Below are 72,089 nucleotides of genomic sequence, written 5' to 3'. Positions count from 1 at the left end.
TCAAATTCAAGGACTTTTAATTACGTCAGTTAGGCAACCACTGGTCTTAGTCAACCAGACCACTTCTAGACAGGAAGTATGTATTACACCACGGGTAACTTCCTCTGTACCAGCCAAAACACCAGGGTTTCTCTAATTTTACTGTTAATCTTGCTGCTATGCTGTTTGCTCTTTACTTTCAACCAGTAGGAGCACTGGTGGCACAGTGGTTAAGAGCTACAGCTGCTAACCAAAAGGTCCGCAGTTTGAATCTACAAGCCACTCCTTGGAAACCCCATTGGGCAGTTCTACTCTGTCCTATAGGGTCACTGTGAGTTGGAATGGACTTGACAGCAATTTTTTTTTTTTGGGTTCTCAACCAGTAAACTTCCTTCATTGTATGTCACTCAAAATGTACCAAGCAGTACAGCCTTCTTTACGAAGCTGTTTTAGTGTAAATTCAAAAAGCTTCAAGACATGAATTATTATTGATAGTAAATTTTCAATTAATTTATCGAAAATTACAGTTTATGACCTAGTTCTACATCAATTAATTCAACAAAGTGTTCATATTTTCCAAATTGCCTTTTTAGTTCCACTCCAGATATGAAATGTTCTTTTTAGCTTTGGGTAAAAGAGCTGACATCCTACCACATCATCTGTAAGTGAGTGTACCAACTTTCAGTATATCTTTGAGTCCACACACACAGTGTCCTATATTCCATCGTTTTGTACTACCCAGCCAGATGTATGCCTAGTCTTTCTTTTCTCTGTCACTGACCATGCTATGTGTTATTGATTCATACCTGTGCCTGGTCTTTCACATTGTTGTGGTTCTTGAGTTTTGAGTTTGAAATTCTTAAAATTACCTAACATTTGTACTTAGAATTCTTCTCCTTTATTCTTGAAGTGCATACTGGGATATTCAAGAGCTCTCCTTGCTAAATATGGCCCCCCATTCCTTTGACCCCAATCTGAATGTGGTACCTGAGAGATTAGTAGACATGCAGAAACTCATTAGAATGACAGCCTGTGTTATTTGCTGTTGCTTCCTATACTCCATCTAAAGTTCCAGAAGAGCCTTGGCTTTTTTAGCTGGCCTGGGTGCTCAGGAACCTGTCCTCTGTTGACTTGACTTTCAGATAGAACCATCTTCACCATCACAATCAGATTTATGTCAAGATTGCACTCATTCATGCCATCTGGATGATGTTGTTTCTCCGTCTATATAATTGCCCAAATAATTCCTCAAGTTAGGCTTCCTTTGTAGCACAGGCTTGTTGAGAAAACTTTATTTCATGATGATAGACTATTTGATCAAATGAAGATATTGTATTAGATTTAATAAAAATTAAACAATAGACTTAGAAAAAGTTTGACATCTTCCAGCTCTTATTTCTCATTCCAATTGACATTGACAGAAATATGTTGTGGATACTCATTGTTTCTGGAGACTTAAGGAGTGTTCACTGAAGGAGATAAGTATGCTTAGGTCTTAGGTACTCACAGAACATGAGCTAATAGCTTCAGATTTATAAATACTCAGGTCTTGGCTCTGTTTTCTTAGCTTATAATCCATTCACAGTTGTCTTATCTGGAGATTACACATATTGAAAATCACCATATTATAATCAAATATACCAAGAGACAGGAGCTGAATGTGATTTTAATATGCTAGCATAATATTTCTGACTTTGAAAATTACCCTACGTGATTAAACTTTTTCACATTTACTGAAGAAGGATAATTTGCTTCAGGTTAAAGTCAAAACAATGGAACTGCTTATGGAAAAATGACCGTTCTTGTCCTTACATGTATCAAGTAGATTCTCAGGGAGCAAGCCCAGCAGGGACTCCATTTAACTAACTGACTGAATCTACAAGACGTGAAGAAACCGTTATTTACTTTCATTACTCTAAACCTACCTGTTCAGTCATGGAAGCCCGTGAGTTTCCAGGGAGTCACCTTGTTGAGCTAACATTTGTTGCACCCAGCTCAGTGATATTAGCTTTTTTTTTTTTTAACTCAAAGGTTATATTTCTACTTCTAATATTTATAGTAAGATCTGTGTTGTGATGTAATTTCATCAGAATGTGATATGATCAGCTTTGAGAATCTGGTTTTAAATCTTGCCGCCACATCTCAAATAAATCTGAATATTTTGGTGAGTGAAGATATATTTTGGTCTGCTATTTGCTTCTTTCTGGAGAGAGATAGTCTTGCAGCCTTTCCAGGCTTTTAATATCCCTATATAGTTTTGTATATTCTTAAGTATAGCCACACTTATGATGTATCAAGCTAGGATCATTTAGCTAACTTCTAAAGGATCATCTGGAAATTATGTATAGCTGATGTATATGAAACGGCAACAGAGAAATATAAAAGATGAACATAATAGAATTACTCTAAATGCATAATCTCTTACAAATGGTTGCCTCCACAACAAGAATACATAGCAAATAACATGTTAAACATCATTTGCTTCTATGCTGTTATGCAAAGGAAGTGAATCTAGGCTCTTAAACAAGCAGGCAGATAAAATATTCATAGACACATTTATTCTACAAATTGGTGCATGGCAAGTCTGATTCTGGGTCAAGATAAAAAAAGAACTCTTCTCTGTGGCATTCTTTCTAGTTTTATGACAATTTCTTCTTGTCAAGTGCAGTGAAGTATCTGAGGTTTTATCCTACTTGCAAGTTAAAATGTTCACCTACCACAGTTTCATGGTTGTTGGCAGAAGGCCAACAATAAAGGATGATTTGTTACTCACAGCAATTGCAATTGCCTACAGACCATCATTTTCTCATAGTAGTTCTCCAAAACCCAGTTCCCATTGGATTACACAAAGATCCAGGTGATACTTGTATATGCATTGTGTTCCATTATGAGAGTGGAATCTAAAGCTTAGGAATACCAAGTTTCTTATAATGGGCAATAAACATGCCTACAGCTTGCTTCAGAGTGAGATCTTATCTCTATCTTCCAAGGCTATAAGCAAACTTGTTTTTTTCTTAGAGGGAGATACTATATCTTCCAAGGCTCTTCACTAGACAAACTTCCATAAAAAAATAGTCCAGAAAAAAGACAATCAGTACCTCCTCTCACAAGACATGCAGAAACCCAAGAGATCTATGAATTGTCTTCCAACACATCCATCTTCCCCTTTGCATGCACAATACCACATCAAAACTGACAGCGAAAATAAGTTATTTGTATAAGAACAAGAATGATTTTTCTATTATTATCTCACCTTTCCAGGCATGTTTATATTTTAATATAAGTATATCTAATTATAGAATTACAGACTTTTTTCTGCCGTTACAGAAATTTCAAGCTTTATTAAATAAGTTGGAAACGGATTTGGGAGCCATTAGACATGCCTTTATCGTGGGTACTGTGGCAGAAGTGGAAACCCTGGTGGTGTAGTGGTTAAGAGCTACAGCTGCTAACCAAATGGTCAGCAGTTCAAACCTACCAGGAGCTCCTTGGAAACTCTATGGGGCAGTTCTACTCTGTTCTATAGGGTCATTATGAGTTAAAATCGACTCAAAGAGTGACAGAACTAGGGTAATTGTACATTAGAATTCATGTTTCTGTATCCGTAATAGGAAGTTGTTACTCAGCTTGAGACCACATTTTTCTAGTCCTCTTGCAGTCATATGTAGCCACATTAATGCATTTAGGCAATGGAATGTGAGCAGAAATGTGAGCAGAATGTGAGCTACTTCCAAACTGAGCCCATATAAATTTCCCATAAGGCATTCTTCCATGCTCTTTTCTCTTTTGATTAGCTAAAGTGAAGGTGATCATAGGTTGACCTTGGAAGCTAAATGGTAAAGCTGGCAAAGTCTTTGTGTAGAAGATGACTTTTCATTAACTTATTTATACATTTAATTCTGTTATATTAACTTTATCATATTTAAGCTGTTTTGCATTTTGGGGGTTTACTTGTTATAGCAGCTAGTCTACCCTAATTTACACAAGCAGGTTGCACTGGTTAGGAGTAAATTTGGGGTAAAGTAGAACAGCCTCTCAGCTGCCCAAAGAGTCTCCATTCTGACCTTCATAATCTCAGTGACATCTTTTGTAGAAGTTTTAGGGTATTCTTTTCTCTCCAATGGAAGTGCATAAAGTTGATGAAAATAAAGAATACAAGGAGGAGAGAGTAAGATAAGTACTTAGTTGCTCAAATAGCTCACATACACTCAAGGACACATAATTTGGGCCAACCTGTGAATGATGAATTTACTAACTATGACTATTTATAGTAGAGCTCTCATAGTTGCGTAACATTCCTGTAGACTTCAGACAGCAATATCTTTATCTGATAACTTATTAAAAATAAAACATTTGACAAAATTCAAAATAATAGAGTAGATAGTAGCTGGGTTTGGGTGGGATAGTACATTTAACAATAATCATAACTGTTTGGCTTGCCAAAGACAAATGTCCATTGCTAAGTAGAATCCTGTCTTATCTCACTGATGTGGGAACACCAGCACCCTGACTAGACACTTATTAACTAGGGGATAAATGCATAATTAACTAAGTTTGGTTAAGAGCTCTATGTCATCATCTAAAGCAGGGTTGGTAAACTTTTTCTATAAAGGGGTGTCTCAGTTATCTAGTGCTGCTATGATAAAAATACCACAAGTGGATGGGTTTAACAAAGAGAAATTTATTTTCTCACAGTCTAGGAGTCTAGAAGTCCAAACTCAGGGTGCCAGCTCCAGGCGAAGGCTTTCTCTCTCTGTTGGCTCTGGGGGAAGGTTCTTGTCATCAATCTTCCCCTGGTCTAGGAGCTTCTCAGGGCAGGGACTCTGGGTTCAAAGGATGTACTACTCTCCTGGCTTTTGCTTCTTGGTGTTATGAGCTCCCCATGTTTCTCTGCTTGCTTCTCTCTTTTATATTTCAAAAGAGACTGACTCAAGACACAACCTAATCTTGTAGATTGAGTCTTGCCTCATTAACATCATAGAGGTAGGGTTTACAACATGTAAGAAAACAACATCAGATGGCAAAATGGTGGACAATCACACAATACTGAGAATCATGGCCTAAGTTGACACACATTTTTGGGGAACACAATCCAATCCATAACAAGGGTCAAATAGTACAAGTTTGGGCTTTATGGGATAGACAGTCTCTGATCCAACTACTCAACTCTGTGGTATAGCAGTATAGCATGAAGCAGTCATAGATAATACATAAACCACTGGAAAAGGCTGTGTTTCAATAACACTTCATTTACAAAAACAGTCTTAAGGTCAGATTTGGCCCATCAGCCTTAGTTAACCAACCCCTGATTTATAGTGTTCTTATGTGTGTGGGGGAAAAAAAAATGTGTTTCAGTAGAAAACTATGTATCCTCTACAGCATACCCTTCCAGGTTATCAGATTTTAGCCCTATGGGTTACCTTTGAAATCTTTTGGAAACTTGTAGGTAACTGATGAATATGTAAAATCTGACTGTCTGGTAGTGATTTCAGTGATTTCCTTCCCCTACCCCCCCACCTCCCGCCTTTCTTCCCAGTTGTGTCTCCATTTGCAGTTGATTTTAACGTTCCTTTACTCCATATATATTTGCTATATTTTGTTGTAATGTATATTTTGACTTTTCTTTTGAATCGATGACACCATCTGCCCGGTTCCCTCATGTCACAGGAGTTAAGTCAATTCTTTAACATATATTCATTTTATATCTGTATGAGAGTGCTGATTTCACCTTTCCTGAAAATTATCTTTTAACTGTATGTGTGTGTGTGTGTGTGTGTGTAATTTTCAAAAGTTATCAATCACTTTGAAATCAAGTTTTAACTTGAGTCAGTCTAAATGTTCATATACCAGTTGATGCTATCTTCAATCTCACAACTAGATTGTAGCAGCATTGTATTTATATAGCATTTTCAAAAAGTTATTTCGTAACCATTATTTCATTTGTTTCTTTCAACATCTTTCTAAGCTTTATTAAAGTAAAAGATTGTCAAAATTTCATCATGAAATTTTGAATGAATGAATGAAAACTTAACTGCTGTAGAAAAGTTACAAATGAATTTCAGTGTCTCCTTGATGAGAAAACCTTAACAAAGAGTCTCTCTCTCTCTTTCTCCCCCTTTTTGGCTTAAAACAACAAAATTTTATTGATTTTACAGGTCTGGAGGTGTAGTTAGGGCTGGCTCTTCCTGGAGGCTGCAGGGTAGAATCTGGTCCCTGCCTCTTCTAGTTATGGAGGCTGCCAGTGTTCCTTGGCTTATGGCCACATCCCTTTCATCTCTGCTTGTGTTGTCACATTGCCTTTTCCTCTTCTGTAGTAAAATCTCCCTTTACTCTCCTCTTATAAGGACAGTCCTGATTACATTTAGGGCCCATCTGGTTAGTCCAGGATAATCTCCCCATTTCAAAATCCTTAATGACATCTTCAAAGTCCATTTTGCCATATAAGGCAAAGTTACAGGTGCCAGAGATTAGAAACTGGATATATTTGGGGCCACTATCCAGCCTACCACAACCCTGGCAGGGCATATTTAATTCTTCCATGTGAATCAAATTTGGGAAGAGTCAACTTCGACCACTGCTCATAAAAGATTTTCTTTGTGTGATCGTAATCCCCCTGGCACCTTGTTAATTTATTGTTTAGACTGTTTTGGACAACAGTGGAGAGAGTTCTTCGGTCCCTGTGTCCTTCATGCCAATTCGGTTGATTAATATTCTTCTTCCCCTTCTCTATGATGGCCTTGTGACTAGTTTGATGGCACTGTCTTTTCCTAAGCAGCATGAAAACCAAAACAGTTGAGTTCTGGTGTTTACTTGAATTGGTTTGTATGTATATGACTAGTATGAAACATTAAAAAATTAATAAAGATTTAGTTTTTAGATGCTAAGTTCCTGCCATCAGCAAGGTGCAGTTACTAGTGTTATACTCTTTAGCTATCAAGTTTATATGCATTGTTTAAAGTTATCTTCTCATGGCAAAGTTTTCCCTTGCTATTTGGATATAAGGCTGTTTGACACTCATAGGCTGCAACTCATAAAATAATCTAATTGGAAAAAAGTGCCGTCTGCTAGTTCTGTGAGTACAGCTAACAAGAGTTCTTTACCTTTGTAAAAGTCATGGCAGGAAGGATTTTCAGTGTTGCTTGTAAACTTTTAACTTCAGCATTACAGAAATTTCAGAAATAAAACTCAACTGGAGAAACATGAGTGTATATAAATAAAGTTACCTGTAAAAGCTGGTTACGGCTTAAACTTAGAACCCTGTACAGAAGACAAGAATGACAGAATGCAAATGGGTGAATTCAAGGTCCCTTTAGCTAACTGTGTTGTCATAGAGTATTTGAATCTCTTCTGTTTTTAATCGTATGCAGGGAGGTAGCCAGAAGATTACTATGAGACCTATGCTACTATAACACAATGTGACATGTCTGAGTATTTTCCAGAATAATTACAGGGTGATCTTTCAGGAAAAGTGTGCAGTGTCTCTGTTTTAAATTCTGAGTTTGATGGAGGAAACTTTTAGAGTAGATGATCTTGCTCATAAAGCAATATTGCAACGAAAATTAGCACTAAGTTGGTTGGAGATTTGAAGGAAGGAGTAAGTAGATAGTGGACATGAGACTAACTCTTTAGAAAGTTTCCATAGCAACCAATTTTATGTCATCGAGGGTTTGTGTTTGCATGTTTTCTTTATTCAAAGACAACCAACAATATATATAATTTAATCTTTGGCGGCCCATTAGAAACATTGTTTTTTTAAAACATACAAATTCATATTTGTTTGCTGGCTTGTCCTTTTATAATTATTAAAGTGTTATTATACATTATACATATATATTATAAATTCTACCATTCACAATGGATACCAATTGAGATGTTTCAAAAATGGATGCAATGCTGGAAGCACACACTATGTTAAGGAATTTGGAAGACAGCTACCTGACCAACCCACTGGAAGAGATCCACATTTGTGCTCATTCCAAAGAAAGGTGATCCACTGGAATGCAGAAATTCTCAAACAATATCATTAATATCACACACAAGTAAAATTTTGCTGAAGATAATTCAAAAATGGTTAGAGCAGTACATGGACATGGAACTGCCAGACATTCAAGCCAGATTCAGAAAAGGATATGGAATAAGGGATAGCATTGCTGATGTCAGATGGATTCCATCTGAAAGCAGAAGAGTACCATAAAGATGTTTACCTGTGCATTATTGACTATACAAAGGCATTTGACTGTGTGGTTCATAACAAATTATGGATAAAATTGTGGAGAATGGGAATTCCAGAACAGTTAATCATGCTAATGAGGAACTTGCACATAGACCAAGAGAATGAGGGATACTGCATTGTTCGAAGTTAAGAAAGGTTTGTCAGGAGTGTATCCTTTCAGGATACCCAATCCGTATGCTGAGCAAATAACTGGAGAAGCTGGACTGTATGAAAAAGAACAGGGCATCAGAATTGGAGAAGACTCATTAACAAACCGTGGTATGCAGACAGCACAACCTGGCTTGCTGAAAGTTAAGAGGACTTGAAGCACTTACTGATCAAGATCAAAGACTACAGCCTTCAGTATGGATCGCTTCTGAACATAAAGAAAACAAAAATCCTCACAACTGACCAATAAGTCACATCATGATAAAAGGAAAAAATCTTGAAGTCGTCAAGGATTTTATTTTACTTGTAGCCACAATCAACACACATGGAAGCAGCTGTCAAGAAGTCAAATGATGGATTCCATTGGGCAAATCTGTTGCAAAATCCCGTTCAAAGTGTTGAAAAGCAAAGATGTCACTTTGAGGACTAAAGACCAAAGCCATGGCATTTCCAATTGCCTCACATACATGTGAAAGCTGGGTAATAAATAAGGAAGACTGAAGAAGAATTGATGCCTTTAAATTATGGTGCTGGTAAAGAATATTGAATATACCGTGGACTGCCAGAATGCCAGAAGAAGGAACAAATCTGTCTTGAAAAAAGTACTAGCAGGGTGCTCCTTTGAAGCAAGGATGGAGAGACTGCATTTCACGTATTTTGGACATGTTTTCAGGAGAGACAAGTCCCTAGAGAAGAACATCATGCTTGATAAAGTAGAGGGTCAGTGAAAAAGAGGAAGACCCTCGAGGAGACAGATTCACAGTGACTGCAACAAGGGGCTCAGACAGAGCAACGATTGTGAGGATGCTGAAGGACCGGGCAGTGTTTCATTCTGTTGCACAGAGGGTCGCTATGAGTTGGAACCAACTCAACAGCACCTAGCAATGACAACCACCACCACTCACACATGACTGAAGAAGTCATGGAATGAAGATTGTAATACTTAGATTTCAACTGTTTTAAGCTCTTTTAACTATGAAGTATTTAATAAAACTTTTAAATTGTTCATAGACTATTAAATGTCTGAAATTATTTTTCTATATTTAAGGAAGAAATGGAATTCTTAGTACACTTGTTTGAGTATTTTCTACCTTCATGATAAGCTGATGAATACTTAAAGGAAAACTGAATGCATATGGTTTCAATCCATTGCCTATAGCTCACAGAGTTGTATTAAGAAAGCACTCACATATTTTTTGAAGAATCCCATTGCATGGCTTTTATAAATCGTTAAAGAAATCAGGAATGAAAAGCTGCAGATTTGCAGGAACAGAAAAAACCTTGACCCCAAAAGGTGAAAATTATGTATGAGTTTGAAAACCAGTAAGTTTTAGATGTTTTTTGGCAACACCCATGATGTGCTGAGCTTTCAGGAGTCTGTGCTTTCTTTATAACTCAGGAATTGTCTAAAGGCTGACATCTCAGCTCCTGAAAGAGGAACTGTAACAACAACAAAATTAACCTTAAGAAGAATGAACACATAATATTGGCATTGTGGTTACTCAGCAAAATTGCAAACTTCAAAACCCATCCTGCAGGAGGAGTGCTCTTCCAGACAGCTGGGGAATAACCTTCCCAGTGGCAGAGGGAGGGAGCTATTGTTCAGAAAAGGAAGTGTGTGTGTGAATGAGCCCATTATGTGGCTAACACATGTTGGTAGGATAAACTACATCACAGGGCTGGGCAGGGCCGCCTGTCTTGGAAATATATGTTTCTTTGTTGTGTTAGTTCCCCAAGAGATAAGGGAGAGCATAAATGTACCCTTCTTTTTCAGTACAGAAGAAAACACCCAACAGCAACATCACCCACATCAAGAAGGATAAAGAGTGGGTGTGTTAGAAATTCCATTTGCATGAAGTATGCTGGGAAAACCCTGGCAAGTAATCTTTCTTGGTGAAAAACAGATCCAGGGCTTATTGTTTTGCTTCATGAGTAAATCAGTAAAGAAATGTGGGTGTGTGCAATGGCGGGGGGGAGGGGGACAACTAAACAAAATGCATGAATTATCTTTTAAATTGTTAAAGAAAATAAATATTAAGTAATTAGTTAAAACGGAAACCCGGGTGCGGGGGTGGTTCTGTGCTAAGGCTGCTAACCAAAAGGTAGGCATTTCAAATCCACAAGGCACTCCTGGGAAACGCTACGGGGCAGCTCTACTTTGTCCTAGAACGTCACTGTGAGCCGGAATAGATTCGACAGCAACTGGTTTGGTTTTGATTTTTTGATTAAAGTGAAAACGGAATAAAAATAAACAAGCATCCTCCATCTTCCAATAAATAAAATAAAAAGAAACATTTACTTAAAACTGAAGATGGTAAACAAAGCCAACCAGCGCATTCTGCCACAGACATCTTAGAATGTACATGTTTGCCATAAACCTTTAGAAATATTCTAGTGTAATGAACCTTAAGGCTGCTAAAAACGTAGCCCATCACCTCGTTCTCTTAATTAAGCCCTAAAAAGGAATGCCGGGAGCCGGAGTTTGGGAAAGTTAGCGTTTCAGTGATGGTCCAGGGCTTTTCCTCCTCCACAGTAGGTCACCGGGAATCAGAGTTTTTGTGGTTAACCTATTCAAACAGGCAAGCACTTGTGGTTTGTCTCTTGTTTAATTTGTTACAAGGTCACACAAGATATTTTTCAACAGAGTTTCAGAAAGCATCTTGGGAAATCCACAAAAATGGGCTGATTCAGCTAACCCGAAACCGCCCGCAGCGCATCTGACTCCAAATGGCTCGCTGTCCTTTCTCCGGGGAGGATATTCTGCGCCTTACTTAGATGTAGCAGCGGGAAAGCAGGGGTTGATTCTGGGTCAAGCGGGGAAGGCAGAGCAGAATTGTAAGCTCTGAAAGTCTGAAAAACGCTTTAATTTTGTGAAGAGCACATGATTCAACTTCCAATTGATTTTGGTGCTCCGGTTGATTATCAAAGGAGTGAAACTGAAATGGACCTGCTATTGTGGAAAAGGAGCCCTAGTGGTGCAGCGGTTAAGAGCTCAGCTGCTAACCAAAAGGTCAGCAGTTCAAATCCACCAGCTGCTCCTTGGAAACCCTATGAGGCAATTCTACTCTGTCCTGTAGAGTCGCTATCAGTCGGAATTGACTTGAGGGCAATGGGTGGGGGTTTTGGAAAGGAGTCAACTCAGGTGCCCACCAGATGGTTGGAGGTTTGATTTCACCCAGAGATTCCACGGAAGAAAGTCCTGGAGATCTACTTAAAAAAATAGCCATTTAAAACTCTAGGGAGTGCAATTCCACTTTGACACACATGTGTTACCATGAGTCAGAGTTGACGTGACAGCCACTCGTTCTATTGTGAAAATGCGACTCTATTATGAATTCATTGCTAACAATGACTTGATGAAGGAAAACTGCATTTCATCCATGTCACATATACTCAATGTACATGCCAAGCTAATTTTCTTTCTTTCTCCCTCTCTCTCTCCCTCCCTCCCTCTCTTTCTCTCTCTCTTTTTTTTAAACCTCAGGTACAGCACTTTTCTCTCCAAATCCACAAAGCTGGTTGAGTTTCTTTTGGCGGCTGACCTAATTCCTAGCATTAGAGTAGGTGCTAATATGTTTGCTCATATGAAAGGCCAAGGAAAATTCGGCTCTTTAGTTCATAACAGGGTTGGATTTCAGGCTTCTTAACAGTTAAAACTCATCTTCAGCATAGAAATCCAGGAGGGAAATTGAAGAGGAACACAGCGAGGGGAGGAGCTGTTCAGTGTTTTTACAGCCTCTCTTCATATGCGAATCACATTTCAAGCAGGAAGGTGTTTCCCTTTTTTGAAAAATGCTTGTGAAATGCATGACTCATTGTGCTATTGCAAACAGCCACAAAAGTTTCACAGAGCCTAAGGCAGGAAAAACCACAGCCAGCCTAGCATTTCAGCCATTTGCTGATCCAGATTTTCCCATTCTGGTCCCAAAATGGGGTGAGAGGAGAGGGTCCCCACTTCAGTTCCCAAATATGTCCAGTCTGCAACAGAAATGTATGCCCTACGTGGGAGTTCTCTGACGCGACTCTCATTCTCCGGGGAATTTTGGCTTTCTCTCAGTCTCTCAACGTCTTTCTCTTATTTGAGGAATTTGGCGCAGACCATGATGTGGGCAAAGAATGGGCAGGAGCACTAATGCCTCAGTCACTGAAAGAGAGGGACAGACAGACTTTCTATAACAATGAACCTGAAGTAAGAGGTTGCTATGTCTCTAGTCTCAACAACAACAAAAAAGTGTACAAGGGATCTTCCCTTAACACAGCTAGAGAGACCACCTTGAGAAATAGATGTTGGTCCAAACATGGCCCAAGTTTCTCCATGAATACATTACTACCCCTTTGCTGTTAAGTACGTGTGTATTCCTATTTGCCTTCATGTGAACCTACACAACCACAATCCCTCCCAAGGATGACTGATTCTTACTTCAAAACCAAATGCAATGCAAACGGCAACAAACACCCATAGTAAAGCATCTTATTATGTAATCATATCATCTTTATGGGAAGCTGGATGAGGACACAAATTTTAAACCTGTGTTTTAGTCTGATGAGGGAAATGCTCTATGACGGCACGACAACCTGGAAAAGCAGCGTCGGAGTTCACCATTGCTTGGATTTATGTCCCACACAGATGAGGATTTTGCTCTGGGTGAGCTCCTCCAAACAGCGAAGTGAAGACTGAGAGGGGCCTACCGTCCCACAGCCCAGGATTGCGGTCATGGGGGTTCCAATAGCAACAGATTATTAGATCATATGGTTAGAGTTTTTCTGATACAAGTTATGCACTGAGTTTCAAAAGAAAAAAAAAATTTAAACTAGGAAACAAAAAAATATTTTTGGAGTGTGTGTGTGTGTGTGAAGTCAAAACTATAGAACAATGGACACATGTATTTTGAAAATCTTGTAGCTCAGAACCAAGTTACAAAACAACTTGACACTGGCCCAGGATGTGCACTACTAAATGCTATTGATTGACCAAAATAGTCCCTTTTATAAAAGGCGTTTCCTGGTAATGGTCCGAATTTCTTCCAAGTGTTTTATCTTCTGTTCTCACTGTTCAGGCACGTGAGACGAGGCATTGCATGGTGTGCGTTTCCTCCTATTCAAGCGGACTTTTTAAAAAGACCCTCTTCCTTTTTTTTTTTTTTAATCAAGACTTCTTGGTTACACTCCAAGTCATTTAAAAAAAAAAAAATCCCAAATGTTATAGGCATCCTGAATTCTCTCAAAAACTGTACTGAGTGAAGGGGAAACCAAGGCATCTACCTGGCTGCCTCCCTCTACATTGAGAATCCTTCTGTACGTATCCATTTCTCTTCCAACGTCTACACCAATACTCTTTTTCAAAATGGTTTGCTGCATTTAATTTCCATTAGTTATTGAAAGACAGTATTTTTCTCCTTCTATGCCCAGAGCCATTTCTTTCAGGAGTGAGTTTTCCTGCATCACTAAATGGCTTATCTTGGAGGTGGAAAGAAGTAAATCGACATCTTTATTTGATCTATTTCTCCTCTCCAACCTGAAAGCGTTAAACCATCAGCTAAGAGCAGCAGTGTACCTCCAAAGGACACATTATCGTTATTATGAAACTAAGCTGACATTTTGGTTTTCAAGGCATTCAATAAACTCAGCTAAAATATATTTTACTAAACCGACAACCAGAATTGAAAATCCTCAACAGCAAATTTTTGCTGGAGACAGAGGGAAAAAGACCGTCTGAATAAGGAAATAGTGTGTATGTTTACTTTACTTAAGCTTAGAACAAGAAGGCCAAGAAAGGAAGGGTCTGGAAAGCCAGAGAACAGGAGCTATTGTGTTGAAATACTGTTGGCAGCAAACAGATACTTTCAGTTTGTGATGAATTTACGCTGTTACTAGGGATGGGAAACAATGAGCGTTTTATGAGACTTGTTTACACACCCAGAAAATACATTTCTCTTTTAGAAGCAGAGTGGTGTGGCCACTGTCTGACATTCAGTCATTATCCTCGAAATAGCTCCCTTCTCAATGGGTCAGCAAGTTCTGGAACTCCTACTATGTTTCAAGGTACCATGGGCCGCAAATCCATATTTAATTAACTTTGCATGAAATGCTAAAGATGATAGAATCTTTGTGCTAAAAATGAAACCAAGATGGGTCTGACTGATTTACATCTAATTCAGAATTATAATTTAATTAAAACGACATACAGCGTTTCAAAAAACCTCCCTGGCAAAGTCCTTCTTGCGTGAAAGTTCAGTTCAGTGTCTTATGGTTTAGTAATCTGCATGTTCTATTTCTCTGTCACATTGCTTACTGTGTTTACTCCCTCCCCTGCCAGCAGCTTGCTGTTTTAACTGGCTGGTTTCTCATTAATTTACTGAATCTTTAGTGACTCAAAGTCATAAAGTTAAAGTGTGAAAACAAACACATCTTTATTTCTTAATGGATAGTTTATTTGACAGTTCTTTGAATATCAGCTCTCCTCTTTACCAGGGTTATAGTTATGGGAGAGAGACAGCATTGAGTTTAAGTATAAAGGTTACAAATGAAAAGGTAATTAAAACGATTTTTTCTTTTATAATTTTTATTGCAGCAGAAGTTAAAATTGAGATATGAATATGAACATAAACTTTTAATAACTTTAATAATTTATCTGGAATATGCAGATAAAGGTTTTCATCAAAACCTTGTTACGATATTTTTACAAGGAAAAAAATAAATAAGTTCCTGTAAATTAAAGCTGCTATCTTCTTCCTGGAAACCCTGGTGGCATAATGGTTAAGTGCTATGGCTGCTAACCAAGAAGTCGGCAGTTCAAATCCTCCAAGCGCTCCCTGGAAACTCAAATGGGGCAGTTCTACTCTGTTCTATATGGTCGCTATGAGTTGGAATCGACCCTGCAGCAGTGGGGTTTTTTTTTTTTTTTTAATCTTCTTCCACTCTAATAAGAGTAAAATATTTTATTTAAATTAGGTTATAACATGATTTCAAAGTCAGTTTAATGACTCATTTTCAAATAATTTGAAAATTTTGCCTGTACTTCTATATGTTCACAGCTTTCATCTGCCAGGATGCCCAAATATTTCATTTTTATTGAATTATAATTTGTTGTTGTTGTTAGTTGCTGTCAAATAGACTCCAACTCATGGCAACCCCATGGACAACAGAAAGAAACGTTGCCCGGTCCTGTGTCATCTTCATAATCATTGGTATGCTTGAGTCGATTGTGGCCAGTGTGTGTTTTTGAGTCCCTTCCAACCTAGGGGACTCATTTTCCAGCACTACGCTGAACACTATTCTGTTGTGGTCCATTGGATTTTCACTGACTAATTTTCCAAAGTAGATCACTAAGCCTTTCTTTCTAGTCTGTCTTACTCTGGAAACTCCCCTGAAACATGTCCACCAGGGGTGACCCTGTTAGTGTTTGCAATACTGGCGCCATAGCTTCCAGCATCACAGCAATATATAAGCCACCACATCATGACAAATTGACAGATAAGTGGTAGGAAGGAAGGAGCCCTGGTGGTGCAGTGGTTAAGCACTTGGCTGCTAATAGAAAACTCAGTGGTTTCAACCCACCAGGATTCCACCAGGGATGGATTAACCAGTCAACAAGGTACCCACGGGCTTATAGTAAGCAATGAAGGCACCATCTGAATTGTGTTTACTTACTAATCTGTAGTGCACAGTTTCACATGGATTTCACCACATTTTTGATGTAGTGAAAAACAGGTGAAATTGTGCGCTACAGATTAATACGTAAGAACCTTATGTATTGAGTAAACCATCCCTTTGCTCCCAGGAAGAGAGATGTGGCAGCCTGCTTCTGTAAAGATTACAGTCTCGGAAAAACCCTGTGGGGCAGTTCTACTTTGTCCTGGGGTTGCTATGAGTAGGAACTCACTCGAAGGCCATGAGCTCTGTATATAGCTATCACTCAAAAACAGTATATAGGGTCTTTCTGCCAGGCTAGAAAGTTCCCTCGTGGCCCTTACCAGTCAATTCCCTCCAACAACCACTCCCACCATTGTTTATTTTGACCTTCTTTTGTTCATGCTTCTCAGTGTTTTTGACAGTCCTCCATGTTGTTGCACGCATTAGTAGTTGGTCCCTTTTTATTGCTGTGCTGAAGGCATGTGATAAAAATTTGGATTGTAGGTAGAAACTCACTCCATGGCTGGGATTCCTTGGAGTTCTAGTCCATCATGCCAGCCCACACATGGCCACTAAAAATTTGTGAAAAATTCTGCTGGTTTCTCCTTGTTCATATCTCTGGTTAATTTTCCTTCATTCCCCCACTCCACCGGGGATGAAAGCAGCCTGTGTCTCTTCTCTTTGGGGGAGAGGTTTGGCAGTTGCTGGAATTTAGTTCATTTAGGTTTTTCTGTGTTCTCAGTTTCCTAATCGGTTTTTAAAACCTATAATTTTGTAGTTTCTCTGGCTATTTCTCGTTGTTAGGGTGGGTGTGACTGTTGCTTATGACTTTTTATATCCTAATCAGAATTGAATGTTGCCAAATTCTTTCAATATATACATTTTATATAACCAAAACCCACTGCCATCCAGTCGATTCTGACTCATAGTGATCCTATAAGAACGAGTAGAACTGCCCCATAGAGTTTCCAAGCAGCGCCTGGCGGATTTGAACTGCTGACCTCTTGGTTAGCAGCCATAGCACTTAACCACTACACCACCAGAGTTTCCAAATTTTATATAGCTCCTTTAAAAAAAAAAAGAGTATTTTTCTCCCAAGTTGTTGAGAGTACACGGTTACAATAATTGCACATGGTACAGATAAGTACATGAGAGCACTGGGGCCCTTGGCGTCCAGCTCTCCGCTAAAGAACTCACCCTAAATTCTGCAAAAACAAACACCTTTTTCTTTTTTTCTCACAAAAAGCCAGCCTTTGTTCTCCAGAACATCAGTTTCTGCACCTTCATTTGAGTTACCCTTTGAAGGAAATATGTTATATCAGCTTGGAACCGATAGATTCTTTTTTGTAGGATCAGGGAGACTCAGAGATAAATCAAATTATGGTCCTCCTTTTTTTCAGATGAGGAAACTACCTGCTAGTATATATAATACCAGGTTTTATTAGCCAACCACAAAATGGATATAATGTAAAAAAGTAAAAATGACCCCACCTTTCCTGTTTTGTGGACTCCCTGGGTGGTGCAAACAGGTAACGATTTTGACTGTTAACCAAAAGGTCAGAGATTTGAGTTCACTCAAAGGTGCCTCCCAAGAAAGGCCTGACAATCTACTTCCAAAAAATCAGCCATTGAAAACCTTATGGAGCACATGGTTGTAGTCTGATACAATTTCTTTCCTGTCTTGTATAAATTTTGTTTAATAAGCATATATTACTTTTATTGAAGGAGCATGGGTGGCACAAGCAGTTTAGGATCAGCTGCGAACCCTAAGTTTAGCTGTTAGAACCTACCCAATGGCTGCATGGAAAAAAGGCCTGATCTCCTTCCATAAAGATGACAGTGGAACAGCTCTACTCTGTAACCGTGAGGCCACCGTGAGCTGGAGACAGCCTTGCCGGCAGCTGACAACACATTTACTATGAAATAAAATCAACATTGAAAAATGAATTCATTATAATTTTAAGTCATAGTTTTAGAAGATAAAAAATTTAAGTTCTTGACATACTTTGGTTTTAAATATTTAGGTATTTATTATATAGGTAAACATTAAAATGTTACTAGTGGTGTAAATATTTCTGCGGTGCTTATACAAACATGTATATGTTAAAGAGAGACCTCTTCACTTCCATGTATCTTAGTCTATCAAATTGAAAATTCCTCCCATTAAGATGAAAAATCAACTTACAGAAAAAAACAGGATTCTGGTTTAGCACTGGAGGCCCCTTGGGATATTCTTACCCTTGATATTCAATTTCTCAAAACTATGATTTTAAATTCTTCCTCTTGAGCTGAATTTTTTTAATTGTACTTTAGATGAAGGTTTACAGGGCAAATTAGTTTCTCATTAAACAATTAATACACATATTGTTTTGTGACATTGGTTGCCGACCCCACAACGTGTCAACACTCTCCCTTCTCGACCTTGGGTTCCCTATTACCAGCTTTCCTGTCCCCTCCTGCCTTCTATCCTTGCCCCGGGGCTGGCATGCCCACTTAGTCTCATTTTGTTTTACGTGCCTGTCTAATCTTTGGCTGAAGGGTGAACCTCAGGAGTGACTTTAGTACTGAGTTAAAAGCATGTCTTTTAACTGGGTTGAATTTTTTTTAATGTTTAATTTCTGACCTAAGAGGATTTTTAGTTTCACTTATAGACTTTTTTTTCCCCCTCTCTGCTCTCAGCTGTGCAGAAAGAAAACATACTCTTAGGATTATGGGAAGTCAAGGCAGGAGCAGCCTGAGAGGCCATTGCTCTGCCAATCTAACACTTAGCGTCTAGGATTTTGACGGTTCTGGTTGAATCGCCCCACGTAATCTGCTGCACTGTCAACTAATCACCACGTTAGGAATGTTCTCCGTAATCCCTGTTGTTGCTGTTGTTAGTTGCCGTCGGGTGGGTTCCGATTCATGGATATCTTGTGTATGATAGAATAAAATGTTGCCCAGTCTTGTGCCAACTTCATGGTTGTTGGTATGTTTGAGTACCTAACTCTATGCAATCCAAATTCATTTCACTTGTGTCTGGTTATATAGAGCTGGGACTAAAAAAAACTAGGCACATAAAATTTAAACAGATTCCAAATAGCTCAGTAATCATGATAAATGATATTTTAACACCATTTAAAAAAATCAAAATGAAAGCAAAAATATTCGTGATGAACGAAAATAAAATCAAAATTTTAACTAACGACAGGATCATTAGCCTATTCTATTTATCCTTCTAAATTCTCTAACTCCGATAAATGTCACTATCTAAAATATACTCTTTAATTTGTTATTTCTGTACTAGGCATAAATTTTAGTCTTATATCATTAACTTTATTCTTTTATAGCCACTGTTTGTTTTGTGTGTGTATGTAGGGGGAGGAGTTGTCTCCATATAAGTTTTTTTTCTTTTTCTACTAGTTTCATGACCGTCAGTGAGTCACTTAGTCTCTTTATTCCTCAATTTCTCCATCTGTAAAATGAGGATAAGAATATCTACTGCATAAAGTTATTGGGAGTGTTAATTGAATTTATATATGTTAAAAAAAAACTTTTTTTTTTTTTATATGTTAAGAGCTTAGAAAAATGCCTCACGGAAGTTATCATCATATGTGGTGATTTGCATTGTTGTTGTTTTACTCGGGCTGCTGTTGGTTTTATTGTTGTCTAAAGTAAATTACTTTGTGTATTACCCATGGTCTGAGAGGAGGAATAAAGGGCCCTGGAATGACAACCACCATACATGGTTGCCATAATTCTTATTAGTATTCTCTCTCCTCCCAAACTGAGAATCTTTTAATTTTCAATGGCTGTGATAGCTGCAATGTAAGCTGCATTTTGCCACCTGGATTCAGCCTGGCTTAAAATGCTGTGGGTGAGAAGGCACAGTGACATAGTTGCCTCTAACTTGGCAATACTACTCCCTCCACAGTTGCCCGGGCCTCTGAACTCCAGCAGATTTAGGGAATCACCTAAGCTTTGCAAATTGAGGATTCTGGAAAGTCCTCTTCCTGAGGCAGCTCCTGGATGGGCATGACTTAAGTCCTACCATTCCTTTAAGATGAAGCATGAAATTCTCCACTCAATTCTCCTTTAAAATGCTCATAATACTAAGGATTTTACTATTTTAACCGTGGTGGAAAATAACAGGTAGCTTGGAGATGAGAGAGGATTTGGTGGGAGGATACCTAGGAGTTTAAGAGAATAATTACCCAGTAATTAAACCAATATTTACTAAACATTCACTAAACCTCTAGCACTGTAGTGGGATCTGAAGATACAAAATAATTAGTGATGTGGCTCTTCTCCGCAACTGAGTTGAATAAGATGAAGACAGATGAAAGAAATAATGAAGTGGTGAGCTTAGCTTCTATGTGTTTGTATGGGCAGTGAACATGGAGGCTCTAACAGGGGAAGGACCGGTGATCTGGTTTTGCAGACTGAGTAGGAGTTTGCTAGGTAAAAAGGGGGTGGCAGGATGAACAGAAGAAGTAGCAATAGAAGAAGCAGAGCTGAATGGCATGGAACATTCTGGAACTGCAGCTAGAGTGTGCGTAGGTTTATCCTAGGAGCTATACTAGGAATTACTGACAACGTGGTCATCAGATTGACCACAGGCCTCAAGTAATTGTCACTACAGGAAACACTGGTGAATAATTCAACACATTAGGTTTCCAAAACATTACGTAAATAACAGGATAGCATTTTTTCTTCTTTTTCTTCCTCTTGCTATTCCTTTTTTTCCCCTTTTGCCCACTCCTTTTTCTCCTTCTTTTTTTTTTTTTTTTTTTTGCAAAGTGCTCTTTTTATTTTCTTTTCTGACTTCTCCTTCACCCTCTTTCTTCTCATAGGAAATGAAGGATAATTCAGAATTAGGCCCCTGCTCTTCCCTGATATATTAGATTGTAAATAATTTAAAGGTCAGGCTTTTTAAAGGTGGGGTTTTCACTGTAATGCCCATTGCACTTAGGATAATGGCTCACATGGAGTAAGTGGTGATTTCTTTCATTTGTGTAACAGATATTTATTGCTCACCTATTATGAGGCAGGCACTGTCCTAGTTCCTTGGAGTATATTATTAAGCAGAGGAGTCAAAAATTCCCCTCCTCTATCAGAGGGACAGAGATAATAAACAATAAACATAACATATGAGTACCTTATGTAGGATATGGTGTTAGAGAAACCTATTTAAATTTAAAAATAGTATTTGAGAAATTTTTTTTTTTTTTAAAGCTTAGCATAGAAAGGGGGTAAAAGGCTTAATCAGAAATTTTGTGACTGGGCCTGAAGATGTTTAGTAAGAATTAAAGCTAACATGTGTTTATGATGTGTACTTGCTTGCCTTGAAATATATTTCTTAGAATCAAATAATTTTCAAACTCAAAATAGATATTTTGCCAACAGGTTATACATATGTGAGAGGTTTGGGGATTTGATGAGCATCATAATTGGAAATTTAAAAACTGGTTGGGATTTAGAAGCTAGAGGATATAGAGAAGAAACTAATTAACCTCTAATCTCAGAAGTAGTCTTTTAGTATTAACATGCTGTCACAATCCATTTATGGATATGGCTTTTATAAATTCTAGTCATCCTTGACTACTTCTGCCTCCATGGAAATGGGGAAACGAAGATAAACTACTAACTCATGTTTTATCACAACCTTCAGATTAGCTAATTATTTTGACCAACTAGTTTCTTTCTTACCACTCCTTCATAAAACATCTGACAAATGTTTTTGAGTTGAACGATATTTTAAACGTTTAATTCATTCATTCATCTATTCGTTCGGCTCCTAAAGTGTGCCAGGCATTGTTAGAGGTGATGGAGATACATTGGTGAATGAAACAACAAAAATCAACGCCCTCATGAGCTTATATCCTAGTACTTAATTCATATAAAATCAGTTACAGCTGTAGGTTCCAGGTGAGTTAAATAAAAGTTAAATAACGTCTTGCTTCATTGTGTAACAATCTGCCAGTTTATTTTATTGAGATTTGATTGTGTTGGTTATTTTCCTTTTGTCTCATTTAATTCCTGCCCCTCATCCATTCTCCATGATTGCTGTCCTAACCCTTGTCCTTCAGGACGATATTACTGAGCTCCCTTGCTGGCTGGCTTCCTGTAGGATTTGCCCAATGAGAGTCACTGGCAGGAGTGAGGCCAGAGAAAAGAGAGGAAGGAGTATATCTTCCCTGCTTTCTCAGCACTTTAGGCCGGGGGCAGGGGCTGGGGCAGTTCACAGGATTAGCTCCCATCAGGCAGCACCTCTTCCAGGCTTCTGTCCGCCCCCACCCCCCAACCCTGGAAACACTATTTCCTTCCCTTTTTCCCTCAGGTCTTCCCACAGTGGCTAATCTCTAGGTGTCTTAGCATTCCTTTTGTTACTATTAACCCTGCCCTGTAAAAACCCAATTGCTATAAGACAGAGTAGAACTGTTCCATAGTGTTCCTAAGGAGCGGTTAGTGAATTCAAACTGCCGACCTTTTGGTTAGCAGCCAAGCTCTTAGCCAACTGCACCACAGGGCTCCTAACCCTGCTCAAATGTCTGTATCTAGTCTTTTCATTAAGGTCTTTCAGTTGAATTGTCTCAGTTCTGCTAGCTGCTGGCCAGCCCTGTGACCAGATTTCAGTTTTGCACCAAGTAAGTAAATGTTTCTGACTCATGGCGACTCATGGCAATGGGTTTGGTAAGCTTTTTTTTTTTAATGTGAATGTTTGTGAGGGGTGGAGGCAAGGTTTGGGCTTATGTTCCCAGCATTAGAATCTAAGGCAAATGGCATGTTGATAGATCATATCAACAACCAAACATAGTAACAGGAACATGCCTTGATAATCCATTATAGCAGCAGCAATATGCTCAAGGCCAGCTCCACCATAGATTAGCAAGTGGAGGGGGGTAATTTACAGGAATAGGATGTTTGTGTAAGGCACTGTGTCTTTGCCAAGAAGCCCAAGAAAGCTTTGACTGGGAAATGGGCTTTTAGGAATTACCTCGTTAAATAAAGTTGAGGGTCTAATAGGCTAGTATTCCACAGAAATTTTGAAGGCTCAGAAAAAGAGTGATGTGCAGTCAAAAGTAAAACTGAGCAGATTCACAGTGTGGACGTGAGTATCTAATCTAGCGAGTGAGACCAAGAGAAGAAGATTAACGTTCATTTCGTTTTGTTGACAGACATGCGTGGCTGAGTATTTGGAACTTTATGGAAAGCACGATGAAAAGCCACCAAAAGGCCTGAAAAGGGTGGCACCAAGCTCAATTTCGTGGATGTTATAAATAACATTCCTGTCTGAGTAAAAACATGCCCACATGGGAAAGCCAGGGGATTTGCATAGTTCCGGGGCCACATGAGCAACGTCTTGAATAAGCCTGGCACAGGCCTAAAAAGGAAGAGATTTGAGAATCAAGTAAAACAAGATGAGCTTTGGCAACTACGTGGATCTGCGGAGCAAGGGACAAGTCACACTTAGAAAGAATCTTGAGTGTCTTGCTTGAGAAGTTGTTTCTTAGTCACTTTAATGGGACACCTAGGATTAGGGCTCATCAAAGAAGTCAGAAGATTGTTGTTGAAGTTAGGTGCCATTGAGTCGTTTCTGGTTCACAGCAACCCTATGCTTTTTAACTGCAGTTAGCCTTGGAACATATTTTCAAGAAGGCTGGTGGGTAAACTGTTAGAAAAAAAATGAGCCATGAAAACAGGTAAACTTGCGTTTCACGTATGATTTTGATCTTTGAACTACTAGAGAACCTGCTGAATTTACCAATATAGTATTTCTTTTAGTATTTCTAATGACTGAAAGAGCACATGCCTTGAGGTGATGCAGACCCAAGGACAAGCCACAGCTCTGTCATCACTGGCTGAGTGACTCTGGCAAAGTTACTAGGTGTTACTTCTCTAGTTTTTAATTTGGGTAAAATAAGAGTGACCTTAGAGGACTGTGATAAGGAATAAACAAAATCAGTATAAGCATGCCGACGCCTAATAAAAAAAAAATAAACCAGCTGCTGCTGAGTCGACTCATGGCGACCCCATGTGCATCAGAGTAAAACTGTGCTCCACAGAGTTTTCAATGGCTGATTTTTCAGAAGTAGATCACCAGGCCTTTCTTCCAAGGCCCCTCTGGGTGAACCTCCAACCTTACAGTTAACAGCCTAGTATAATAACTGTTTGCACAGTTCAAGTGTTCCCTGACACCTAATAGGTATCCTCCAAAAAAACAGTTCTCTTTTTGAAGACACAATCCCAAGCTGCCTAGTTAATTAATATATATGTGTTTTATCTCCCTCTTCACTTCCAACTACCTACACTCATCCTGGAAAATAAAATAAATATAAATACCTTGAGTTTGGGGTCATGTCTTACAAATAAATATCGCCCCATGAACTGACCATTTATCACAAGTTCTCAGAAAATACTTGTTGAATTGAATGGAGTGCCATCCACTCTCATCTGCCTGAGAAAGCTAGGCAAAACACGTAGCCCAGAGTCCTGCTAGGGAAGCAAATGGGCTAGTTAGAATGTTCCTGGAAAGTGATTCTCAACCTTGGCTGCACGTTAGCATTGCCTGGCGAGATTTCCAATATCCCAACGCTCAGGGCACACTCTGGGCCAATTGAATCAGAGTCTCAAGGCATAGGAGCTAGGCACCATTATTTTTAAAGCTTCCCTGTTGATATAAATGTGTAATCCACATTGAGAACCACTGTTCTGGGTCAAAGTATAACCAGAAGGAACAATGGGGAGTATATAAAAAATAGGAACTCAATTGGCCGAACCTCCTACTACTAAAAAAAAAACCCATTGCCGTCGAGTCGATTCCGACTCATAGCAATCCTACAGGACAGAGCAGAACTGCCCCACAGAGTTTCCAAGGAGCGCCTGGTGGATTCGAACTGCCGACCTTTTGGTTAGCAGCTGTAGCACTTAACCACTATGCCACCTACTAATAAGGCCTACATAATTACTGCCTTTCTAAAAGTTATTAATTAAGGGAAGCCCTAAAATTACTTACATTCAGTAGACTGTGCCTTCCTCTTCAAGACCTCACTCATGAATTTCATGAATTAAAAACAAAATACATGAGGGACAAAATATTTCATCATTTCTTATGCTGTGATTTATACTGTATTAGAAAGCAAACCCCTAAATACTCTCACCCCAAGTTTAAATTTTTGTGTTCTCTTCTTTGGAGACCAGGTTAACCCATTCATTTATTCATTCATTTACTCAGTTAGTCACTCAGCTCTAACCTGATTTTTAGGTTGCTTTCCTACTAGAATATAAGCCCCAAAGGGCATAGATTTTTCCTTTTCCTTCACCAAAGTATCCCCATCATTTTAATAATGCTTGGAAATGTTTGGACCGGAGGAAAATGTGAAATTTCTTTGGGATAGTTGTTAGATTCCAAAGGAAATAGATTTGTGGGGGAAAAATGATGAGAATTCAGCAGAGGTCAGAGTAAGCTGCCTTTACTCTTTACCCCTGTCTTTTGGGAGAAGCCAAATGTCAGTCCATTCTTTTGAGGAATTTGACAGGAAAGAAAACCAAGGACAACGTTGTCATTTCATAAAGATTCAAAGGAGAAAACCGATCTAATATTTCCCAGTGGATACGGAGGAGGAACTCTCTCTCCAAAGCAGAAAAACCTGGGCCAGTGATGAATAGAATAGGAAAAAAACAAATGATTGCATCCGTTTACCCTTCAAAGTTAACGTCACCAGGCCGTGTGAGATGACTGTAGATAAAGAAATGGTCAAATCATGCTGCCGTAGCACTAGGATGTGTGAGACATAATTGCACTAGCTGCCAGCTGCTGTCAAACTTCAGTCAGAAAAGCGTGCTAACGTTTTGCCCGTGTAGTTCTGCAACTTGTTGTAACCTGCCACCATTTTTGCATCAAGTGTATAATTAGATCATTGTGCCCAGGAACTTGAAAAACCTGCTGTGAATTATCAGGGCAAAAAGCTGATGTAAGAGAAATCTTATTGAAATATTTCAATGAGCATGTGAGAACATTTATTACAAGAGAGTGAAGAAACCATTAAGTAGATGGTTGTCGTTGTTAGTTGTTGTTGGGTCAATTCTGACTCATGACCACCCTACATGTCGTGGAGTATTTTAGGGATACCCTTTAAAAAAACATTTATCATTATCAACAAAAGGCTCTTGATTGCATTGTTGCTTTCCTATGCTCCCCTGGATAAACAACTGAGTCAGTACTCGCTCCGGAAACAATCATGGGCTTTACTCAATGGTAATAGGTGTATGTACATCATTTGTTTTACAGCCACTGAAGGTCATTCAAGAGATTCCCATGGCAAAGGGACTGAAGATAAAAGCTGAGGTTTATCTAGCACCTCAGAAGCTTTCATGGGTTGTTTATGATGGGTGAGGATGAGTTATGTGTCACTTTCTTCTGAGTCAGGACAGTAGGAGGCAAGTTGGCTTTTATGCAGTTACTGGAATAAGTAAAATTAATGAAAGAATTAATAGTCTTTTGTGTGAGTAGAGGTTGCTCAAGAAAAGTCGGTTTGAATAGTGTGTGTGTGTCTGTGTGTATGTATGTGTGTGTAGGATTTGGAAAAGAGCATTTTCATAAAATGGGCATGACATCCTTATACCCTGTTTGGGAGATTACTCATTCAAAGAAGACAGGTAAATTAAAAGCTATTGAGCATCTACTCAGTAAGGCAACATAATAAGTCCTAGGAAAGTATGGTCTCAGTTTCCAAGGATCTCACCTGAGGGCTTGTCTCTTTGCTAACACCTCTTTAAGTAAAAAGGGGGACAGCCCTTCCATCCAGGTGTTTCCTCAGCATGTCTTTTTCTTACTGGGCTGCTTCTGTAACCTTGCAGTTGGGGAATGAACTGTACAAGGTTGTGCTTAGTGGACACATTTTTACATAGTTCCATTTTCTTTATATGGGTTGAATGAACCAGTCGCCTTAACGTCAGTTCTGACTCATGGTGACCTCATGTGTGTAAGCGTAGAACTGTGCTCCACTGAGTTTCCAATGACTAATTTTTCCAAAGGAGATGGCCAAGACTTTCTTCTGAGGTGTCTCTGGATGGACTCGAACTTCCAGCTTTTTGGTTAGCAGGCAAGCACATTAACTCTTGGTACCGCCTAGGGACTCCGCATGGATTGAAACCATTCGAACAATTTTTTCTAGGCCCTCCAAGTGTTACCTTTGTCTTTCTCCAAGCCCTATCCTTGACGTTTATAACAGTTTTACATAATTTATAATGATAACACACTGCCCACTGAGACCAGGCCATTATGTTATTTGGCCCTCAAAACATACAGCTGGGATTTCAAATTTGGCTCCTCTGACTCCAAATCACAGTTTTGTTTTGTTTTTAATTCATTCCCCATCAGTTCCAGTTTTCTCTCCCTTCTAGTTTCTAATAAAGTTCCATTCAAATGGGGGACCCATTTCACTGCAGTCAACTCCTGGTTGAAGCTGAATGACTTGACATCACCTCTCTCAATGACTCCATTGGTACTCTCGATTATTCTAGAGGAATGCAATTAACATCTAGTGCTTTACTGGGCATAGAGAAACAACACTTTGTCTTTATTTTTACACAGCTCCAACAATTCAGATGGGCGAGCAAAAGCTTCTGCTAAAATCTTCGCCTAGGAAGACTTCTTCACAGTGCAAAAGTATTAATGAGGGGGCAGTTTTTTCCAGAAATGCCACAGGCCACGAGTTTATGCAAACACTCCCAGAGGAGGTGCTGTGGGGCCCTGAGAGAGATGGTAATTACTATTTTCCAACCACAGCATTTTTAGTGATCAGGACTTTGGAATGTAATCTTTCCATGTGCCTCCTTCAAACTCCTGAAGTAATAAACGATCATTTGTGATAATTGCAAAATAGCAGCATCTACTCCATCTCAGAAAGGTTGTGTTGTAGAAGATTCTGAGTCTCTGCCTCTAAAATAAAACAGTCACCGGAGAGTCAGTTTTTACTCATGTTGACCCTATGTGTGTCAGTGTAGAACTGTGCTCCACAAGGTTTTCAGTGGCTGATTTTTTTCAGGAGTAGGTTGCCAGGCCTTTCTTCTGAGATGCCTCCGGGTTAACCCCATCTTCCACCGTTCAGTTAGAAGCTGAGCGGATTAACCATTTGTACCATCCAGGAGTACCTCTTTGACTCTAAGCCAAAACAAAAAACCAAACCTGTTGCTGTTGAATTGATTCTGACTCATGGCTACCCTGTAGGACAGAGTAGAACTGCCCCATAGGGTTTCCAAGGAGCAGGCTGCTGGATTCAAACTGTTGACCTCTTGGTTAACAGCCAAGCTCTTAACCACTATGCCACCAGGGAAGGGATTTACTTGGCCAACTCCCTAGTCCATCCTGGACTCCATTTCTGCATCTGCAAAAACGAGATTCACTGCCAGTCAGTTCCTGTGCTACTCAAAATCTACCTCTGGCATATGAACTCTTCAAGGAAGCCCAATGTCTATTTTCGTTTCTTCTCTTCTTCTCAACACCAAGTTCAATGTGAAGCCACAAATATGGTTAGCTGCTTGAAATAATTTAAAGAATCAAACATAAAAGACAAGTTCCAACCTTCCAGTGTGTATTTTGAGTATTTTATCACTAATGTCAAATCTTATGCATTACAGCACACTCATGATATTTTCCCCACGTTTTATTTTGGGCACTATAAAATCTACAGCAATTCGTTTCCCACGAGTCTGTTTTATGCTCAAGAATGTTATTTCCTATTTGTGTGATGTCTTTGGTTCTACCTTTATGATGATTGTCTTCATTTCTCAAATTCATATGCCCACTTTCAATTTGATGGTTTCCTTTTACATTACCCTTTGGGTTATGCTCACTCCTTTTAAATGCTATTTGGTAAGGAATCAAGTGAAAATTAGGAAGAAGCCATGGGCTGGTGAGGAGCCCTGGTAGCAAAGTGGTTAAAAGACTTGGCTGCTAATCTAAACGTTAATGGTTAGAACCCACCAGCCACTCAGAGCGAGAAAGATGTGGCAGTCTGCTTCTGTAGAGATTTATAACCTTGGAAACTCTATGGGACAGTTCTACTTTGTCCTTTAGGGTTGCTCTGAGTCAGAATCAACCCAAAGGAACAGCTTTGGTTTTTTGGTTTTTATAGACTGTGAGCTATAAACACGATTTAAATAGCAAAGTGTTTATAGCTACAGGAAATGAGAGAACGTGTGTGAAAAAATTGTTATCAATGTAATTTCATATTTTAATCTAGTCTGAAATATGTGCATTTCTGCCACAGTAGCCAGCCATAGAAATAGAAATAGGAATAAGGTAGTAGTTAAAAAAAACAAAAACAAACAAACCCATTGCCATCAAGTCGATTCTGACCATAGTGATCCTAAAGGACAGAATAGAACTGCCCCATAGAGTTTCCAAGTAGTGCCTGGTGGATTCAAACTGCTGACCTTTTTGTTAGCAGCTGTAGCTCTTAACCACTATCCCACCAGGGTTTCCAAGGTAGTATAAAACCCATTTCCGTTGAGTTGATTCGGACTCATAGCTACCCTATATGACAGAGTAGAACTGCCCCATAAGGTTTCCAAGGAGCTCTTGGTTGATTCAAACTGCCAACCTTTTGCTTAGCAGCTAAAGCTCTTAAACCACTATGCCACCAGGGTTTCCAAGGTAGTATATGATCTCCTAAGTAGATTATTATTAACACAGGGAAAGCAATTATTTGCATAGAGAAAGTGCCTCAAGGGCAGTATACTACATTCCTTGATATTCCTCCAAATTCTGATTTTTACTCCATAATCACTTTTTGAATTCCTTCTCGGTCATGCTGTTGAGACATGACTCCTGTTCTAGGTATCTGTCATATAGAGTTATATGAAACTGAAAAACAAAACCCAAACCCATTGCTGACAGGTTGATTTAGACTCATAGTGACACTGTAGAACAGAACAGAACTGTCTCACAGGATTTTCAAGGCTACAAATCATTACAGAAGCAGACTGCCACATCTTTCTCCCATGGAACAGGTGGTGAGTTTCAACTGCCAACCTTTCGGTTAGCAGCCAAGCGTCAACCACTGTGCTACCAGGGCTCCTTAGGTTATATAAATAAGCTTCATTCCTCTGAAACTAGGAAGAAGGTCAGGAATATTAGGAGGGTTTAAGACAGATTAATGGATGTGGCCACCATGCATTTGTCAACTTGTGTTACTGTGGTGGCTTGCATGTTGTTCTAATGAAGATAGCTATGCCATCAGTATTGCAAATACCAGCAGGCCTGCCCGTGGTGAACATGTTTCAGAGGAGCCGAAGACAGACTAGGAAGAGAGTTCTGGCGATTTACTTAGGAAAATTATTCTTGTTGTTAGTTGCCATCGAGTTGATTCTGACTCAAATTAGCCAGTGAAAACTATGGATTACAAAAGACTATCGTTCAATATAGTACTGGAAGATGACATCTCTGGGTTGGAAGTCACTATGGCTGAAATAACGGACTCAAACATAACAACAATCACAAAGATGGAGAAGGACTAGGTAATGAGTCATAGACAACAATGACAACTTAAAACAACAATGTGTGTGAAATACTTCTTCAAAAAAATTCATAAAGACTGCATTAATTAAAATTGGTGTACCCTATTCTTTAAAAAGTTTACATCTGTATTCAGCTGAATAAGAAAGGAAAATGGTGTACTTGAAAAAAATTAACAATTTCACAGCTCTTGTTTTCTGCTTTTTTGATCATTGGCACTTTAGTAGGGGTGAAGCGGTACCTCACTGTGGTTTTGATTTGCTTCTCCCTGACGGCTAATGGGAAGCCCTGACGGCAATGGACTTTTTAATGGCTAATGATTATGAGCATTTTTCATGAATTTGTTAGCAATTTGAATATCCTCTTGAAGTGTCTCTTCATGTCCTTTGCCCATTTTTAATTTTTATTTTTTGATGGGCCTGGGTGCTTGGGAGCCACTTACCCCATCTGTAACTTTCAGAATATTAGCTCCTAGAGTCTGTTAGGCCCTGATGGCCTTTTCCTTCAAAGAAAAGGGGGTGGGGCGGGTCCTTACACAAGTCATCCATGGTTGTTGTTGTTTTTTAAATAATATTTCGTTGTATTTTTGATGGAAGTGGACACAGGTTCCCCTTCGATAATTTCTACACATAATGTTCAGTGATATTGGTTATATTTTCACACGTTATAAACATTCTCATTATTTCCATTCTAGTTGTTCCATTCGTATTAACCTAATATTAGAGCCCCTCAACCTTTTCATCTATGCTTTAGAGTATTTGTTGACCATTTGATCTCATATAGATGACTTTTTAAAAGATACAGTACTCGAGGGTGATATTCATTCCTTTATGGGCAAACTTGCTATTTAGCTAAAAAGTGACTTGAGGGGATAGTTTCCATTCAAGGGTTAAAGAATACCTCAGAGTAACAATCTCAGGGCTTCTTCCTGTTTCAGTGGTTCACTGAGTTCTGTTCCACAACTTTCTTCGTTCTGTCAGGATCCGTCTATTGTAGTCCTAAACAGAACAGTCAGTGTTGGTAGCTGGGCACCATCTAGTCCCGGTCTCAGGGTAGAGGTAGCCGTGGTTTACGTAGACAACTAGTCCTGCAGACCGGTTTCTTCCCTGAGTCTTTAGTTTCCTTTTTTCCCTTTCGCTCCAGATAAGTAGAGACCAATAGCTGTCCCTCAGATGGCTGCTTAAAAGCTTTTGAGACCCCAGACACTACTCACTGGACTAGGATATAGAACATAAACTTTATGAACTATATTATGCCATTTGACCAACTTGTCCCATGAGACTTTGACCCTAAGTCTTCAAACCAAGAAAATTCAAACAAAGAAAACTGATCCAGTGAGTTGATTGTTTATAGCTAAGAAGTATCAATTTTTGTGACCCTTATTTGTTGTATTTCATATATATATATATGTGGAAACCCTGGTGGCGTAGTGATTAAGTGCTACGGCTGCTAACCAAAGGGTCAGCAGTTCAAATCCGCCAGGTGTTCCTTCGAAACTCTATGGGGCAGTTCTACTCTGTCCTATAGGGTCGCTATGAGTCAGAATCGACTCGACGGCACTGAGTTTTGTTTTGTTTTTTTATATATATATGTATATAAACACACATATATTTTGGTTTTGCTGTTGTTGCAAAATTATATGTAACATAGCATTTACCTAAACATCCTCTTTGTCTGTGTGTGTACAACCTAGTGGCATCAGTTATTTTGGTTAAGCTCTGCACTTTTCTCCCATATTCAGTGCTACCTTTTCCATCACCATCAGTAAAAAGTGACTACTGTCTGTAGAATAAATCCCCACTGTCCCCACTCCCATAACCACCAATGAACGTTGGTCTCTGTATATATAGCTGTTCCTATCATTTTATAGAAGTGAAATTATACAGTATTTGTCCTTTTGTGATTGCCTTATTTCACTCAGCGTGATGTCCTCTACATTCATCCTTGATCCAAGATGTTTTGGGAACTAACACTCTTTATGGATTCATAGTATTATACTGTATATATGTACCACATTTTATTTATCCATTCTTCTGTCAGTGGGCACTTAGGTTGTTTCCATCTTTTGGCTGTTGTGAACAATGCTGCAATGAACGTAGGTGTGCATGTGTCTGTCTATGTCTCTAGGGTATAAACAAAGGAATGGAATTACTAGGTCATAAAGTAGCTCTATTTCTAATTTCTTGAGGAATCACCATGCTGTTTTCCATAGTAGTTGTACCATTTTACATTCTCATCAGCAGTGTATAAAGGTTCCAATCTCCCCACTCCCTCACCAACATTTGCTATTTTCTGAATTTTTTTTTATCATTCCCTTTTTAGCGGGAATAAGATGGTATCTCATTGTAGTTTTGATTTGCATCTCTACAATGGAGCCTGAATTGACTTGACTGAAATAGGTTTGGTTTTGGAAATGGCTAACGACATAGAACATCTTTTCATGTGTTTGTTGGCTTTTTGAATGTCCCTTTTGGTGGCATGAGTCTTCATGTCCTTTGCCCATTTTTTAAAAAATAATTTATTTTATTTTATTTTTGTTGTTATTGAAAATATACACAACAGTACACACACCAATTCAACGATTTCTATATGTACAATTCAGGGACGTTGTTTACATTCTTTGAGGTATACAACTGTTCTCTCCCTCCTTTTCCAAGTTGTTCCTCCTCCCTTAACATAAACCCACATCCCCCTAAGTTTCCTATCTAACATTTTGAGTTACTGTGTTTTTATGCAAGTAATGCATACCGTCTACGTTCATTTGCCGACTACTCCCTCCCCCAGCAAGGAATTTTTATAAGCTCCGCTATGTTGTTGTTGTTGTTAGGCACCATCAAGTCAGCTCTGACTCACAGTGACCTTATGTACAACAGAACGAAACACTGTCCAGTTCTGTGCCATCCTCACAATCCTTGCTATGCTTGAGCCCATTGTTGCAGCCACTGTGTCAACCCAACTCTTTGAGGGTCTCCCTTTATTCACTGACCCTCTACTTTATCAAGCATAATGTCCTTCTGCTGGGACTGATCCCTCCTGATAACATGTCAAAAGTATGTAAGATGCGGTCTCACCATCTTTCCTTCTAAGTAACATTCTGGTTGTACTTCTTCCAAGACAGATTTATTCGTTCTTTTGGCAGTCCATGGTATATTCAATATTCCTCACCAACACCACAATTCAAAGGCGTCAATTCTTCTTCAGTCTTCCTTATTCGTCATCCAGCTTTCCCATGCATAAGATGCAATTGAAAATACCATGGCTTGGATCAGGCGTACCTTAGTCTTCAAGGTGATATCTTTGCTTTTCAACACTTTAAAGAGGTCGCGTTTCACAGCAGATTTGCCCAATGCTATGAGTCTTTTGATTTTTTGACTTCTACTTCCATTGGTGGAAACCCTGGTGGCGTAGTGGTTAAGCACTATGGCTGTGAACCAAAGGGCCGGCAGTTCGTATCCTCCAGGCACTCCTTGGAAACTCTATGGGGCAGTTCTACTCTGTCCTGTAGGGTTGCTATAAGTCAGAATCGACTTGACGGCACTGCGTTTGGTTTTTGGTTAACTTCCATTGGTGTTGATTGTGGATCCAAGTAAAATGAAATCCTTGAAAACTTCAGTATTTCTCTGATGTTGCTTATTGGTCCAGTTGTGAGGATTTTTGTTTTCTTTATTTTGAGGTGTAAGTCATACTGAAGCCTTTGGCCTTTCATCTTCATCAGTAAGTGCTTCAAGTCCTCTTCACTTTCAGCAGGCAAGGTTGTGTCATCTGCATAACACAGTTTGTTAATGAGTTCTCCTCCAATCCTAATGCCCAGTTCTTCTTCACATAGTCTAGCTTCTTGGATTATTTGCTCAGCATACAGATTGAATAGGTATGGTGAAAGGATACAACCCTGACACACACCTTTCCTGACTTTAAACCACCCAGTATCCCCTTGTTCTGTTCAAACACCTGTCTCTTGGCCTACGTACAGGTTCCTCGTAAGGATGATTAAGTACTCTGGAATTCCCATTCTTCGCACTGTTATCCATAATTTGTTATGATCCACACAGTCAAATGCCCTTGCATAGTCAATAAAACACAGGTAAACATCTCTTTGGTGTTCTCTGCTTTCAGCCAGGATCCATCTGATATCAGCTATGGTATCTCTGGTTCCATGGCCTCTTCTGAATCCGGCTTGAATTTCTGGCAGTTACCTGTTGATATACTGCTGCAGCTGCTTTTGAATGATCTTCTGCAAAATTTTACTTGCCTGTCATGTTAATGATATTGTTCAATAATTTCCACATTCACCTTTCTTAAGAATAGGCATAAATACGGATCTCTTCCAGTCGGTTGGCCAGGTAGCTGTCTTCCAAATCTTGGCATAGACAAGTGAGCACTTCCAGGGCTGCCTCTATTTGTTGAAACATCTCAGTTGGTATTCTGTCAATTCTTGGAGCCTTGTTTTTCACCAGTGCCTTCAGTGTAGCTTGGACTTCTTTCTTCCTTATCATATGGAAACTCCTGGAATGGCTGAACATCAACCAACTGTTTTTTGTATAGTGACTCTGTATATTCCTTCCATCTTCTTTTGATGCTTCCTGTGTTGTTTAATATTTTCTCTGTAGAATTCTTCACTATTGCAACTCAAGACTTGAATTTTTTCTTCACTTCTTACAGCTTGAGAAACAGCAAGTGTGTTCTTCCCTTTTGGTTTTCTAAATCCAGGTCTTTACACATGTCATTATAATACTTTACTTTGTCTTCTTGAGGTGCCCTTTGAAATCTTCATTCAGCTTTTTTACTTCATCATTTCTTCCATTCGCTTTAGCTACTTGACCTTTAAGAGCAAGTCTCAAAGTGTTTTCTGACATCCATTTTCGTATTTTCTTTCTTTCCTGACTTTTTAATGACCTCTTGCTTTCCTCTCGTATGATGTTCTTGATATCATTCCACAACTCGTCTGGTCTTCAGTCAGTATGCACCACAGGAAATGTACTCTTCAGATGGTCTCTAAACTTAGGTGTTACATTCTCAAGGTCGTACTTTGGCTCTCATGGACTTGTTACAATTTTCTTCAGTTTCAGTTTGAACTTGCATATGAGCAATTGATGGTCTTTTCTGCAGTCGGCCCCTGGACTTGCTCTGACTGATGGTATTGAACTTTTCCATCTTCTCTTTCCAGAGATGTGTCGACCTGATTCCTGTGCATTCCATCTGGCGAGGTACACATGTATAAATAGTCACCATTTATTTTGGTGAGAAAAGTATTTGCAAGGAAGAAGTAGGTGGTCTTACAAAATTCTATCATGAGATACCTGGCATAGTTTCTATCACCAACGCCATATTTTCCAACTACTGATCCTTCTTCTTTGTTTCCAACTTTCACATTCCAATAACCAGTAATTATCAATGCTTCTTCATTGCATGTTTGGTGAGTTTCAGGCTGCAGAAGTTGGTAAAAATCTTCAGTTTTTTCATCTTCGGCATTAGTGGTTGGTGAGTAAATTTGATTAATAATCATATTAACTGCTCTTCTTTGTAGGTGTATGGATAGTACTTCAGGATAGATCTTGAAATGTTCTCTTTGACAATGAACGCAGTGCCATTCCTCTTCAAATTGTCATTCTCAGCATAGTAGACCATATGATTGTCTGATTCAGAATGACCAGTACCAGCCCATTTCAGCTCACTAATGTCTAGGATATTGATATTCATGAGTTCCATTTCATCTCTGATGAATCCAGTTTTCTTAGATTCATACTTCATACTTTCCATATTGCAATTATTAATGGATGTTTGCAGCTGTTTCTTCTCATTTCAAGTCATGCCATATCAGCAAATGAAGTTTTGGGAACTTGACTCCATCCACATCATTAAGATCAACTCTACTTTGAAGAGGTAGCTCTTCCCCAGTCATCTTTTGAGTGCCTTCCAACCTGAGCAGCTCATCTTCTGGCACTGTATCACGCAGCGTTCTGCTGCTGTTCATAAGGTTTTCACTGGCTAATTCTTCTGAGAAGTAGACTGCCAAGTCCTTCTTCCTAGTCTGTCTTAGTCTGGAAGCTCAGCTGAAACCTATCCGCCATGGGTGACCATGCTGGTATACGAATACCAATGGCGTAGCTTCCAGCATCACAGCAACACCAAGCCCCCACAGTATGGGAAACTGACAGAAGTGTGGGGCATAAGCTCTGCTAGGCTAATTTTTTTTTTTTTATGTTGCTGTAGAAGAAAAAAAAATAGCATGCTTATGAGGGAGTGGTTGGCAAACAAATGTAGAAGGCTTGTGTTATTTGCATGAAAATATAGTACCGTTGTCAATTTGATTCCATATAGATCTTAAAGGAGCACAATTCTCAAGGCAGGTGTTCTTTACTAGTTAATTCTGAGGGTTTTAATTGGCAAAATGTCAGATATCAGTGTATTTTTGAACCTGGCTGTAATAGCATCTGTGGGAGCAGGTCATGTTTTAGCTGAGTTAAAGCTGAAATGAGGCTATTGCAGTGGCCGTTTTCTGCCCCCTCTCCCCAGCATCGAGATCTTTGCTGTAATAGGGCCAGTTCGCCTTTGTAACATCACAGTAGCTGTCATCATAAAATACATTTTGGAGGGGACTGTGTTTAAGATCAGAATTAATCATGCTGAAGTTGGATTCTTGATTTTAATGGATAGCTGTCCAATCAAAGAAAGAATTTTTTTCAATTCAAATTCTTAAGAAAAAAAGTCACTTCTACTAAGTTATTGAAAACATGTTTCTTTTAGGATAATATTTAACGAGAGTTGTCTGGTCAAAGCAAAAAATCCCTTACTATTTAAAATGTCCTTATCAAATATCTTGAGGATGTTCTAAACAAAAACATTGTAAGTAGCAAATTGAGTTTTTACTTTAAAGTGCAGAAAGGGATACATGTTAAAGACTTGACTTATTTTTCTATTTCTTGAGGAAACCTATTTTTTCCTTCCGAGGTGACTGGGGTTTCTGACTGTGCTTATCCCGCACAACAAATAAGCTTGAGGTTTTTGTAGCTTTGGGGGGGATTCTGATTAAAATGAGCTCCTTTCAGGTATATTTTGTTTGGTGAAGGGAATGGGTAGAGAGTAAGAAACAAAATACCCACACTGAATTGTGCATGGGGGCAAAAGCAGTTATAAAGCGGGTGTTCGCTACTTCTTGCCCCTGAGTGCCGCCTTGATTTATACGGCAGCCCAATGTGCGATGACATACTCTACCATCTAACCATGGCTAAATGAGGCACTTGGTGTCTTGTCTGTTTTTTAAAACAGCAGATTAGCTGAAATAATTGATCACAGGTGTTCCCATAATTGGACCACACTGGGAAATTTCACAGCATTCAATGGTCTTCAACCTCTAGTGGTCACCTGTGAGAAGGAGTGCTCTAGGCCAGCAAAGAAGACAGGTAGAAAATGCTTCCTTGAAACATAAAATAGGTGAGAATACTGCTGGACTGTTTTATGACCCTGAAAGGTAGGTTTTATTGTCTGCCTAAAGCTTATGTATCTAGGTGGGTGACTTCCTATTGTGTGAGTTTCTCATTAGGTATGTATTTAAACGAAGGTCATTGTAGTTTACAAAAAAAAAAAAGAAGAGAGCAAAACAAAACAAAAAGCTCTGCTGTCTGAGTCCAAGATTGGTGCCAGCCCAACATTATCAGCTTGAAAATACATGGACTGGAGAAGAGGCCTGAGCAAGATGACAGGCTAGGAGGGTTTTGTGGTCTCCATGGCAACAGTGGGTTTTCCCAGGTGATTCTCACATCACATTGAATTTCTGAGCTCGGGCTGAAGATTAGAGGGTTAAGGATCACTTCTTTTTATCTGGATCCAACTCTTTTTATTTAAGCTGAAGCAAGGTATTGTTCTCCATTTTGGCACCGAGAATTATTTCTTTGGGATACACAAATTGCTGGGCTGACCTGGTTTGTTCCAATTCTTTTGAAAGTCAAGAAATGTATTTTTAAACAGATGTATTGCTGGGCTGAAGAGTGGAGAGCTGGAAGGGAGGGAGGAAGGGGCTTTGCTCTCCAAAAATGATACCTCTCTAAGGGACATGACAATTGAAACCATGATAAAAAGAACTGAGTGGAAGTGTGTAAGAAACACAGGGCCCTGAGACCCTGTGGAAAGGTAGTAAGGAGAAGCACCCGCTTTCCTTACTTACACCTCCGTTAACAAGCCAGATCCTCCCCCAGGCTTACCTCCCCAACCCGTGATAGAACCATCCAGATTCCATCTGAGGTCATTGTCCCCCTAACCAGATTGGTTGCTGTCAAGTTGTCTTTGACTCATGGGGACCTCACGTGTGCCAGAGTAAACTGTGCCCCATAGGGTTTTCAGGGGCTTAATTTTGGGGAGTAAATGGCCAGGGCTTTCTTCTGAGGTACCTCTGAGTGACTCAAACCTCCAACCTTTCCATTAGTAGTCAAGCGTGTTAACCATTCTCACCACCCAGGGACTTCCGTTACCCTCATAAAAAAACAGTTGCAGTTGAGTCAATTCTGACTCACAGTGACCCTATGGGGCAGAGTAGAACTGCCTCATAGGGTTTCCAAGGAGCAGCTGGTGAATTCAAACTGCCAACCTTTCGATTAGCAGCCTAGCTCTTAACCACAGAGTCACTATGGCTCCATTATCCTCACAGCTGTTGCAAATGCCAGAAATAGAGATTTGTCTAGGGAGAGAGAGGCACTGGCTTCCCTGCCAGCTGCACAGCTCTCTGCCTTCATGCAAGTTACAGCGAAGGGCTGAGGTGGATGCCTATTCCCTTATGAGGTATGTATATGATAGAAAAATGGTGAGTTTAAATGTAAACAGACTTGTTACTTGAAGCTGAAAAAACTTATCCTAGGAGAAATCAAGGTGACATGTGATATATTCAATTATAGTTGTGCTCCAGATGCCTCTAGTGACAAGGCAGGAAACATGGCAGTCTTTCAGGGGGTGAGACAATTAGACTGGTGTGGCCTGTGGATAGGAACCCTGGTGGCGCAGTGGTTAAGTACTCAGCTGCTAACCAAAAGGTCGGTGATTTGAACCCACCAGTAGCTTCAAGGGAGAAAAGACCTGAAAATCTGCTCCCATAAAGATTACAGCCTAGAAACCCTATGGGACAGTTCTTCTCTGTCACATAGGATTGCTATGAGTCAATAGCACACATTGACAACAACGTAAGTCTATGAGATAGGTGCTCTTATTATCCCCATTTTAAAATGGAGCACAGAGAAGTTTAATGATGGGCTAAGGTCACACAGCTAGTGAGTGGCCCCGTTAGGAATCAGGGCCAGGCAGTCTTCTTCCAACGACCGCTCTTATAGTTGTCATACTGCCTCTTGTTTGCCATCTGAGGTTGTAGGCAAAAAGACTGATCACAAACCACAATATAAAATTGTAGATTTTATATTTATATCCCATTCTTTTATAGATGGGAACACTGAGATACTATAGGGTTACGCTAGTTTGGTTATATCAGCCAGATACAATACAGGACATCCAGTTAAATTTGAATTTCCTATAAACATTTTTTTATGTGGTGTAAGAATGTTCTGAAACTTATACTAAAATATATATATATGTGTATGTATGTATATTAGTTATTTATCTAAAATTCACATTTAACAGGAAGGCCTGCAGTTTTGTTTGTGAAGCCCAGCAAGCCTAATTATAGACATTCTCACCAGTTCATTGCTGTAGTTTATGTGTGTTTAGGCTTTATATAACCTTTAAAAACTGTACCAGACCTAGGTAGAGAGCAATTATATCAAAATCCAAAGAATTCCTTCAAGACCTACCCAAAAAAGGAGTTAGAGAGGTGAACACTGTGAACACAGGAGAGTTGGATGAGGACAGATGGGGGGAGGTACCTAAAAGAACTGACACTGCGGCACAAAGAGCTCTGTGATAAGCTCATTTAAAATGTCGTGGCAGGAAGATGAAAGGCTGGTACAAACCCAGGAACGAGGCCGAGGCAGTGAAGGAACCTATGAACTGCATCACGAGGGCTGAACTCTCGAGTGGGCTCAGGCTTGCTAATGTGGGCAGGAGAAGAGAAGGCGGTTTGATTAGCCCTGCTTGGGGATAGAAAAAGAATAAAAGTTCCTGCTTCAGGCATATGGTAGGATATGAACAGATAACTGGCAGCAAACAGGCGACAGAGAGTAAAGCTATTCGCCTCGTATTTTGCTTTCTTTTTTCCGTCAAAAAACATAACCGTCAATCGGGAAAGGGAAAAACTCATTCAGCAGGAGGGAATTGAAGCCCACGGTAGGAGAGGAGATAGCAGCCAGCCTACTTGAGTTACAATCTCAGGATGTAGGAAGATTGTTCAGAAATGCTAGTGACACCTCTGATATCAGATTCTGGGAGAGGGGCCACAAGCTGAAGGTGATTTGGTTTTCTCTCGTCGTGGACAGCTAGAAATCAGGAGACATCCTGAAGCTGGTGGTGGACTGACATCGGCTGGACTGTAGGACAGAAACATTGTGGGATTGAAATGTTTTGCCATGAATTCCAGGGTGGGTTGAAAGAGAGAGGCCGCAGGATGAGACCAGTCACTAGGTGACCTGGGGAGATTAAGGCAGGGCCAGCTGCTTCATGTGTAACCAGTGCAGCGGCTCGGGGTCCCAAGCCTCGTGCTTGAGTTTTAATGCTTCACCTTTGCCACCTAGAAGATGATAATCTTTAGATTTGTATTTTGTAAGTGAAGTCTGACGGAACAATGCGGCATGTGCTGGGGGCTTGAAACCTCAGCTCACAGGCAGTCTGCCTTTTGCCACTTTCCTGGCTCCTGGAGACAAGTTCAAGGGCACCTGCTCCCTGCAACCTGGTGCCCTAGGGATTGTATGTCCTCTACGATTGGGGTGGCAGGCCTATGGGAAGCGCATATTGACTTCCTTGCTGCCACTGGCCCTGCATTTTCATTTGGCACTGTTATTGTTGTTGTTGTTGTGAGCTGCTGTCAAGTCGGCCCTGATTCATGGTGGTCCTATGCGTGACAGAACAGAATAGAACAGTGCCAGGTCCTGCTCGGCTGCAGATTGGACCATTGTGATCTATAGTGTTTGTCATTGGCTGATTTTTGGAAGTAGGTCACCAGGCCTTTCTTCATAGCCTAATTGGGAAGGTCCACTGAAACGTGTTTGGCATCACAGCAATGTATAAACTTCCACTGAGGGAGGGTTGGTGGCCGCATATGAGTTGCACTGGTTGGGAATCGAACCTGGATCTCCCGCATGGAAGACAAGAATTTAACCACTGAAGCACCACTTCCCCCTTTCATTTTGCCCTGGGCCGCCCCACAAATTAGGTAGCCAGCCCTGGGTTGAGAGAAGTGATAAGAATGTTGTGATGAATAAATTTTGGTAAATGATTAAAACTTAATTGTATTCATGGCAAAGATTCCTTCAGGTATAGCATAGATGTCAATTTTTGAGTCAGTCAAGAAACTGAAGTCAATCTTTAGGTTAAAAAAAAAAAAATTCAGAAAAAAATTGAAAAATCAGATGGAAAAAATAAGAAAAACATGACCGTATTTATTGTTGATGTCCTGTTTAGGAAATTTTCACCTTATTCTTTTTCTTATAAATACTCAAGGGAAAATTGCCTTTTAATACCTCAACCAAAAAAACAAACAAACAAAAAAAAACAACCAAACCTGTTGCTGTTGAGTTGATTCTGACTCATAGCGGCTGCCCCATTGGATTTCCAAGGAGTGGCTGGTGGATTCGAACTGCAGACCTTTTGGTTAGCAGCCATAGCTCTTAACCACTGTGCTACCAGGGCTCCTTTTAATACCTCAGTGCCTGTAAAAAAGGCAAAAAACAACAGGGGGAAAATGTCTCATTCGAGAGCTTAACATACAAAAAAAAAACTAGTTTTTTTTTTTTTTTTTTACATATAGATAATGTGAACTGTCTAAATGCCTCATTTTTCGTTTTTCTCTAGCTACTTAGAAGACACTTAAGTTTAGTAATTCTGTAGAACATGCGACATTTGTTTACGTGTGCTAATTTCCCTGTCGGTCTATTCCTACTTAGAGAATTCCCCAATATGGGCCAAAAGCATAATGCTGATGGTAACTCAGTATCAGTCAGTCCACGGAGGGCCAGAATGATGTTTACATTCATACTTTTTGTTGCTCTGGTTTTACCCAGGGATCAGATTTAGACTATAACGTTTAACGATGTATAAACTGCATACCTTTTAGGGACTCCTCCAGAAATCTTATTTCTCAAAATCAGGCTTTTGAAATAATTTAGATGAACAAATACTTCAAGGTTATTGTCTCAGTAAAGTTATGCCAGCATGTAAGTAGGAGATATCGCTGGTATCCTCTCATGAAACTTTGAAGACAGGAATTGGCTATCTATTGTTATCATCTGAGCAACGCAGATGCTCTGAGTGAGGAAATTTAGAATATGTCAGAAGCACTGTGTAAATGATAGCGCTAGCGGTGGGAGGAAAAGAAAGGCCACGCCTCAGGAGTAAAGCACATGTGTAATCATAGACGGGATCGCTCAGTGAAGTTTAGGTTCAAATGTATCCATCTAAATGGATTGAATCATCTGAATATTAGAATTTATACAGGCAAAATAACTTTGTGATTGCAAGCCTGATACAATCTAGCCATTATCCCACACTTTTCCCTCTGAAACAATAGTTCACAGAACAATTCTAACAGCATAAGCTTTCTTGGAAACACAGCTCTCATGTTACAACCAGTGTATATTTCTGTTATTTTGTAAACAGAACCCATTTCTAGGAATACAGTACAAAGAAACTCTATATCGGAAAATCCCAAGTAATATCTATTTGGGTGCTGGGAATATAAAACAAGTTCTGTATTAGTAGATTTTAAGTACTATTTTTTTTAATTGGATTGTTTTTGAAAGGCTATTTTCTGCATCAAATTTCTTACTGCAGTGAAATTAAATAGTACCTTATATTGGGTGAGTGATTTAGAATTTTCAAAGTGCTTTCACATAAACATCTCATTTCATCTTCATAGCAATGATACCTGTCCCGGCATCATCAAACAGGTATCATTATCCTCATTTTTACTTGAGTAAATTAAAGCTTGAAGAAGTTAAGTAACTTGCCTGAGGTCAGGAGTATCTCCCTCTGAGTCCATTGCTTCCACTACTCTGACACTTCTTTCACCAAGCCTATTATTAGACCTTTCAACTGCTTGCTTGTTTGTGTACGTGGAGGAGGCTGATCTTTTTGGCTACTCCTAACGTCCATTTTCTTACGACAATCCTGGGAATGGTGCAGGACCAGGCAGCATTTGGCTTCATTGTGCTGGGGGCTGCCATGAATGGGGGGGTTGACTCGAGGGCAGCAGGCAACAACCATGTGTCCATTTACTTACCTAGGAACAGGTTATCTTTTAGAACACTTCCATCACAGAGGAGATGATTATACAAGACCATACTGTGAATTCTCTGTCTTGCAGAATAATCTACCCCAAAGCTCGGAATTTTCAAGAATTTTACTCATATCGCAATGCATAGATGCTAAAGTAATGGATGAATATTACCATCACTGAAAAACTCCTCATACGCTATTTTCGAGAAGTGCTACGCTATTTTCAAGGAGTCAGCAGCAGATAACAGGTGGTTAGCACATGAGTTTGTACTTTGTGCTGTCCTGGTGATCTCTCCTCTCTACCGGTCTATTAAGACTTCCTTGCTGCAGCTCTATGAGGCAAAAATTACAACTTTTATTGTTAGAAGACCGTGAACATCACAGAGACCTCGTGAATCCGTAGCTGCTGAATACCACCTGACTTCGCTGCTCCCTCTTGGCATTTATTGGGTGTTTATAATCATGTTCTTTTTTGTTCAATAATAATGAATTTTAAATATTCTACTCAGGAATTTATTAGCGTGTATTCAGTAAAAGCACATTTTTAAGAAAGAAGCTTGCAGATGAGACAGCGCTTACGGTAATGACTCATGGTTTTTCCAGGTGGAGGAAGTGGTGAAATGGGGATTTGAATATGGTGGATCTTACTGTAGTCCTGGAAAGTTCTAAAGGGCAACCAGAAAAGGGAAAGTGGTTTCTTGTAGTTGTCGTCATTCTTTTTTGGTGTAACAATATTTCCTCAAGAAAGTAACTTTTTCCCCTTAGGGAAAAAAGTAAGGCGTCTCAAAATTAGCCTTATATGCTTTGCGATATTAAAGTCAGATTGTGCTGGGCTCACAATGAGTCATCACACTAGCATGGCTTTATTTTTATTTCTTTTCTATTCTGGGGACTCAAGCCTGAAGAAAACTGTTGGGGAAGTTGGGGAAGATGGAAACAAATAGGAGAGAAACAGCATAGTGGCAGCGATCAAAGAGGATAAGTAACGGATTCAAACTACCACCTAGTACGGCCTTGGGAAGGTTATTAAACTACTCTGAGTCCCAGTTTCCTTAATTGCAAAATGAAAACAGTGACAAATAACTTACAAAGGTGTGCTTGGTCCTTAAACCAAAACCAAACTGTTGCCATTAAATTGATTCCAACTCATAGCGGCCCTATAGGATAGGGTAGAGCTGCCCCATAGGATTTCCAAGGAGCAGCTGGAGGATTTGAACTGCTGACCTTTTGGTTAGCAGCTGAACGCTTACCCACCGTGCCACCAGGGCTCCATGTGCTTGGTCCTTAGCACTAAGTAAACGTCCAAAATAAATGTCGATATTGTTATTAATGGCTATTAAAATTAAGGAAAATTTTTGATCTGGGTATATAGTATAACTGTCAAGAGAATGGCTCTTTAAAACATTGCCAATTGCTCTAGAATAAAATAACGGTATAGATATGACTCACTGGTGAATCCACATAAATAAGTCTGTTTAGACTGAAAACATGTTGAACCACATTTACGACTGCTATTTTGAGAAGTCAGTGGGGAGTTTGTCTAGGAAAAATTTTATACTCCCTGGGCAGAGAGGCAACTACATCCAACCCAGTGCCATTTAAATCAATGGAAATCTTGTGGAATAAATGCTAAGAAACTTTCTTTTCTGAAAACCAAGCAGAAATGAGGGAAAGAGGGAAGACCAGACATTTGAAATGAAAACCCTTGATTTGAACCCAAAATATAAAAAGAAGTTAGGAGACTGTATACTCCTTTCATCTTCCTGGCGTCCCTGGTTAGTGAAAATGGTTAATGCACTTGGCTACTAACTGAAAGGTTGCAAGTTCAAGTCCACCCAGAAGCTCCTTGGGAAAAAGGCCTTGCAATTCACTTCCAAAAATCAGCCACTGACAAATCCCAGGCAGCCTGGTTCTAGTCTGACACTCACAGGGTCACCACGAGTTGGAGTCAACTCAATGGCAACTTTTTTTTGTCTATCTGTAGGGTCACTAGGAGTTGGAACCAACTCAGTGGTAATTAACAGCAACAACAGAAACATGCATATGCAGCGCATAGAAGCAATAATATCATTGTTATAAGGCAGAGATGGCAAAACTAAATAAACATAATCTTTAGGCAAGAAATTACTTTGATAGCTCAGGTTTTCAAATGAAACATGGATAAAACCCTCTAAGCATTGTCATTTAAAAAACAAGTTTTTGATGATTATATGCTACAAAATTGTTTCTTTTGTGTGTTTCTGATTCTAAAAGCAGCATGTGATTAATACAGTTCAGTGTGGTTTATGTAGTAAAGTATAATGAAGAAAACAAAAATTGGTTTCCATCCTATAACCCAGAGAAACCACTTCTTAAACACGGTGTTCTGAACATTCATTTACAAATTTATTCAAAACTATACAGTAAGTGAAGAAAGGCCAAGCCTTCTTGGAATTCACAGCCTAGTGGGGAATACAGAGAAAAAATAAGAAAATGTGAATGTTATTCCAACTTGGGGTAAGTGTAATGGAGAAAAAAGAAAAAAAAATGTCTTGGCTACACACTAAAGGACATCGTGTTGATTTTATCAAGTGGATATATCCATGTTATAAAAATAAATAAAAACTTTTAAAAATGTATCATCAGAGAATATCTTCATGACCTTGGGGAAGTTGAAGATTTGTAAGGCAACAACAATAACAATAACAATACATACATACACATCACTCACCATCATAAAGAAAAAAAAAAATCAAACTGATAAATATGACTTTAAATTTAAAACTCTGTTCTTCGAAATATACCATTAAGAGAGTAAAAAGGCAGGCCATGAAGTAGAAGGCATTTGCAATATAGATTCAACAAGGATTCATACATATAATAAATAAATAACTCCTACATGTTAATTAAAAAAAAAAAAAGACAGGCATCCTAATATAAGAAAAATGGGCCAAAGATCTCAATAGTCATGTCACAAAAGAAAGCATCCAAATAAGCTTAGTATTAAGGCTCATCAGAGTAATACAGATTAAAATGAGAATGAATAAAAAATGATAATGAGATAGTACTACGATCTTACTTTAATGGCAAGAGAAACAAAATAAAACACCTGACACATCCAAGTGTTGACAAAGATGTGAAGCAATTTGATCTCTCCTTTTTATACTACTGGTGGAACCCCTGGTGGTGTAATGGTTAAGTGCTACAGCTGCTAACCAAAAGGTTGGCAGTTTGAATCTACCAGGCACTCCTTGGAAACTCTGTCCTATAGGTTTGTTATGAGTTGGAATCAACTCGATGGCAAAAGGATCGAGTTTTATACTACTGTTGGGAGTATAATCTGGTACATCTACTTTGTAAAACTATTTGGCAGAATCTGCTAAAATGAACACATGCATACCCAATGACCAAACGCGACTATCCCATATAAATATATATATATACAGCTGCTAACCAAAGGGTCGGCAGTTAGAATCCGCCAGGTGCTCCTTGGAAACTCTATGGGGCAGTTCTACTCTGTCCTATAGGGTCTCTATGAGTCGGAATTGACTCGACGGCACTGGGTTATATATATATATATGTGTGTGTGAAGTATGAATCTAGGAAAATTGGACAAAAAAACCTTTGCTGTAGAGTCTTTTCAGACTCGTAGTAACCCTATAGGACAGACTAGAACTGCCCTCTAGGGTTTTCATGGAGCAGATGGTGGATTTGAACTGCCGACCTTCTCGTTAGTCGCCAAACTCTTGACCACTATGCCACAGGAAAATTAGAGGTTCTGAAAAATGAAATGGAACACATAAGCATCAATATCCGAGGCATTAGTGAGCTGAAATGTACTGGTATTGGCCACTTTAAATCAGATAATTATATGGTCTACTATGCTGGGAATGAAAAATTGAAAGGGAATGGTGCCATATTCATCGTCAAAAAGAACATTTCAAGGTCTGTCCTGAAGTACAATGCTGTCAGTGATAGGATAATATCCATACATCTACAAGGAAGACCAGTAAATCCAACTATTATTCAAATTTATGCACCAGCCAGTAATGCCAAAGATGGGGAAATTGAAGATTTTTACTAACTTCTGCAGTCTGAAATCAATCAAACATGCAATCAAGATGCATTAATAGTTGCTGGTGATTGAATGAGAAAGTTGGACACAAAGAAGAGGAATCCGTTGTGGAAAACATGATCTTGGTGATGAAAATAAAGCTGGACGTCACATGATAGAATTTTGCAAGACCAATGACTTACTCATTGCAAATACCTTTTTTCAACAACATAAGTGGTAACTATCCATGGGTACTTCACCAAATGGAAACACAGGAATCAAATTAATGACATCTGTGGAAAGAAATGATGGAAAAAAATGGTATCACTCAGAACAATGGGAGGGGCCGACAGTGGGACAGATCATCAATTGCTCATATGCAAGTTCAAGTTGAAACTGAAGAAAATTAAAACAAGTCCACAAGAGCCAAAATATAACCTTGAGTATATCCCACCTGAATTTGAAGACAATCTCAAGAATAGACTTCACTTATTTAACACTATGACCTAAAAACAGACGAGCTGTGGAATGATAGCAAGAATATCATACATGAATAAAATGTCATTGAAAACACAGGAAAGAAAGAAAAGACCAAAATGGATGTCAGAAGAGACTCTGAAACTTGCTCTAGAACATAGTATAGCTAAAGTAAATGGAAGAAATGATGACGTAAAAGAGCTGAACAGAAGATTTCAAGAGCAGCTCGAAAAGACAAAGTAAAAGTATTATAATGAAATGTGCAAAGACCTGGAGTTAGAAAACCCAAAAGGAAGAACACACTCAGCATTTCACAAACTGAAAGAACTAAAGAAAAGAGTCAAGCCTCAAGTTACAATTTTCAAGGAAACTATGGAAAAAATGCTGAACGATACAGGGAGCATCAAAAGAGGATGGAAGGAATACACCATGTCACTGCACCACAAAGAATTTGTCGACTTCTATCAATTTCAGGAGGTAGCATATGATCAAGAACTGATGGTATTGAAGGGAGAAGTCCAAGCTGCCCTGAAGGCATTGGAAAACACAAGGCGTCGGGACTTAATACCAATTAAGATGTTTCAACAAACCCTGAAGGTTCTGAAAAGAAATTTGGAAGAGAGCTACCTGGCCAACTGACAGGAAGAAATCCATATTTGTGCCCATTCCAAAGAAAGGTATTCCAACAGAATGCAGAAATTATCAAAAAAAATCATTAATATCACACATAAGTAAACTTTTACTGAAGAAAATTCAAAAATCTTTGGAGCAGTACATTGACAGGTAACTGCCAGAAATTCAAGCTAGATTCAGACGAGGATGTAGAAGAAAGGATATCATTGCTGATGTCAGGTGGGTCTTGGTCAAAAGCAGAGAATATCAGAAAGATGTTTACCTGTGTTTTATTGACTATGCAAAGGCATCGTGTGGATCATGACAAATTACGGATAACGTTGTGAAGAATGGGAATTCCAGAACACTTAGTTGTGCTCATGTAGAACATGTATATAGACCAAGAGGTAGTCGTTGAACAGAACAAGGGGATACTGAGTGGTTCAAAATCAGGAAAGTTGTGTGTCAGGATTGTATCTTTTCTCTGTACTTAATTCAATTTGTATGCTGAGCAAATAATTGGAGAGGCTGGACTATATGAAAAAGAATGTGGCTTCAGGATTGGTGGTAGTCTCATTAACAACCTGCAATATGCATGAAAGAACAAATATTGTATGAGACTACCATCATAAGAACTGAAGAAAAGGTTTAAACACAGAAGAAAATATTCTTTGATGGTTATGAGGATGGGGATAGCAGACAAGGATTATTTTAGATGAAGTGAAGGACAATACACAATACAGGGGAAGTTAGCACAACTGGTTAACCCAAAAGCTAAGCAGTTTCCTGAATACAAGCGAACACTTTGATGGACAGAGGAGCAGGGACAGGGTCTGGGGACCATAGTTTCAGGGAACATCTAGGTCAATTGGCATAACAAAGTGTATTAAGAAAATGTTCTGCATCCCACTTTGGTGAGTGGCGTCTGGTGTCTTAAAAGCTAGCAAGTGGCCATCTAAGATGCAGCAATTGGTCTCAATTCACCTGGCAAAAAGCAGAATGAAGAACACCGAAAACACAAGGAAAATATGAGCCCAAGAGACCGAAAGGGCCACATAAGCCAGAGACTCAATTGGCCTGAGACCAGAAGAACTAGATGGTGCCTGGCTACCACCAATGACTGTCCTGACAGGGAACACAACAGAGAATCCGTGATGGAGCAGGAGAAAAGTGGGATGCAGGCCTCAATTTTTAGTAAAATGACCAGACTTAATGGTTTGACAGAGACTGAAGGGAACCCAGAGGTCATGGTCCCCAGACTCTGTTAGCCCAAAACTAAAACCATTCCCAACTCTTCAGACAAAGATTGGACTGTAAGACATAAAATAATACAGGTGAGGAGTGTGCTTCTTAGCTCAAGTAGACACACGAGACTATGTGGGCAGCTCCTGTCTGGAGGCTAGATGAGAAGGCAGAGGGGGACAGAAACTGCTTGAATGGACATGGGAAATACAGAGTGGAGACAAGGAGTGTGCTGTCATATTGTAGGGGGAGCAACTAGGGTCACAGAACAATGTATGTATAAGTTTTTGTATGAGAAAATGACTTGAATTGTAAGCTTTCACAATTTAAAAAAAAAAAAAAACCTGCAATATGCAGATGACACAATCTTGTTTGCCAAAAGTGAAGAAGACTTGAAGCACTTACTGAAGATCAAAGACCACAGCCTCAGTATGGATTATATCTCAACATAAAGAAAACAAAAATCCTCATAACTAGACCGATAAGCAACATTATGATAAATGGAGAAAATATTGAAGTTGTCAAAGATTTCATTTTACTTGGATCCATAATCAATGCCCAAGGAAGCAGCAGTCAAGAAATCAAATGAGGCATTCCTTGGATAAAAACTCTGCAAAAGACCTCTTTAAAGTGTTAAAAAGCAAAGATTGTCACTTTGAGGACTAAGGTGTACCAGACCCAAGCCATGGTATTTTCAATCGCCTCATACGCATGTGAAACCTGTACAATGAAAGGAAGACTGAAGAAGAATTGGTGTATTTAAATTATGGTGTTGGTGAAGAAAGAATGAGTCTCTCTTGGAAGAAGTACAACCAGAGTGTTCCTTGGAAATGAGGATGGCGAGATTTTGTCGCATGTTCTTTGGACATGTCTTCAGAGGAGACCAGTCCCTGGAGGAAGACGTCATGCTTGGTAAAGGCTAGGGAAAAAGAAAAAGACCCTCTGTGAGATGGATCGACACAGTGGCTACACAATGGGCAGAAACATAGCAATGATTGTGAAGATGGTGTAGGATGGGGCAGTGTTTAGTACATAGGGTGGCTATGAGTCAGAACTGACTCATTAACACCTAACAACATATATATATATATGAGGAAAGACTGCAAATATCCACCAAAAGACATTTATGAGTTTACAGTCATTTTATTCACAATAGTTCCAAAGTGGAAACATATCCATCCTGGATGACTCTCTCAGACAAACCGCTGAGTTAGACACAAAATAGTACACACTGTTGGATACTGAATGAGTCCATTTATATAAATTACAAAACCTGGATAGTCACAGTAGTGGTAACCTTTGAAAAAAAATATACTCTTTTTTGGAGCAGTATTAGATTTACAGAAAAATTGTGCAGAAAGTACACACAGAGAGTTGTCTTTACCCCCGGCCCCCGCAATTTCTCCTATTATTAAAGTCTTGCATTGATGTGGTACATTTGTCCCATTGATGCACCAATGTTGATACATTGTTATCAACTAAAGTTCATATTTACATTAGGGCTCACTCTGTGTGTTGTATAGTCCTATCGATTTTGATAAGTGTATAATATCGTGTGTCTGCCGTTACAGTCTCATAGAGAATAGTTTCAGTGTTCTTAAAATGCCCTGTGCTTCACCTGTTCATGCCTTCTACCCTCTTCCTGAACCCCTGGCATTCACTGACTTTTCTACTGTCTCTACAGCTTTACCTCTTAGAAGAAACACAGACAGAATGCTCCTTAAAAGCAAGGGTGGCGAGACTTTGATTCTCTTACTTTGGACATGTGATCAGGAAAGATCAACTGCTAGAAAAGAAAATCATGCTTGGTAAAGTAGAGGGTCTGGAAAAAATGATGGAAACTCAATGAAATGGATTGACACAATAGCCATAACAATGGGTTCAAACCTACAAATGATCATGAAGATGGAGAAGGACCACACAACAGTTTATTCTGTTAGACATATAAGGTCACCATGAGTCTGAGCTACACTAACAGTTTTGCCTTTCTGGACTGTCACGTAGTTGGAATCATACAGCATGTAGTGGTGACCTTTTGAGGGACCATGACTTGAAGGGTGAGTGAAGGTCTTGGAGAGTGGGTGATGTTTTATACCTTCCCTGGATGGTGTGCTCACTTCAAAAAGTGAGCTATATACACTAATGGTTTGTATGTTTACAGTATTAATATCGCAGCTTTTAAAAAAGTGAAAATATTTTAGCATCAAACTAATACAGCGAATGTCATAAATAAATATATCTGAAAATGATACGGTGACTTGAAAGTACTTATGTGGTGCAGTGTTTCCAAGGGGGTGGGATTTGATGCAATGGCTCTAACTTTAATGATCATAACATTTTTGTTAAAGAGATTTTGAATCTTTTGGCTTTTTCACTTTCATCGTTCCCACACGTGATCCATGTACTTGAATTTAACTGAAAGTCTCTGGGCAGGAATTGGGAAAACTGGGGGATTGGGGGAAAGGGACTGATTGACTCTTCATTTACTTCAAGATTAGTCATACGCATACCAAGATTAAAAAAAAAAAAAATTACAGCAGAAACTGAAGTTTTTTGGAAACAGCTGTGACTTGGGCTTCAGAAGACAAAAGATATTACTCAAAATTCTGCTTCTTGCTGTTGACGTGTGATCCTTACCCAATCTTGCAAAGCTTCATTTTTGTTCCAGTCTGTGTCCCCAGGTTGCTGTAATAACGTGTACTGAAATAAGTGTTTGCTGGAAGGAGGACATGCAAAACATGAATGGAATTTTGCTGATAACATTTTATGTACTGGTTACCACAATCATTTACCAAGAGGGAACCATGCACGCTCTGAAGTCCTCAAATGGAAATCAGCCTTTGTTCCTTCAGGGACACAGAGCCACCATTCCCATAGCAACACTGCAATGTGATGTCAGAAATAAGGGTTAGGCCTTGAATGTTAAAACAAAAGAGAGCAGTGGCTAGCTAGGAAAAACTGAAAAAATAGTACTGTATGTCCAATAAAGGAAGGAATCAGTGTGTGCTTATCAACATGCTCTTTTTTTTTTTTTTAATGTCTGAAAATTGGAAAGAATCCATTTTTAAAAAGCCTGTGTTTTTTAGAAATCAGTATTTCTCTTGGTGTATCAGATCACTTAGAAAAGAAGTAGGTTTTCCTTTTGCTTTCTTTCATTAACACAGATGTTTCTCTTATGTGTAGTCAAGAAGAGGCTGAGTGTGAAGGAATTTATTTGCCCAGACCCTGGAGGTGCTGTGACTTTTACCCTCAGCAGAGAGATGCATGATACTAATGGGGAGAAGTCACCATGGGTGGGGGATTTTTCTGTTCTGAAGATCTAAATGGTATGAATATGCCGGATTTTACAATCTGCATAGATTTTTATTACAGAAATGTGTTCTTGTTTCTTTTTAATGAGAAAATGTTTTGTGAAACTTGTAACTTAGTTGTCAAAGAAGGTTGGCTCCTATTCCTACAGTATCCAGGAAAAGCACTGGAAGCACCAATGTAAACGCTTTGCTTTGATTCTTTCGGGTCAGCTGTTGATTGTATATGTGACGTGTGATACTGTTAACCGGAGGAGTTGATTCCTTTTCCTTTTCTTTTTAAAAAAAATCAAATTTCATAGGGAAAAACAAGAGAACGATTTAAGGGGGATCCTTAACCTAGAAAGAATTGAACTGATGGATGAATTTTCATATTCTTCAGTGAATGTCATGACTTTAGCCTATAAAAAAGAGACGTTTCTTATAAGCTCCATACCCGCTAAAATATCTCTTGATACTACAGTTTTATTTATATAGTATATTGTTGTTCAGAGCAAATGAAATCCCCTAATGCATTTTGCTAAAAAATGCCATTTACCTCCAATTTTTTTAAGTACTAAATTTTGTTGTGGTGGTGGCGGTGTTAGTTGCTGTTGGGTCGGCTCTGATTCATGGTGACCTTAAAGAAAAAAACCAGTCTATTGCTGTCAAGTCTATTCTGACTTATAGCAACCCCATAGGACAGAGTAGAACTGCCCCGTAGGGTTCTAAGGCTGTAAATCTTTATGGAAGTTGACTGCCACATCTTTCTTTTGCAGAGCAGCTGGTGGGTTCGAACCGCGAACCTTTAGGTTAGCAGCTGAGCACTTAACCACTGTGTCACCGGGACTCCATGTGTAACAAAACAAAACATTGCCCTGTCCTGCACCACCTTCATGATTATTGGTATGTAAAGGGTCGCTATAGGGTCGCTATGAGTCGGAATTGACCTGCTGGCACTGGGTTTGGTTTTTTGGTTTGTGGGTCCATTGTGGCTACTGTGTCAGTACGTCTCACTGAGGGTAAACTTGTTTTTGCTGACCCTCTACTTTGCCGAACATCATGACGTCCACTTCTAGCAATTAGTGTGTTCTGATGATGTGTCCAAAATAAGCTAAAATTACACACACATACACACACATATATGTACATACATACACATACACAAACCCACACCCAATGGTATAATCATGCTCAATTATTCTTCCTATGATACATAAAAACTTAATACTAATTCTCATATCCTCATTCAACTTTACAATCCACGAAATAATGTCTGCTTGAAGTTATATAAGCCAAGGGGAAATTGTTAATACATTCATAGTCTATATTTTAAAATACTTTTCTACCATCTGCTCACTCTCACCAAAAATGTGGCATATAAAAACCACTGAAATAATTAAGATAAGTGCATAACAATAACAGGAATAGCTACTTCTATTGAGTGTTTATACTATTTCAGGCACTGGACCGTATGCTTCTGATTATTCTCTCCTTTTTTGCTCACAACTCTAAGACCAGGAACCGTTATTCCCAACTCACTGGGGCATAGTGAGGTTAAGTAACTGCCTGGAAAACACACATCTAGCAATAGACTGATCTGGGTTTCAAACCTGGGTTTTCCTGACCACTGAAATGAAGCCAGTAATCTCTCCAAATATGGCTCTAGAATTAATGGGTGTCAAGTACCCTTAAGACCAAGAATCTCACACACCATTCATGCCTTCATTAAGGCGAGTTGGGATGATGAAATGATAAATAATTGCATCTTACAGGAACAGAAAGTGCCACTTAGGTGCAAGCTGTTTGTGCCTAAAAAGAGAACACAAACGTGCTCAAGGTGAGTTGTGATCTTTACCCATTGTTTCTCCACTGACAGGGCCTCCAAGTATAACAGTGAACCTCCCCTGAGGGCCACAAACTGCCTTGAGATGCTATTGTGACTTTGCCTGTGCTGTTGCCATGGAAAATTATGCTTTCTGACTTTTGGTTGAAGGTCAATAATTGTGTTTAAATGGAGCAAGGTCTGAACTTCTATTATGTCTAGTGGGAGGTTTATTACAGGGTTTGGGGATGTCATCTAAATTAGACAACTGAAGGAAAATAACGCTTGTATGTTTAGGAAAATTTAGAGAACTCTTTGAGTGAGATTCTCTCTTTAAAATTTCATGAATTACCTGATAGCCTTTGAAGTGTTTCTTTGTCTGAAACTCTGAGCATTACTGTCTCCCTTCTTTAAGGAAACCTTTCCTTTCAACCATCTACAAGGAAGCAGCTTTCTTTTATGTTTATGAGAAGTAGGAGGCAATTATTTTATAATAAGTCCATCTCTGTAAACTACCCTATAATTTTTAGACTTTTAAATGTCATTATCATAAACACAAATCAGTGCTTATTCTGCTTGGCTTTGAAATGGCATTTAGACTTTGCATGTCCCTGTAACCTCTATTCAACTGAGTTACCTCAGTAAGTAAAAAAAAAAAAAAAAAAATTTTTTTTTCTTTCTCCACCTCAGTAAGTAAACTCAGCTCCTGAGTTCCTGTGGGTCCCACATGACAGTTTTTTCCATTCTGGATAATGCTGAGATGTGCAAGCAGCCCACTTTGAAAATGGAATGTGCTATTTCATCCTACTCAAACGTGGGTGGAGGGAAATGAATATTTCATTAAGGGTGTTTGTGCAAGTGTACTGCGGATAGCTGAGTGACCTACAACTGAAATTTTACCTTGCATGGTGGTGCTCACCTATTATTTTTCTTAGTAATGTTAGCTTTCAAGATTAATATTTGTTAGATTATATTTAAGGCTAAGGGACCTTATGGATCATTTAGTCCTAGATTCCAATTTAAATTCTAGAGAGTTTATGTGATGATGAGCAAATCATTTACCCTTCTCTGGACTCCAGTTTTTGATTTGAGGCAGTTGAAGCATATGATCTTTAAGGTATACCCACTGCTGTTGAGTCAATTCTAACTAATAGTGATCCTATAGGACAGAGCAGAACTGCCCCATAGGGTTTCCAAGGCTGTAATCTTAATGGATGGAGCCCTGGTGGCACAGTGGTTAAGCGATCAGCTGCTAACAGAAAGGTTGGCAGTCCAAAGCCACCATCCACTCTGTGGAAGAAAAGGGTGGCAGCCTGCTTCTATAAAGATGGCAGTGGTTAATCTTTACAGAAGCAGACTGTCACATCTTTCTCCCATGGAGCATCTGGTCCGCAGCTGAGCGCTTAGCCACTGTGCCACAAGTGCTCCTTTCTTTAAGGTATAAATACTCTCTAATTTGCTATGGTAAGCTAACAGTGGGGGCACCAATAGACCTCATTTTATTTCAGCAGTTTGCAGGTCTAGAATTGAAATCAGCCTTTTCTGATTCCTTCCCGCATTCTCCCTATGGGATCCCAGCTCAGTCATTTGCTAGATGTGTTATTTTGAGCAAGTCACTTCACCTCTCTAAGCCTGTTGTTATTGACTCGATTTTGACTCATTGTGATCCCATGTGACAGAGTAGAGCTGCCTCATGGCATTTACTTGGCTGCAGTCTTTATGGGGGTAGATCTCCAGGTCTTTCTCCAGAGGAGCCGCCTGGGTGGGCTTGAACCACCAACCTTTTTGCTAGCAGCTGGACACTTAACTGTTTTGCCACCAGGGCTTGTTTCTTTAAACCTAATAACATACAAATAATGGTGACAATTAAGTAGAGAGTTATAAGGATTAAATGAAATAATGCTTATAAAGGACTCAACACAATACACAAAAATATACCTTCACATATTAGCATGACATAACATTTGGTTATGGCGAACGCAGAAAATCACATAATTGTATGTCCCACTGGGGTCCACCAGTAGTCTGCCTGTGAGCTAAAGCTGAGATTTCATTCGTGGGCTCTGCTCTCCTGAGAGTGGAAGGGCTCGCATCGCAGGGTGGACCTACAGTAGCATTCTCCAGCTCCAAGGCCTTGTAGTTCTGAGGCCCTGGCTTAAACTATTCCCATGAGGTGGGCTGTGAGAAGGCCTGAGGTGCTGATGCATGGCTCGGCCCCAGGGCTAACCCCAGTGAATGTACCTTCTACTTGTGGGCACTCCTTATTTCTGAATATACAGTTTCTGAGAATTATAACCATGTGTATGTCTATTTTTTAGTAGTACTTAAAATTATGAGAATATTCATACATTGGATTTGGACTTCTATACCATTGGGAAAACCAAATACAAAAAGTTACTAGGCTATGTATTTCCTTTACACACACAGGCAAGGAAGGAAGCTACAGGGTTGAATGCCAACTGACGTCTGGTTCTTGCCTTGCCACTAATAGCTATCTTTTTAATCTTCTCGAGCCTCTGCTTTCTCATCTGTGAAATTAATAGATTAGGCCATGAAATTTTCAAAATCCCCTCCACTGATAATATTCCGTGATTCTAAAAAAAATTGCTTTATGTGTATTTAGGGGCTTACAGTGCCTGTCGACATGGATAGGACTATATTAATGGGATCACAACTTATACATTTTTGAGTGATTACTTACCTTATGAGTGGCTAGTGACAGTGTGCTACAAAGTGCTATGGTTTCTCACTACATCCTCCTTTAATTATATATTGACAGAAGATCAGCAGAGAGATACATTCTAATATATTGTGTAAATAGTCACAGAGGTCCAAAGTAGATCCTCGTAGACATAGTCTTATGGGCACAACTCAAATTCATCTATCTTTTATACTTTCCTTTCCTAAATATGAAAATCCTTTGCAATTTTTCATTTATTTTGGTGATTTTTTTTAGAAATTCATTTTTTAGTAATTATAATAGTTGATTAAATTACAAATTATATTTCTAGCTCAGCTTTATTGTATATTATTTTAGATTTGACTCTCCAGGCACCAACTGGGAAGCAATACTCTTCTTATGTGACTACCTGAGGCCTAAAATTTAAAATCAATGTAAAGCTATGGAATATGTTATGGTTTGTTTGGCTAAACTATTAATTCTGAGCCAGTAGATGCTTAATTTTTTTTTTTTTTTAGATGAGCATAATATCTTCACTGATGTCTGGAATTACACTTTTCCACTTTTAAGAAAGCATCAAACCTCTAGACCAATAATTTTATATAAGGGCTCTCGATGAATGTTTGTCTTGATTTTATAGGAAACTTCACTCCAGCTGCCTCTAGATCTTGATGAAATTGAACTTGAATTGAGAGCAAAAGACCTTTTCTGTGTCTTTTTTACTTTAATAGAATTCTTTCCATTCTCCTCATGGGGTTTTGACCCATGACTGTGCACGTGAGTTATCCCTATTTTGACTTGGATAATATTGATTTGACCCCAATGAAGAAGAAACAGGAGGTGAGACAGTTCCAACAGGGTAGGGGTAACACAGCTCTTCATATAGACTATTCTTTGTCTTGATTATTTCTTAGGAAAAACTCTAAAATATTTATGTATGGGTTTGGAAAGTGACGTTAAGACCTTTTTCCTCAAAGAATATAGGAGCCCATACCTAATGGAGAGCTGGAAAGAGTGAAAGGTTTCCTCACTTACTAGACTCTACAAGGTATATAATTTCATGCTCTTTAGAACAGGTAGTCAGAGTTAGACTACGGATAAAAAGTGTTCTTACCATTTTCAGGAGTAGCATTTCTGACAGTAAGAATTCAAAACTTTGTGGCTTAAAGCAGCAATATTTGTATCTCGCAGCTTCTGGGGTAAATAATCCAAATGGGGAATAAAGGAAAATTTATCAAAACAACGAAGAAAAAAGAGGAGAAAGGATAGGCATACACACAATAAGACAATTATCTAATTGCAAGTAGGTTGGGAATCACAATAAAGACACTATCCTGGATTACCTAGGTGGGCCCAATACAATCACAAGGAATCTTAGAAATGGAAGGGTGAGTAGTAAGAGGGAGAACCAAAGAGTTGGTAGCATTGGAAGTACTTGGCCCAGCATTATTAGCTTTGAAGACGGAAGAATGGACCCCTGCATAAGTAATATAGTTGGCCTCTAGAGTCTAGAAAAGGCAAGGAAATGGATTCTCTCTGGAGTTTCCAGAAAGGAATGAACCCACTGCCCCTTTGATTTTAGCCTAGTGAGATCCATTTGAACTTCTGCCTTCCAGAGCTGCCCTCTAAAACTTCCCTCCAGAACTGTAAGATAATAAATCAGTATTGTTTTAAGCTAATTTTTTACAACAGAAACAGAAAATGAGTACAGGGTTATTGAAGCAAGGTCACTAATAATCTTCATTGTTGGTTGGATGCATACTTCTTGGGTTGCCCCTGTATTCTTCTATAAAATGGGACTTCTAAGTACCAAATTTTATAAATGATAAGCAGTTTATCTCTATAAATAATTTTTGTGTCCAACTGAAAGATTAAAAGAGATTTTGAGCAGGTCAACTGCAGCCCAGGGCAGTCGTGTTTTATGTGACACCGATTAGGAAGGGATCTAGGACCCCCATGTCACCAGTCGGTGTACAGCAGGTGTCTGCTCTCAGGATACAACTAACATCTCTCACCCCAAGCCTGGAGGTAACCAGATGTGGAAAGCCTGGAGATATAAAAGTCGAATGCAATAGGGGGACCAACATGAGTGAAGGAAAACCAATCAGTTCAAGATTCCACAGCTGTACCAGTCATATTGGCATAATATTCCCAAGTACTTAATTAAAAAATGGAGCTGATTGAATTAATATACTTCAAGACAAACATTATGGCTAGACCTAAAAGTACACTTGTTTTAAATACATATATTTTTATATAAAATTCTTCTTAAGATAAGAGGATATCTTTTTTGTTTGTTTTTAGCCTTGCACAAAATCAATACAAAATTGAATGAGCATAATGTATTTGTGTTTGTGAAAGGGCAGAATAAATCTGTACGGTTCGATTTGAGAAGGTAAATAAGAAAAATAAGAGACATATCAGAGTTTAAACAATATCTTAAACAACATGTTGTTCAAAAAAATCATCATTATAACAGAGTACATGAAGCACCTGAAAAACACCCACCCACTGCCATCGAGTCGATTCCAACTTATAGTGACCCTAGAGGACAGAGCAGAATTGCCCCATAGAGTTTCCAAGGAGCGCCTGGCAGATTCGAACTGCTAACCTTTTGGATGGCAGCCATAGCACTTAACCACTATGCCACCAGGGTTTCCGTGAAGCACCTAGTGAGGATGAAGCATCTAGAAAAAAGTACTGTACAAATAAGGACAGCAGAGGAAATGGCCATATGTTTTGGTTTAATGATTGAGAAATCACAAATGTGCTATAGTTACCTTAGTAAAAATTGTACAGAAGAAGGTCTGAAAAAATCTGCTTGTGCAACTCTTTAGGCAGATCTCTTGAAAATGGCCAAGATCCTGAGTGCCTGAATGTCTTCACTACAGCCCAGACATCAGTCCTAAGCCCAGAAGTGTCCCTGTGTTTTTCTGTCCTTAGACCCTGATAGGAAGGCACGTTTCATAGCCACATGCAAAGGACACATGCTATAAAGCAGCCAAGAAAGCCCTATTGTGAATACTCAGCACAGCCAGCCTTAGTTTTCTATGTAACTTTTTTTTCAAAATTAAGCTGCTATAAAACAAAATGAAAAGGCAGAACCTATTCAATCATCCTTGTTAATTGTGCAGGAGAAATGGAAAAAAAAAAAAAAATAAAAGACTAGCTCTTAAAGGGACCCTGGGAATAATTCTTAACCAGTCTTTACATTTTATAGAAACTTGAGATGCTGTGTGACTGAGTAACTTATCCAAGATCACAAAACAAGTTTGCAACCAAGGCGAGGCTTAAAGGCTGATTGTCTTCAGGATCAGCAATCTTTCTGCTACACCAATGAGACCACTTAATAAAGGCGATGCTCAGAAAGGAAAAACGGTGCAGCCTCTCTGTTGTTATTTAGGCTTGTTTGAAAGGTATTGCTTAATTTGAATGTATCAATTTGAGATCCACCAAATGTTCCTAGGAGCATCTTGGTGGCAATGCTGGACCCTTCCACGGGACAATGTGGTTCCCCCTATAGGTAGGGGGAGATTTTGGAGAAGGGTAAGCACTAATTGAAGTTCTGGTTTTACCATGAAGATTTAAGTTACTTAGCCCCTCTGAGCCTCTGTTTACACATATGTAAACTGTGAAAAACTGCTGTCCTGTAAGGTTGTTATAAAAATTAAATAACATGATACATGTAAAGCACTTTCTGAGTGTATCAAAAGCACACAATTAATATTTTATTACTATCACTCATATGCTGTGAAGCTGAAGTTTAAATTGTTATGATGACTTCCAGGGGTCTGGGGCTATCTGCTCCAAGACTACATTGTAAAAATTATATTTTCTAATCTAAAGAATATAAAAGCCTCTGGATTCTATGCAGATGTTTTCACACAGGCTAGATGTTTGACTCAGGCTGGGATAAGAGCATCCTAACTAAAGTCTGAACAAAGCTGCTTCTGTTCAGTCTCCATATTTGATACCTTTACTTTAGGTAACAGACACAGAGAGGTCCACAGACACAGCTTTTCAGAGACAACCAGAGTTAACGTGCTACTTCCTGATTTTTTTTTTCTAGATTCATTCTTATCGGTATTTCACATACTGCAGACTCTGGAGTTATACACACAGTTACGGCAGGGGATCCCTTCGTCCCGTCTACTCTAGCCAAACAACTGACACGTTTGTGCACATTTCACTGTTCTTTTTCCCATATTTACTTGGACACTTGTGTATCTCCTACCCTGCTGTGCCAGGTGCTAAGAACGTAAAGATGCATAAGACACAACATTTTGGAGAAGACAAACATGCAAGTTGTGACACATAAAACCAGGATGTGTTAAGTGCAATGGACAGAGTTTAAAGGAGTTCAGAGCAGCAAAACCAGGGGGGTGGAAAGGGAAGGAGAGAGAACAAGAAAGGAGACGGAAATATCCATGGGGGAAATGCCTGCTGCAGGAATTCTTGAAGGTTAAGAAAGCTTTAGCCAGGTAAAGTGGATGGGAAGGGCAGCGGGGGATAGAGAATAGTTATTCCAGGCAAAGGGTGAAGCAAGAAGAATTTCATAAAGTTAGTAAACTTTATAGTTGGTTTTGCTTTACCAGAAATAGATTTAGAGCCTATGTTTTAACTAATTAAACTTTTCTGTTTTCACTGAACTTAAAAAAAAAAGAAACAAATGTGTTGTCTCCTGTTTTTCTACACCCTAAATGATAGAAATGATGCTGAAGATTAAATGATAGAATTTTGCAAGACCAATGACTTCTTCATTGCAAATACCTTCTTCAACCACATAAATGGTGACTATACTGGTCACCGGATGAACAACACAGGAATCATATCTACTACATCTCTGGAAAGAGACAATAGAGAAGCTCCATGTCATCAGTCAGAAGACAGAGGCTGACTGCAGAACATACCATCAATTGCTCATGTGCAAGTTAAAGTTGAAGCTGAAGGAAATTAAAACAAGTCCACGAGAACCAAAATATGACCTTGAGTATATTTCACCCGAATTTGGAGACCATCTCAAGAATAGACTTGACATGCTGAATAGTAATGACCAAAAGCCAGACGAGTTGTGGGAAGACATCAAGGACATCATACATGAAGAAAACAAAAGGTCATTAAAAAGACAGGTAAGAAAGAAAAAAAAACAAAATGGATGCCGGAGGAGACTCTGAAACTTTCTCTTGAACATAGAGTAGCTAAAGTGAATGGAAGAAATGATGAAGTAAAAGAGCTGAATAGAAGATTTCAAAGGGCAGCTTGAGAAGGCAAAGTAAAATATTATAATGAAACGTGCAAAGACCTGGATTTAGAAATCCAAAAGAGAAGAACATGCTGGGTATTTCTCAAACTGAAAGAACTGAAGAAAAAACTCAAGCCTCAAATTGCAATTTTGAAGGATTCTATAGGCAAAATACTCAATGAAACAGTAAGCATAAAAAGCAGATGGAAGGAATACACAGTCACTGTACCAAAAAGAACTGGTTGATGTTCAACCATTTCAGGAGGTAGCATACAATCAAGAACCGATGGTACTGAAAGAAGAAGTCCAAGCTGCACTGAAGGCATTGGTGAAAAACAAGGCTCTGGGAATTGACAAAATACCAATCGAGATGCTTCAACAGATTCAGCCCTGGAAATGCTCACTCACCTATGCCAAGAAGTGTGGAAGCCAGCTATCTGGAAAACCAACTGGAAGTGATCCATATTTGTGCCCATTACAAAGAAAGGCAATCGAATGAAATGTAAAAATTATCAAAAGATATTGTTAATATCACATGCAAGTAAAATTTAGCTGAAGATCATTCAAAATTAGCTGGAGCAGTACATTGACGGGAATCTGCCAGAAATTCAAGCCAGATTCAGAAGAAGACTAGGAACAAGGTATATCATCGCTGAAGTCAGATGGATCTTGGCTGCAAGTAGAGAACACCAGAAGGATGTTTACCTGTGTTTTATTGACTATGCAAAGGCATTTGACTGTGTGGATCATAACAAATAATGGATAATGCTGCAAAGAATGGAAATTCCAAAACATTCAATTATGCTCATGAGAAATCTCTACATAGATCAGTTGTTCCAACAGAGAAGGGGATACTGTATGGTTTAAAATCAAGAAACCTGGACAACATAAAGAATGCAACATCAGGATTGGAGGAAGACTCATTAACACCCTGTGATATGCAGCTGACATAACCTTGCTTTCAGAAAGTGAAGAGGACTGATGAAGATCAAAGGCCAGAGCTTTCACTGTGGATTACACCTCAACATAAAGAAAACAAGAATCCTCACAACTCGGCTGGTAAGCAACATCATGATGCATGGAGAAAAGATTGATATTGTCAAGAATTTCATTTTACTTGGATCCACAATCAATACCCATGAAAACAGCAGTCAGAAAACCAAATGACGTATTGCATTGGACAAATCTGCTACAAAGTCCTCCTTAAAGTGTTAAAAAGCAAAAAATGTCACTTTGAGGACTCAGGTGCTCCTGACTCAAGCCTTATATGCAAGTGAAAGCTGAACAATGAATAAAATAAGGAAGATTGAAGAATCGATGCCTTTGAGTTATGGTGTTGGCAAAGAATACTGAATATACCATGGACTCTCAGAAAAACGAACAAATCTGTCTTGGAAGAAATACATCCAGAGTGCTCCTTGGAAGTGAGGATGGTGAGATTTTGTCTCATGTACTTTGAACATGTTATCAGAAGGGACCATTCCCTGGGGAAGGACACTATGCTTGATAAAGTAGGGGGTGAGTGAAAAAGAGGAAGACCCTGGATGAGATGGATTGACACAGTGGCTACAACAACAGGCTTAAACATAGCAACGATTTTGAGGATGGAGCAGGACCGGGCAGTGTTTGGTTCTGTTGAACATAGGGTCACTATGATTTGGAACCAACTCAATGGCACCTAACAATAAGTAACTCCAGAGAAAGGTAAATTTAAGAGCTTAGATAAAAACTTTTCTACCTTGTCCTCCAAGAAATTTGCTATACTTGTCCACATAGGGAGCAAATTTAACAAATATGATTTCATCACCACTTCAGTGTACCATTTTTATAATACCCCTTTACTTGCTAAAAGCAAAAAACAGATGAGCCTTCCATAACAAAGGTGCTTGCCTTATTGTTCTCTAACAATCCTATGTAATGCCCCTGTGGAAAACTGAGCTCCTCAAAGCTTCCTCAGTTAAATTCAGCCCAATTCATCTTCATAAATGCTCACAGAATGGAATTGGAATTCAACCCCTTTATTGACGGTCTTTAAGGGAGAGGAATGGATGTTTCTTAGTATCCACCATGGATATAAGAAACTCCCATGGTTGAACATTTCTCTATTAAAAAACAAACGAACAAAACAACAAAAAATGTTGCCATCTAATCAATTCTGACTCATGGTGACCCTGTGTGTCAGAATAGAACTGTGCTCAGTAGGGTTTTCCATGGCTGATTTTTCAGAAGTAGGTTGTCTGAACATTCTTCTGAGGTACCACTAGGTAGACTCAAATGGCCAGTCTTTCAGTTAGCAGCTGAGCCCATTAACTCTTTGCCATGCTTAGGGACTCTGATGTACTTTTACTACTCAGAAAATCCATACTTGTTCAACTGTGCCTTACTATTTTACTGTTTTTAGAGATTTACTATGGGTCATTATATCACATTTTGTCTAAAACAATAGTATTAAATAATACTGTTTTTGTTATTACCATTATTACTTAGAAAAAATACTGCTAACTCATAGGAGCCCTGGAGGTACAGTGGTTTAGAGCTTGGCTGCTAACCAAAAGGTCAGCAGTTCGAATCACCAGCCACTCCTTGGATAGTCAAGATCTTGTGTTCTACAAGAACAGATTAGGCTTCAGAGGAAAATGTTCCTGACAGGGTGGCCCATTGATTTAATTCACCCAGAGGTAAAATGAACCTACATCTCGGTCTTTCCGAAGAGCAAATATTAATAAGGTTTAGGGAGGGAGGAACAAAGCACTTTATAAAATGTAAGCGAAAAGATCAAAGAGGTGTTTGGACTAGTGAGCCTGTATAATACTGTTATAGAATTCAGGCAGAACTAAGTATTGCTAAACAAATACTGTTCTTGTCTGCTACATTAGCCAGCCACCAGCTGGCTCCCCATGGCTCTATCTGTGAAGCTTATGCCATGGAGAGGCATCCAATTACCCATTTGCCTTCTGCCCTTAGACCTAGCTTTCTGAAAGGAACTTTTGTTTTCTTTGCCTGGGTTGTTGCAGTAGCTAATTGAGATGAAAGGCATGTGGAGATACTTTTAGGGCTAAAGACATTATGTTAAGTCTGTCTTACCAACTGGTCATAAAAGAATGTTCTTGACTGATTTTTTTTTTCTTCTTCTTCTAAATATACATATATATTGTTTGGGATCCCATCAGGAGTGATTACTTCTGAAAGAAGCTAGTTCTGCCTTCTGGGGTGATTCACAGTGATTTGCCATAGAGTATACTTTCTTTGTGTCAGGAGCTTAAAGTAAAAAGGGCCCTGAAAACAGCTGTTTGCATCGTATGATACTTTAATAAGGAACTAATAGGCATGAAATGCAGGATGGTGGTGTCTAATGCTTTGTTCTTTCTTCAAATGGGGGAAACAGCCACTGTGAGGTCATTAACAGGGAAAAGACTTCAAACGCAAACAAAAAGTATAAAGGAATCAAAATGAAAGCATTTTGTGGTAACAAAGGATAAAAAGATTAGGAGACCTAGCATTCAAAGCAGTGCTTGTGTGCATGTCTGCCTGGACCCTGTAAGCAGGAATGACAAAGGATATCTCATTGTTGGCTAGTTCGGGGGCCAGATCATCGAAGACCATGAACTCCAGGCAGAGACTCCAGGATTTGACAGGAAATGTGAAGCCACCAACAGCTGTTGGGGAGGGAACTGAGACAAGCAATGCTATCATTTCAGGAATATGCCACTTATCAGAGAGATTAGGCTTAAGACAAACTGGAAGTCAGGGAGACCAACTGGGAGGCTACTGTGTTTGGTTGTTGTTAGTTGCCATCATTTTTGTTCCAACTTGCTATCTTCATGATTTGTTTTATTGTTGTTGTTAGGTGCCTTTGAATTGGTTCCAACATATAACAACCCTACACACAACAGAAGGAAATCCTGCCTGGTCCTGCACCATCCTCACAATTATTGATGTGTTTGAGCCCATTGTTGCAGCCACTGTGTCAATCCATCTCATCGAGGGTCTTCCTCTTTTTTGCTGACCCTCTACTTTACCAAGCATGACGTCCTTCTCCAGGAACTGGTCTCTCCTGATAACACGTCCAAAGTCCAGTGTTAATAGGTGGCTAACTGACAGTGTCTTTGGACTGGAAAGCAACGGATGGACTTCAGCAACTTTGTGAAAGAAAAATTCATGGTATGAATGTTGTTTTCTCACTCCCAACTACTTGCAATATGTTTTCTAATTTTTCAAAAAATGATGCACAAACTTATTTCAAGTGATAATTTCAGTCCTGTCTCTGACTGGTCACAACCACATCATCCTTAAGTTATTTATTTATTTATTTATTTTTAGGTGGGTAATTACGAAAAAGATTACTAATTATCACCAGGATAGATTTTCTCCTTTTTCTTTTTAGTAATAGACCCCACCTCCAAATCTCAGCTCCTACCCTATCCACCTGGATTTTTAACAGGATGTAGTCAGGTATGAGTTTGTGACTACTTTCTAGATAAAGAGCTGTGTGTACTACCCAGCTGATCTTCCTTTTTCTATCCTCCTTCCCATAGACTGGAATGTAGACTTGGTAGCGGTGGAGCCAGATTTGACTCCACAGACCAGAAAAGAAACAGACTGGAAGATGGTGGCATAACAAGACAGAAGGGATCTAGGTCCCTGGATAACCTCAAGAACACCGCTGCCTACAACTCTGGGCCGCCTGCCTGCCTCCAGGCTGCTACATGAGAGAGACATGCCCTTCCATTTTCTTCCAGCCTCTTCGTCAGTGTAGCCACTACCCTGGCTAATATGGTGATTATTTACTTGGGGTCCCCTTTTTTGACATGTGATTGTAAGAGAGTGAACTTACTGGATTTTATTAGAATAAATGACACTGTAGAGAAGCTTATATCAACCAGGCTATAATTCTTAAGAATTCTTCCAGATTTAAATTTGTATGACTCTATCTTCTACTTTAATGTATTTGGGTGAGGGGAGTTTAGTATTTGGGTGTTACATTTTCTGCCATAGATTTCGTAGTACCAAGACAGGGTTTTTAGCAAATAAATAGCATATTCAAAGCACAAACAAGGAGGGTATTTTCATAAATGAGACAGTTGAACAACTTTTGCTTCAAAGAAAATTCTTTACCCATTTTAAAAAAAAAGGAAAAAAAAACTAAAAAAGAAAAGGATACTTTTATTAGAATTATTCCTCCTGCCCATTCCACTTTTCAACAAATCACTGAAAATAGAGGGCATTATTATTATTTTTTTTAATGAGAAAATAGGAACCTTCTGATAACTTTTTCTACTAGAAAGAGAAAAATATTGAATGAACAGGGAAGAAATAAAACTACAGTGAACAATTTTTTTAAAAAGCAAACGTTTATGCAAGATGGTTACAGTAAGATGGATCAATATTGATTGGATGAGAGATAAGCACACCAGACAAATGAACACTTTTGTAGATGAATCTACAGCCCCCAGTGACTCATGGGAAGAATGACTTATCTGACACTTCTTTAAGATATTCATCTCACAAGGGGCAACGTGGCCCACAGTTAGGAAAATCAAATAGAAACCAGCTATCTACTGTTTTCATGTATTTCTAACATGATTTTAATCTGGCAGGTCCTTTGAGGAACCTTTGGATTAGAACTCATTTAGCAAATTATCTCCAATTCTGTCTTTTAAGATTCTATTCTGAAAGTTTATCTGCTTTCCATTATGTTTGAAATCGCTGTTCCAAATCATGTGTAATTTTTCCTTTCCCTGATTTTTTTTTTTTTTTTGGCAGAGTTTTGTCTTTCTCTACGTGTTGGCATTTTTGGATTTTAACCCTCTCATCCTTACTGTTTTTCACTACCTGAAAAGACATAGCTCCACTGGATTTTTCATTATTTCCCTTTATTAACCACAATGTAGCTACTACTTCCAAATGTAAAGTGATTATTTCCAAACCTTTTTGCATTTCTTTATAAAGGAAAATGTCATGAAAATACTATCAAGTATTTTGTTAGAAAACCTTGTCTTAGTTATCTAGTGCTGCTATAACATAAATACCACAAATGAATGGCTTCGACAAACAGAAGTTTATTCTCTCACAGTCTAGTAGGCTTTAAGTCCAAATTCAGGGCATTGGCTTCAGGGGAAGGCTTTCTCTGTTGGCTCTGGAGGAAAGTCCCTGTCATCAGTCTTCCCCTGGACTAGGAGCTTCTCAGTGCAGGGGCCCCAGGTCCAAAAGATGCGCTCTTCTGGCACTACTTTCTTAGCGGTGTGATGTCTCCCTATCTTTCTGCTTGCTTCGCTCTTTTGTATATCAAAAGAGATTGACTTAAGATACAATCTGATCTTGTTGACTGAGTCCTGCCTCATTAACATATAACTACCTCTAACCCTGCCTCGTTAACACCGTAGAGACAGGATTTACAACACATAGGAAAATTACATCATATAACAAAATGGACAATCACACAATACTGGGAATCATAGCCTAGCCAAGTCGACAGATATTTTTGGAGGACACAATTCAATCTAGAGCAAGCCTCCACTGCCATTGAGTCAATTCCAACTCATAGAGACCCTATAGGACAGAGTAGAACTGCCCCATGGGATTTTCAAGTCTGTAAATCTTTTTAGAAGCAGACTGTCACATCTTTCTCTCGTAGAGTAGCTGGTTAGCAGACATTCTGGATACCAGCTGAGTACTTTAGTCACTGAGACACCAGCAACTGCACAAAGGCATTCAACTGTGTGGATCATAACTAATTATGGATAACATTGCAAAGAATGGGAATTCCAGAACACTTAGTTGTGTTCATGTGGAACTTGTACATAGACCAAGAGACAGTCATCGAACAGAACAAAGAGATGCTGTGTGGTTTAAAATCAGAAAAGGTATGCATTAAGGTTTTATCCTTTCACCATACTTATGTAATCTGTATGATGAGCAAATAATCCAAGAAGCTGGACTATATGAAGAAGAACGGGGCATCAGAATTGGAAGAAGACTCATTAACAACCTGCAGATAATGCAACATTGCTTGCTGAAAGTGAAGAGGCCTTCAAGCACTTACTGATGAATATCAAAGACCACAGCCTTCAGTATGCATTACACCTCAACATAAAGAAAACAAAAATTCTCACGACTGGACCAGTAAGCAACATCATGATGAATGGATAAAAGACTGAAATTGTCAAGGATTTCATTTTACTTGGAGCCACAATCAAAGCCCATGGAAGCAGCAGTCGAGAAGTCAAATGATGTATTCCATTGGGCAAATCTGCTGCAAAAAATGTCTTTAAAGTGTTGAAAAGCAAAGATGTCACCCTGAAGACTAAGGTGCACCTGACCCAAGCCATGGTGTTTTCAATTGCCTCATATGCATGTGAAAGCTGGACAATGAATAAGGACGATCAGAGAAGAATCGATGTCTTTGAAATATGATGTTGACAGAGAATATTGAATATACCATGGACTGCCAGAAGAATGAACAAATCTGTCTTGGAGGAACTACAGCCAGAATGCTCCTTAGAAGAGAGGATAACGAGACTTCATCTCACATATTTTGGACATGTTGTCAGGAAGGTCCAGTCCTTGGAGAAGGACATGATACTTGGTAAAAGTAAAGGGTCAAGGAAAAGAGGGAGACCTTCAACTAGATGGATTGACACAGTGGCTGCAACAATGGGTTCAAAGATAACAGCGATTGTAAGGATGGTATAGGACCAGGCAGTGTTTCATTCTGTTGTATGTGGGGGTCACTATGAGTTGGAATCTATTCAGTGGCACATAACAACAATCACATTCTGTTAAAATAAGCATACATGCCACCTATTGTCTTCCTCTTTTCTACCAATTTTATACTACCATCAGGAAAAGAAATCAAGTTTGTCTGATGTAATTTGTTCATCAATGTTCATAAATGTCAGGGCTGACCTCCACGGTGGTGGTTTCTCTAGTCCCTAGGTAGCTTCCAGGTAAAGTTTGGGAATGTAGTTTCCAGCTGGACACAAAATAAAAGGCATTCTCTTTAAACTATTTTCAGCTATGTTATGACTGATAGGAGAAGACCAGCAATACTGGATATTATTTTGTTGACATACCAGCTCTTATCTCAAAGGTGGGCATTATTTTCATTTAAAGAAGTGAATAAGTGGGTACTATTCCCAGTTTCTTTTTGTCTTTTAAGTTGATATAATTACTGCACTGTTTCTATTAATGACTTTTATGCTACTTCTTTTGACTAAGTCAACTCATTTGCTAATTGTATAATTTTGAAGTTATCCCATTTCTGTAATGGCAAAGATACTTCTTCCTTAAAAGGATTAAATAAGATAATGCATTTGAAAGCACCTCACCTGGAGGAGAGACATATAAATACTATTTCCCCTTTCATTCTTGTTGTTGTTGTTATTAGTTGCCATCAAGTCAGCACTGACTCATGGCGAGTCCATGTATAACAGAACAAAATGTTGTCTGGTCCTGCACCAACTTCATGATTATTGGCATGGCTGAGTCCTTTTTTGTGGCTGTAATGTCAGTCCATCTCATTGAAGCTTTCTCTCGTTTTTGCTGGCTGTCCATATTCCAAACGTGATGTCTTTCCCTAGGGACTGGTACCTTATGATGATGAACCCAAAGAGAGTCAAAGTCTTGGACAATATTCTGTGTTCAATAGTATTTCTATTGGCTAATTTTCAGAAGTAGATTATCAGACCTTTTCTCCTTGTTTGTCTTAGTCTGGAGGCTGTACTGAAACCTGTCCACAAGTTGAAGTACCAGTGGCATAACTTCCAGCACCATAGCAACATGCAAGCCATCACAGCATGACAACCTGACAGACAGTAGTAGCCCCCTACTTTGAGATGG

At 39.1% G+C, this 72,089-nt stretch overlaps 1 long non-coding RNA gene across 2 annotated transcripts; it reads left to right on the top strand.

The window, feature by feature from the left end:
• Positions 1-14,311: 14,311 nt before the first annotated feature.
• Positions 14,312-71,286, top strand: LOC126076570 (uncharacterized). 2 transcript variants are annotated; one of them, XR_007517510.1, is made up of 5 exons: positions 14,312-14,401; positions 54,284-54,410; positions 67,099-67,412; positions 67,787-68,027; positions 71,266-71,286. It is a non-coding gene; the product is annotated as an uncharacterized LOC126076570 (long non-coding RNA). The 2 variants fall into 2 exon arrangements; XR_007517509.1 differs by lacking the exon at positions 71,266-71,286 and having other exon boundaries at positions 67,787-68,113.
• The last annotated feature ends 803 nt before the right edge of the window (positions 71,287-72,089 follow it).

The sequence above is a fragment of the Elephas maximus genome, chromosome 4, assembly GCF_024166365.1.
Source record: "Elephas maximus indicus isolate mEleMax1 chromosome 4, mEleMax1 primary haplotype, whole genome shotgun sequence".
Taxonomy (NCBI): Eukaryota; Metazoa; Chordata; class Mammalia; order Proboscidea; family Elephantidae; genus Elephas; species Elephas maximus.
The sequence above is the reverse complement of the archived record's forward strand: the minus strand, read 5'-3'. Positions and strand labels throughout refer to the sequence as shown.